The sequence below is a fragment of the Phoenix dactylifera genome, chromosome 6 (assembly GCF_051530095.1).
Source record: "Phoenix dactylifera cultivar Ajwa chromosome 6, Ajwa_hap1_PhDact_Kaust_v1.1, whole genome shotgun sequence".
Lineage (NCBI taxonomy): Eukaryota > Viridiplantae > Streptophyta > Magnoliopsida > Arecales > Arecaceae > Phoenix > Phoenix dactylifera.
In genome coordinates this window covers 367,365-439,453 of record NC_143195.1, presented here as the reverse complement: position 1 = coordinate 439,453, position 72,089 = coordinate 367,365, and the positions used below count along the sequence as shown (strand labels likewise).

General features: G+C 42.4%; 2 protein-coding genes across 5 annotated transcripts; one reads left to right on the top strand and one right to left on the bottom strand.

The window, feature by feature from the left end:
• Window positions 1–36,713: 36,713 nt before the first annotated feature.
• LOC103696749 (ABC transporter G family member 11-like) lies at window positions 36,714–46,918 on the top strand. Of its 2 annotated transcripts, XM_039126885.2 has the most exons (11): window positions 36,714–36,926; window positions 37,224–37,635; window positions 38,114–38,403; window positions 38,819–38,990; window positions 39,079–39,201; window positions 39,304–39,432; window positions 39,529–39,723; window positions 40,141–40,227; window positions 40,316–40,588; window positions 46,072–46,179; window positions 46,275–46,918. In XM_039126885.2, the coding sequence occupies exons 2-11, from the start codon at window positions 37,231–37,233 to the stop codon at window positions 46,623–46,625; spliced, it is 2,133 nt and encodes a 710-aa protein (XP_038982813.2). In that variant the 5' UTR covers window positions 36,714–36,926; window positions 37,224–37,230; the 3' UTR covers window positions 46,626–46,918. The 2 variants fall into 2 exon arrangements, with proteins under 2 accessions (XP_038982813.2, XP_088580384.1); XM_088724258.1 differs by lacking the exon at window positions 40,141–40,227 and having other exon boundaries at window positions 36,792–36,926; window positions 46,275–46,737.
• A 630-nt stretch (window positions 46,919–47,548) lies between these two features.
• LOC103696578 (katanin p80 WD40 repeat-containing subunit B1 homolog KTN80.4-like) lies at window positions 47,549–67,431 on the bottom strand. Of its 3 annotated transcripts, XM_008778286.5 has the most exons (18): window positions 66,877–67,431; window positions 66,440–66,570; window positions 66,190–66,307; window positions 65,857–66,083; window positions 65,470–65,572; window positions 60,038–60,108; window positions 57,402–57,476; window positions 57,178–57,321; window positions 56,824–57,052; window positions 56,035–56,712; window positions 54,787–54,843; window positions 54,587–54,705; window positions 52,305–52,430; window positions 49,444–49,518; window positions 49,256–49,368; window positions 48,493–48,609; window positions 48,332–48,400; window positions 47,549–48,187 (listed from the first exon to the last, which is right to left on the bottom strand). In XM_008778286.5, exons 1-18 carry the CDS (start codon window positions 66,902–66,904, stop codon window positions 48,127–48,129), a joined length of 2,541 nt encoding a protein of 846 aa, XP_008776508.2. In that variant the 5' UTR covers window positions 66,905–67,431; the 3' UTR covers window positions 47,549–48,126. The 3 variants fall into 3 exon arrangements, 2 of the variants coding, with proteins under 2 accessions (XP_008776508.2, XP_088580383.1); XM_088724257.1 differs by lacking the exon at window positions 56,035–56,712 and having other exon boundaries at window positions 66,877–67,410; XR_015988391.1 differs by lacking the exons at window positions 47,549–48,187; window positions 48,332–48,400 and having other exon boundaries at window positions 49,256–49,373; window positions 66,877–67,410.
• Window positions 67,432–72,089: the final 4,658 nt, after the last annotated feature.

Below are 72,089 nucleotides of genomic sequence, written 5' to 3'. Positions count from 1 at the left end.
TAAAAGGAACGATTTTAAAAGACGGCTGCGGCTAGCCACGTCCTCCCACCCCGTGTCGGTCGCCGCCAGCGTCTCCTGGATGGCCTTTCCTTCCAAAGGCTCTAACGGCAGCGTCAGATTGGAAATATCGGTTCCCAAATGACCAGACACCCATCTCTCTCTCTCTCTCTCTCTCTCTCTCTCTCTCGCCGCGGAGTCCGCAGAGGCAGATTTAAATAACGGCGTCATCGTGGCTCTTTTTTTTTAAGCCCATGTCACTGCAGAAAATATTTATTTCTATCTTTAAAATTTTTATTTTTTTTGAATAAATGCTTGCATAATTTGTTTTTGAAATCATATTCTTAGTAATCCTACATTAAATAATTAAATGCAAGCACTCTTGTACTTATAGATGTACACTTTATTCAACCCCAAGTTAGGTAACTAGGATGATGAGCCAGTAACCATTAGGGCTGTTAATGAGCCGAGCTGCTCGGGCTCGGCTCGGGCTCGGCTCGGTAAAAGCTCGGCTCGGGCTCGGCTCGTTAGTCAAACGAGCCCGAGCCCGAGCCCAATATGAAGCTCGTTTACATCCGAGCCCGAGCCCGAGCTCGAGCCCGAGCAGCTCACGAGCCCAAACAAGCTTGGACCTTTCGCTATTTGCTGAATGCTAATTGCTAAACAAGTAAACAACTCTCATTCTCTCATGACCCACGGCCCACGGGCCCACCCAGCCAGCCCCCTTTCGAGTCGTGACTCCTGAGCCTGCCCCCGATGCCGTCACTTACCCAAATCCCAGCCCCCTTTCGATCACAGAAACTTGATTCAAAGAACCCAGTCGCTTACCCAAATCCCATTTCCCCCAGCCCCCACCGTCGACCTAAATGCTCATGCCCTAATCTTCCGGCCTTCCCCGACTTCCTGAAGCCCCAGCTCCGCCGCGCTCTGCCTTCCTTCGCCCGCACGCCGTGCCGCCGGCCGTGAAGCCCAGCTCCACAGACAGCAGTCACAGCACCACCGAAACCTCCCCTCCAAACCCTTCAAGGCTTCAAACCCCCCTTCACCCCTGCCTTCCTCCAAACCCCTCTCACCCTCCAAACCCCTCCAACTCCAAACCCCTCTCACCCTCCAAACCCCTCTCGGTTTCTTCTCCGTTCTCCTCGCCGGCTCGCCCCCAAGCCCGAAGCCGATGCCCCCTCCCCTCCGACGACGATGACAACGCCGTACACCCGATCCCAGCTCTCCGAGAAGCTTCATCGCAACCTCCTCTCCCTTCTCCGCCCCCGATGCCGTCGCCCCCGGCGAGGAAGGCAACAAGCGTGAAGCGCCGCCGCCCCATCCGGCGTTCCTACGTCGAGGTCCCCCCTACCCCCTTCCTTTCATAGTGAAAGTTTCACTCCCTCCTCCGCGGCCGAGCCTCCGGCGCCCGCAGCGCCTGCGGTCGACCCGCGGCCGAGCCTCCGGCGCCCGCAGCGCCTGCGGTCGACCCGCGGCCGACGTCCGTGCCGGTGGTGCTCGCGGCCGCCCCCTTCTTTCTTTTTTTCTTTATTTCCTTCGTTCTTCTCTCCTCCCGTCCTCCGACGAATGATAGGAATGGGGCGCCGGCCGCCGGGGCAGGCTCGGGCTCGGGCAAACGAGCCTCACGAGCTCGAGCCCGAGCCGGAGCTGTGCCAGGCGAGCCGAGCCCGAGCCCAGTACAGGGCTCGGTACCGAGCCCGAGCCCAGTACAGGGCTCGGTACCGAGCCCGAGCCCGAGCCTAGACTTTTATGAAACGAGCCGAGCCGAGCCTGCTGTGGCTCGGGCTCGGCTCGGCTCGTTGACAGCCCTAGTAACCATGCACACTCGGCTGAAGTTAAAAAATAGATTTGACTTTAAAATTACAACATAAGTCCCATGTTGGCTTTAATTTTGAAATATATAATAATGTATACACACATAGGTTGGTAGGCTCTCCATGCGTGCCTATAAAAAATAGCTCCAAGTTCCAAATTTAAAAAAAAAACACAATAATTATAGACCTCGCACCGCTGCTCCGAGAGCTCAAGAGCTAGCATTTTTTTTTTCAATATTTTTTTACTTCATTCGCAGATATTTTTGAAGTTTTGATCTCTTACCTAGCAACTCAAGTCTCCTACCTAATTATGTTCATAATAGGAGCATTCGGGTTGAGTAAGATTTATTATAGGTTGAGGATGATCTCATCGTCAATATGTATGAGAGGATGCATTTTGCTTTTAGAGTGATGTTTTCACGTACTTTGATCCAATCTTATCTTTTTTTTCCTTTTTTTCCATATTTATATTTTTATTATTTTTTAATTATTATTTTTTGCATCCATCGGCAATTTATAGGAACCATACACGTACACGCAGAGGGATTAAAGCGTTGACCCGCATGCATAACAGAGTGGACCAGTGTTTTTTTTTTGGAGAAATTAATTTTTCATCCTCTGAAAAACTCTAGTATAACAATAAATTTCTATTGACTAGTTTTATAACAACCGGTCCAGTATATTTTTAAAATTATTATTTTTATCGACGGCCACTCCTCCATCTACTGCCTCGGCGCCCTCCAGTCAGCCGCTGCCACCCTCCTATCTTTCTCCTCCTCTTGCCAAAACCTCTAGAGTTGATATAAAACAACAGAGAAAAGTATCTGCCTTAAAAAAAGTCTGGAAAGCAAGTTAGCTGGGAGTAAGGGCTGCCGTCCGAAGAAATGAATGTATGTAATTATTGGTGGAAAAATGGACCACCCCACAAATGCAATTATAGCACCCAAATCCGTCAGCAAGCTCGAGCTCATCCAAGTGATTGGGCTCTTCCGCTCTCGAGCTCATCCAAGTGCTCGGGCTCTTCCGCTCTCGAGCTCATCCAAGTGATTGGGCTCTTCCGCTCTCGAGCTCATCCAAGTGATCGGGCTCTTCCGCTCTCGAGCTCATCGGCCGAGACCAGAAGGCCGAGACCAGAAGGCCAAGACCAGAAGGCCGAGACCAGAGGGCCGAGACCAGAAGGCCGAGACCAGAGAGCCGAGACTAGAAAGCCGAGACCAGAAAGCCGAGACCAGAAGGCCGAGACCAGAAGGCCGAGACCAGAGAGCGTCGACCAGAAAGGCAACCCCGCCGAGCCCATGCCTTAGCCAAATATCCAATCTCCGCCTAACCCTCCAAAGGATCTGACAACTAGATACATGACCCCACTACAATCCGCCACCATCCCTAAGTCGTCAAGGCACGAGATCTCCGCAGGTATTCGGCACGACCTATCATTAATGCCTAAGACCCCCTCAGGCCTCCGATGCACTCAGTCATTAAATGAACACGGCTCAAGATGATCTCCGGATCACTGAACCATCAAAGCGTATGGCTCTCCCTGACCGCCGGTTCACTCAGCAATCAATGCGCCTGCCATCTACGAACCCCAGGCCCACCACGGCCGGCGGTTCAACCATCCCAACGGGTCCGATCAACCGTGACAACTCCCTGACTCCGGTATGATTCGGCCTTATTCTCCACTACGCCATTAATGGGCCAAATCGTGCCCAATTATCACAAAAGAAGACAAATTCCCCTGTCACCTCCCAGGTAACATAATGCCCTTCTATAAAAGGGAACCTGGGAGGAAAGAGGAGGGGGACCCCGGACTCGGACCGGAGGGGAGAAAAAACGGCACAGACACAATTGAGGAAAATATCCTCTTTATCTCATCCAAATATTCTCTTCATCTTCTCCACATATCTCTTCCTGGCTCTCTCCACATATTGGCCCCCTCTGACTTAAGCATCGGAGGGCCGGCGCCGGAGAGCCCGGCCACCGGCTTTTTTGCAGGACAGGACAGGACGCACTCTTCTCCGCTCTCTCATCCCCACGGAGGACGCAGTCGGCCGGCGCACCGCCGTCCGCCCTCCCGGCAGCGGAGCTCCTCCTCCCCTGGTTTCGCGGCGGCCCCCGAGTCCAATTTCCAGCAACAGTTGGCGCTAGAGGAAGGGCCCGAGTCGCTGCCATGAAGCTAAGAAGCAAAGGGGCTTCCAATGCCTCTCGACGTCCTCCACCCAGTCCTGAACATTCTGTCCAAAACTCACCGCCTCCGGCCGAGTCAATCCCTCAAGTCCGGCCGGAGCAGTTTGATGCCCTGGTGCAACAGGTGCAAGCCTTGGCTACCGCTGTTTAAGGCTTGCAACCCAGGGGCGTCCCGACGGCACCGCTTTCTCCGGCTCCAGTTCAACCGGAGCCCCCTACAAGCGGGCTTCCCCTTCGAGTATCATGCTCCAAGTCCCAAACGCTCAGTCCAGAATTCACCACCAAGATCTCCGGTAGATCAAGTTCCACTAGTCCAACTCGAGCACTTCAATGCGCTAGTGCAGCAAGTCTAAGCGCTAGCCATTGCAGCCCAAAGCCTGCAACAAGTGGAGGCCCCTCCTGTGCCGCCTCCACGGAATCATGTTAAGCAGAGGAAGAAACTTTCTCCCGACTCCCGAGCCATCTCGAATCAGGCATGGCTCCCGCTGCAACGACGTATGTGGGGGCAACCAGTGAGAACTAGTGGTCCAAGTCTGACGTCAACGAGTTGGGGGGAAAGATAAATAAAAGCTGAGGTCTGGAGAAGGAGAGCTATGGAGCTTTAAAATGGGATTGTAAGCCTCTGTGACAAAGGGTACAGCCCCATTAAATCCCATTATCCTTCCAAGTCTTCTGTCTTCCGGCAGCAAGCAAGAAACCAGCATGTACTCCCTCCTTGGGACGGCGCCTGCGACATTGCTCCCCTTTCAGAGCGTCGCGATCACTGAAGCCCCCGCCGAGCTCATGCAGACCGAGCTCAGAAACCCGAGCGCAAAACACCTCCTAGAAAATCGAGCCAAAGAAGGCCAGTGCTGAATCAAGTCCTGAGGGACTTCGAAGCTCGAGAGCCATCAAAATATCTCCAAAAGGTACAGGACACCACTTTGGCTTTAAATAAATTAAATATTTTATCTATTTTTAGGTTAACGAGCTCGGCTCGTTCTCCATCGGCCAACGAGCTCGGCTCGTTCTCCTATCCTGACCACGGTCAGGATGCCCTGTCACAACGGGATGCCCCGATCCGTCGGGATGGCTCGAGACGTCGAGATGCGGTCTTAAGTGACCAGACGAGCTCGGCTCGTTCTCCATCGACTTCCACCGACGAGCTCGGCTCGTGCTCCATCGGCCAACGAGCTCGGCTCGTTCTCCTACCCTGACCACGGTTAGGATGCCCCGAGACGTCGGGATGCCCCGATCCGTCGGGATGCCCTGAGACGTCAGGATGCCCCAATATATTGGGATGCCCCGACACAACGGGATGCCCCGATCCATCGGGATGGCTCGAGACGTCGAGATGCGGTCTTAAGTGACCAGACGAGCTTGGCTCGTTCTCCATCGACTTCCACCGACAAGCTCGACCCGATCTCCATCGGTCAACGAGCTCGGCTCGTTCTCCTATCCTGACCACAGTCAGGATGCCCCGAGACGTCGGGATGCCCCGGTCCGTCGGGATGCCCCGATTCGTCGGGAAGCCTCGAGACGTCGAGTTGCGGTCTTTAGTGACCAGACGAGCTCGGCTCGTTCTCCATCGACTTCCACCAACGAGCTCGGCTCGTGCTCCATCGGCCAACGAGCTCGGCTCGTTCTCCTACCCCGACCTCGGCCGGGATGCCCCGAGACGTCGGGATGCCCCGATTCGTCGGAAAGCCTCGAGACGTCGAGTTGCGGTCTTTAGTGACCAGACGAGCTCGGCTCGTTCTCCATCGACTTCCACCGACGAGCTCGGCTCGTGCTCCATCGGCCAACGAGCTCAGCTCGTTCTCCTACCCCGACCTCGGCCGGGATGCCTCGAGACGTCGAGATGCCCCGATTCGTCGGGATGCCCCGATACGTTGGGGTGCGGTCTTCACTGACCAGACGAGCTCGGCTCGTTCTCCATCGGCTTCAGCCAACGAGCTCGGCTCGTTCTCCATCACTGAATCTCTGCCGACGTCCTCAAAGAACGGAGTCCGAGCAGAAGAGCGTCTTCAGTCGCCTCGGCGCGAGAACGCTCACGGTACAAGGTACCCATTTATTTAATGTCTTTATATTATTTTACCTATTCTTGAATTTCTCTGCCGACGTCCTCGAAGAACGGACCCCGAGCAGAGCGTCTTCAGTCGCCTCGGTGTAAGAACGCTCACAGTACCAGGTACTCATTCAATTAATGCCTTTACATAATCTCAATTATTTTCATTCTTGGTTGTTAATTACCAACGAGCTCGGCTCGTTCTCCATCGACCAACGAGCTCGGCTCGTTCTCCATCGACCAACGAGCTCGGCTCGTTCTCCATCGACCATCGAGCTCGGCCCGATCTCCATCGACCATCGAGCTCGGCCCGATCTCCATCAAACATCGAGCTCGCCTCGATTTCGGCTTGATCGCCAACAGACAAGGCCAAAGAAGGCCGCTGAGTCAACCTGGAGCGCTTTAACTCCAACCGCATGAGAGGTATACCCTACTTGGCACGTACATCTCTATACATATTTGGCTATATTACAGGACGATCGACAACTGGACTACTTCCTTCGTCCGAGCCAAAAAGCAGCTCGAACTCGAAAGTCGGGGGGTAGTGTTGGTGGAAAAATGGACCACCCCACAAATGCAATTATAGCACCCAAATCCGTCAGCAAGCTCGAGCTCATCCAAGTGATTGGGCTCTTCCGCTCTCGAGCTCATCCAAGTGATTGGGCTCTTCCGCTCTTGAGCTCATCCAAGTGCTCGGGCTCTTCCGCTCTCGAGCTCATCCAAGTGATTGGGCTCTTCCGCTCTCGAGCTCATCCAAGTGATCGGGCTCTTCCGCTCTCGAGCTCATCGGCCGAGACCAGAAGGCCAAGACCAGAAGGCCGAGACCAGAGAGCCGAGACCAGAGAGCCGAGACCAGAAGGCCGAGACCAGAAAGCCGAGACCAGAGAGCCGAGACCAGAAGGCCGAGACCAGAGAGCCGAGACCAGAAGGCCGAGACCAGAAGGCCGAGACCAGAGAGCCGAGACCAGAAAGCCGAGACCAGAAAGCCGAGACCAGAAGGCCGAGACCAGAAGGCCGAGACCAGAGAGCGTCGACCAGAAAGGCAACCCCGCCGAGCCCATGCCTTACCCAAATATCCAATCTCCGCCTAACCCTCCAAAGGATCTGACAACTAGATACATGACCCCACTACAATCCGCCACCATCCCTAAGTCGTCAAGGCACGAGATCTCCGCAGGTATTCGGCACGACCTATCATTAATGCCTAAGACCCCCTCAGGCCTCCGATGCACTCAGTCATTAAATGAACACGGCTCAAGATGATCTCCGGATCACTGAACCATCAAAGCGTATGGCTCTCCCTGACCGCCGGTTCACTCAGCAATCAATGCGCCTGCCATCTACGAACCCCAGGCCCACCACGGCCGGCGGTTCAACCACCCCAACGGGTCCGATCAACCGTGACAACTCTCTGACTCCGGTATGATTCGGCCTTATTCTCCACTACGCCATTAATGGGCCAAATCGTGCCCAATTATCACAAAAGAAGACAAATTCCCCTGTCACCTCCCAGGTAACATAATGCCCTTCTATAAAAGGGAACCTGGGAGGAAAGAGGAGGGGGACCCCAGACTCGGACCGGAGGGGAGAAAAAACGGCACAGACACAATTGAGGAAAATATCCTCTTTATCTCATCCAAATATTCTCTTCATCTTCTCCACATATCTCTTCCTGGCTCTCTCCACATATTGGCCCCCTCTGACTTAAGCATCGGAGGGCCGGCGCCGGAGAGCCTGGCCACCGGCTTTTTTGCAGGACAGGACAGGACGCACTCTTCTCCGCTCTCTCATCCCCACGGAGGACGCAGTCGGCCGGCGCACCGCCGTCCGCCCTCCCAGCAGCGGAGCTCCTCCTCCCCTGGTTTCGCGGCGGCCCCCGGGTCCAATTTCCAGCAACAGTTGGCGCTAGAGGAAGGGCCCGAGTCGCTGCCATGAAGCTAAGAAGCAAAGGGGCTTCCAATGCCTCTCGACGTCCTCCACCCAGTCCTGAACATTCTGTCCAAAACTCACCGCCTCCGGCCGAGTCAATCCCTCAAGTCCGGCCGGAGCAGTTGATGCCCTGGTGCAACAGGTGCAAGCCTTGGCTACCGCTGTTTAAGGCTTGCAACCCAGGGGCGTCCCGCGGCACCGCTTCCTCCGGCTCCAGTTCAACCGGAGCCCCCTACAAGCGGGCTTCCCCTTCGAGTATCATGCTCCAAGTCCCAAACGCTCAGTCCAGAATTCACCACCAAGATCTCCGGTAGATCAAGTTCCACAAGTCCAACTCGAGCACTTCGATGTGCTAGTGCAGCAAGTCTAAGCGCTAGCCATTGCAACCCAAAGCCTGCAACAAGTGGAGGCCCCTCCTGTGCCGCCTCCACGGAATCATGTTAAGCAGAGGAAGAAACTTTCTCCCGACTCCCGAGCCATCTCGAATCAGGCATGGCTCCCGCTGCAACGACGTATGTGGGGGCAACCAGTGAGAACTAGTGGTCTAAGTCTGACGTCAACGAGTTGGGGGGAAAGATAAATAAAAGCTGAGGTCTGGAGAAGGAGAGCTATGGAGCTTTAAAATGGGATTGTAAGCCTCTGTGACAAAGGGTACAGCCCCATTAAATCCCATTATCCTTCCAAGTCTTCTGTCTTCCGGCAGCAAGCAAGAAACCAGCATGTACTCCCTCCTTGGGACGGCGCCTGCGACATTGCTCCCCTTTCAGAGCGTCGCGATCACTGAAGCCCCCGCCGAGCTCATGCAGACCGAGCTCAGAAACCTGAGCGCAAAACACCTCCTAGAAAATCGAGCCAAAGAAGGCCAGTGCTGAATCAAGTTCTGAGGGACTTCGAAGCTCGAGAGCCATCAAAATATCTCCAAAAGGTACAGGACACCACTTTGGCTTTAAATAAATTAAATATTTTATCTATTTTCAGGTTAACGAGCTCGGCTCGTTCTCTATCGGCCAACGAGCTCGGCTCGTTCTCCATCGGCCAACGAGCTCGGCTCGTTCTCCTACCCTGACCACGGTCAGGATGCCCTGTCACAACAGGATGCCCCGATCCGTCGGGATGGCTCGAGACGTCGAGATGCGGTCTTAAGTGACCAGACGAGCTCGGCTCGTTCTCCATCGACTTCCACCGACGAGCTCGGCTCGTGCTCCATCGGCCAACGAGCTCGGCTCGTTCTCCTACCCTGACCACGATCAGGATGCCCCGAGACGTCGGGATGCCCCGATCCGTCGGGATGCCCTGAGACGTCAGGATGCCCCAATATATTGGGATGCCCCGACACAACGGGATGCCCCGATCCGTCGGGATGGCTCGAGACGTCGAGATGCGGTCTTAAGTGACCAGACGAGCTCGGCTCGTTCTCCACCGACTTCCACCGACAAGCTCGACCCAATCTCCATCGGTCAACGAGCTCGGCTCGTTCTCCTATCCTGACCACGGTCAGGATGCCCCGAGACGTCGGGATGCCCCGAGACGTTGGGATGCCCCGATTCGTCGGGAAGCCTCGAGACGTCGAGTTGCGGTCTTTAGTGACCAGACGAGCTCGGCTCATTCTCCATCGACTTCCACCGACGAGCTCGGCTCGTGCTCCATCGGCCAACGAGCTCGACTCGTTCTCCTACCCCGACCTCGGCCGGGATGCCCCGATTCGTCGGAAAGCCTCGAGACGTCGAGTTGCAGTCTTTAGTGACCAGATGAGCTCGGCTCGTTCTCCATCGACTTCCACCGACGAGCTCGGCTCGTGCTCCATCGGCCAACGAGCTCGGCTCGTTCTCCTACCCCGACCTCGGCCGGGATGCCTCGAGACGTCGAGATGCCCCGATTCGTCGGGATGCCCCGATACGTTGGGGTGCGGTCTTCACTGACCAGACGAGCTCGGCTCGTTCTCCATCGGCTTCAGCCAACGAGCTCGGCTCGTTCTCCATCACTGAATCTCTGCCGACGTCCTCAAAGAACGGAGTCCGAGCAGAGGAGCGTCTTCAGTCGCCTCGGCGCGAGAACGCTCACGGTACAAGGTACCCATTTATTTAATGTCTTTACATTATTTTACCTATTCTTGAATTTCTCTGCCGACGTCCTCGAAGAACGGACCCCGAGCAGAGCGTCTTCAGTCGCCTCGGTGTAAGAACGCTCGCAGTACCAGGTACTCATTCAATTAATGCCTTTACATAATCTCAATTATTTTCATTCTTGGTTGTTAATTACCAACGAGCTCGGCTCGTTCTCCATCGACCAACGAGCTCGGCTCGTTCTCCATCGACCAACGAGCTCGGCTCGTTCTCCATCGACCATCGAGCTCGGCCCGATCTCCATCGACCATCGAGCTCGGCCCGATCTCCATCAAACATCGAGCTCGCCTCGATTTCGGCTTGATCGCCAACAGACAAGGCCAAAGAAGGCCGCTGAGTCAACCTGGAGCGCTTTAACTCCAACCGCATGAGAGGTACACCCTACTTGGCACGTACATCTCTATACATATTTGGCTATATTACAGGACGATTGACAACTGGACTACTTCCTTCGTCCGAGCCAAAAAGCAGCTCGAACTCGAAAGTCGGGGGGTAGGGTTGGTGGAAAAATGGACCACCCCACAAATGCAATTATAGCACCCAAATCCGTCAGCAAGCTCGAGCTCATCCAAGTGATTGGGCTCTTCCGCTCTCGAGCTCATCCAAGTGCTCGGGCTCTTCCGCTCTTGAGCTCATCCAAGTGATCGGGCTCTTCCGCTCTCGAGCTCATCGGCCGAGACCAGAAGGCCAAGACCAGAAGGCCGAGACCAGAGAGCCGAGACCAGAGAGCCGAGACCAGAAAGCCGAGACCAGAGAGCCGAGACCAGAAGGCCGAGACCAGAGAGCCGAGACCAGAGAGCCGAGACCAGAAAGCCGAGACCAGAAAGCCGAGACCAGAAGGCCGAGACCAGAAAGCCGAGACCAGAAGGCCGAGACCAGAGAGCGTCGACCAGAAAGGCAACCCCGCCGAGCCCATGCCTTAGCCAAATATCCAATCTCCGCCTAACCCTCCAAAGGATCTGACAACTAGATACATGACCCCACTACAATCCGCCACCATCCCTAAGTCGTCAAGGCACGAGATCTCCGCAGGTATTCGGCACGACCTATCATTAATGCCTGAGACCCCCTCAGGCCTCCGATGCACTCAGTCATTAAATGAACACGGCTCAAGATGATCTCCGGATCACTGAACCATTAAAGCGTATGGCTCTCCCTGACAGCCGGTTCACTCAGCAATCAATGCGCCTGCCATCTACGAACCCCAGGCCCACCACGGCCGGCGGTTCAACCACCCCAACGGGTCCGATCAACCGTGACAACTCCCTGACTCCGGTATGATTCGGCCTTATTCTTCACTACGCCATTAATGGGCCAAATCGTGCCCATTTATCACAAAAGAAGACAAATTCCCCTGTCACCTCCCAGGTAACATAATGCCCTTCTATAAAAGGGAACCTGGGAGGAAAGAAGAGGGGGACCCCGGACTCGGACCGGAGGGGAGAAAAAACGGCACAGACACAATTGAGAAAAATATCCTCTTTATCTCATCCAAATATTCTCTTCATCCTCTCCACATATCTCTTCCTGACTCTCTCCACATATTAGCCCCCTCTGACTTAAGCATCGGAGGGCCGGCGCCGGAGAGCCCGGCCACCGGCTTTTTTGCAGGACAGGACAGGACGCACTCTTCTCCGCTCTCTCATCCCTACGGAGGACGCAGTCGGCCGGCGCACCGCCGTCCGCCCTCCCGGCAGCGGAGCTCCTCCTCCCCTGGTTTCGCGGCGGCCCCCGGGTCCAATTTCTAGCAACAGTAATAACCCCAAAATTTTTTTGATATAAAAAGGGATAGAATAGTCCTTTAAAATTGATATAAGGGATAAAATTGGGAGGAATCAAAAGATAATGACATAGTTGTAGATACGTTGAAGTGGTAAGGGTAAAATTGGAAAGGAATCAAAAGTTAATGGCATAACAGTAGATATGTTGAAGTGTTAGGGGCAAAATGGGAATTTAATAATATTAAAAAAAGGGTGAATGGTATCTTGATGTGATTTAATTGGAGGGTTTGAGCTGGCTCACGGGAGTGAAACAGAGAGGAGAGGGGGAGGGTTCTCAGACGACATAGAGAGAAAGAAAAAGAGAAGAAGAAGAAGAAAAGAAAAGATTTAGGGAACGGGGGAGTTGAATCAATTAAAGTTCTCTATGTTATAATTGGCACGTAGATTATGATCCTTGATACAAGACTAAATGTATTATAAATGCATGTCACAGTTGGGCAAGAAGCTAGGAAACAAGAAGAAGAAGTTTTCCACTGCCTACTGTAGATTTTTGGAGGTGTATCGAGGCCGTGCCAGATTGACAGGTGAGTGGGAGTTTGTACTTTGCACCATGAGCGCATTCCTTATTCATTTTCATAAATGTTGCCAATTGTGACTTGATTCCACTGAGCTTATTGATTAATTGTTATAGTAGATTCCTCTATAATCTTGATTCTCCATGCTTGATTATTCTGTACATGCATTTGAGGGAGCATTGAGAGGAATTACGAGGGGTTGATGAGTAATCAAATTGATTCCGAATTGTGAAATGATTTCTTTTGTAAATTGATTTCATTTTTTCTATTTCAAAGATTTGTAGAGCCTTTTTAGTGGTATATTGAGTTGTATTGCACTTCCTTGACCCTCACTCATAACCCTGATGTTAGTTTATGATTGGGTCATGATCGAGTGAGTGGTAGTCTTGATTATACTCCTTTTTAATAGAGTATTGGGAGGGTGTATTATGGCATTTATGCATGGCTTGGCAGTATCTGCAGGACATCTATAGTCGATGGGGCTGAATATCGGCCTTTGTGCACATAGTAGCCTTCTGGGTGGGCGGAGCCCAGTCCCTTCCTATGGGGGACACGGCCCTAGGCGTAGGATCGGCCGGTCCTACGACTTATATTCTGCTTGCCGCCGGGCATAGTAAGACCCCGCGAGGTGCAGTATGGCTTTCCGCGGATGTAGAATTCCCGCAAGGTGCCGTTTAGTATATAGATGTGAGATGGATTTCTGTTCTGGATACTGGCCTGCATTTATATTATCAGTGTGGTGTCTTATTCTGCATATGCATGTGATAGTAGAAAGTTGTTGCTGGTTCGCCTGGGGCAAAAAACCCACCTCCCGATAGCTATCTAGCATTTATATTATTGGTATGGTGTCTTATCCTGCATATACATGTGACAGTAGGGAGTTGTTGTTGGTTCGTCTGGGGCGTAAAACCCACCTCCCAATAGCTGTCTTGTTGATGATTCAGCCTATTGACACATGATTTATATGATTCAGTACTACGACATGTTGAGCATATTCATATTATCATACATACTTATTTGATTATTCTATATATGCTCCAGATGAGTTGATTGGGATTGTGATGATTTACTCCTTATTTCTTATGTTGAGTTATGTGTAACCTATTCTTAACGACTGCTCATATGCTCTTGAGATTTCACCTCGAGCCATGACAATATCTTGTCTCATGTGCATAGTACTCTCTACTCCACTCACTGAGTATTTATATACTCACTCCCCAGTTTGGTGTTTTTGATTGCAGGGCAAGTATTGTATAGAAAGGAGCAGGATTAGTGGTTGCCTGCTAGCTGTGCCGCTCCATAGTATAGTATAATGTAGATAGAGGTTTATACCCTTTTAGTGTATTATAAACCTTCTGTTGTATATAGTATATAGTTACAATCATAGATCCTGTTGTGGATATGGGTTTGACCATGGATGGAATGGGAACCAGATTTTTATACAGATGAGTTATATGGCTGTGATGATGTATTGATATATATTGTCCAGGTTTATTATGTGACAGGTTATGTGATTGCTGCTCTGACAGGTAGTATTGTTGTATGTAATGAGATAATCCTGACAGGTCACCATAGGAAAGGTGATCATTTTGTGCATGCATCATGCCAAAATTTTTCAGAATTTATTGATGATTGATAGGTAGTAGAGTTCTACGTGGTGGCTGGTGGCCTTATGCCTACCCGCACCCTAGGACCGTCGCGGCGGCCCGCCGGGAACGGGGCGGGGGGCGTGACAAAGCTTGGTATCAGAGCAAAGGTTAAAGAAGAGTCCTGTCAGAGCAATAGAGTGAGTCAGAATTAAGTATAGGATTATACTATGGAGCATAAGATTTTTCTGTATATTAATTTATGAGTCATTTACAATTTAGTAAAATATATTATGACTCAGTGTGTAACAACCGCCCTTTCTTTTTGACTCTTTTAGAAACATATAAAGAATACCTCCAAGAAGAGGACTTGCTCGTCCTGGAAGGAGGATGGAGCCAGATATAGCATTGGATGCGGGTTCTGCACATGTCGAGCCCCAAAGAGAAAAACCTCCTCCTGCTGATAGACGGAGGGTTGATGATCAAGGAGAGGTAGGAAGTAGAGATGCATTGATGGAACAGTTACTGACGGAGAATCAGGCTCTGAGGGAGCAGATTGCTCGGAAGAAATCTCCTGCCCCGTCAGTAGTATCCATCCCACCTCCTGTAGCTGTGCCAAGAAGTTTAGCCAGGTGGGCTCTAGATGATGAGGGGATTACTGTACAGGAATTTCTGAGGCTCAGAACCCCAAAGTTTAAGGGGGAAGAAGGTGAAGATCCTCAGAAATTCCTGGAGGAGACTGAAAAGATGATACGGAGACTGCCCCGTTCTGATGTAAGGGCAATAGAACTTGTAGGGCTCACAATGAAAGAAGATGCCTGGGGCCGGTACCAGAGGCACGTGGAGGACAGATTGTACAGTAGGAATCCTCCAACCTGGGAAGAGTTCAGGCAAGCAGTGATGGATGAGTTTTTGTCTCCGGCTGAGAGGCAGAATCGGGCTCTTCAGTTTGAGAGGCTGAAGCAGATGCCCGGAATGAGCGTAACTGAGTACGCTCGTGAGTTCATTAGATTGGGGAAGTATGCTCCTTACATCATCCCCACTGAAGCTGCCAGGATAGAAAGATTCAGGCGGGGTCTGATTTTCCCGCTTTATAATGCAGTACTGGCAGTAGAGGTCCCCACCTTGTCTAGGCTGATTGATAAAGTAAAACAGTGGAAGATCAGAAACAAAGAGGAAAGGGCTGAAAGAGAACAGAGGAAAATGAGTAAGGGGAAAGGACAAAGCAGCCGAGGTAGATCTGAGGGAGCAGATCTCCCGAAGGGCCCGACGGAGCAGTCTGTACGCTCAGCTCCACCTGCCCCACGTAAGAGAAAATAGAGGGAAAGAGGTCAATCACAAGATACTTTTCTACCATCAGTACCTCGTCCTCCAGTCACTATGGCCAGAACTGATCTAGGTTCCAATCATGGCCAGTATGTGGCATATGTGGGAAGCAGCACCCTGGCAGATGCAAAATGGGTCAGGGAGTGTGCTACAGATGTGGACAGCCGGGTCATTTTGCCAGAGAATGCCCGCAGGGTGCCACCTAGCAGTTTGTGCCTTTGGCATCCTACCCTTCTGTGCAGATGGACAGGCCTAGTAGTAGAGGGCCTGTAGGCAGAGGTAGAGGTCAGACACCAGCGTCACAGCAGAGTGCTGGACCATCTCAGCCATCAGCTCCAGTAGGCAGAGGGCAAGGAAGGGTGTTCACGGTAAATCCACAAGAGGCACAGGCATTAAATGTAGCTGTGGCAGGTATGCTCCTTATTGATAAGATTAAAACTAGAGTGTTATTTGATTCTAGAGCTACCCATTCATTTGTGTCCCCTTATTTTGCTAAAAAATTAGCTAAAGATAAGATATTAATGTATATTTCCTTAGCTATTAGTACATCTGTAGGGGATAGTATAAAAGCGAAGTATGTGTATCCTACCTGTGTGGTAGAGATAGAAGGTAAAACACTCCCAATTCATTTGATTTCCAATACCACAACGAGCAGAATATGAAGAGAAGATACACTCACCTCTTTGAGTAATCAGGTAATTTACTCTTTTAAATTTGAGGACGAATTTTATATAAGGAGGGGAGGATGTAATAACCCCAAAATTTTTTTTATATAAAAAGGGATAGAATAGTCCTTTAAAGTTGATATAAGGGGTAAAATTGGGAGGAATCAAAAGATAATGGTATAGTTGTAGATACGTTGAAGTGGTAAGGATAAAATTGGAAAGGAATCAAAAGTTAATGGCATAACAGTAGATATGTTGAAGTGTTAGGGGCAAAATGAAAATTTAATAATATTAAAAAAAGGGTGAAGAGTATCTTGATGTGATTTAATTGGAGGGTTTGAGTTGGCTCACGGGAGTGAAACAGAGAGGAGAGGGGGAGGGTTCTCAGACGACATAGAGAGAAAGAAAAAGAGAAGAAGAAGAAGAAAAGAAAAGATTTAGGGAACGGGAGAGTTGAATCAATTAAAGTTCCCTATGTTATAATTGGCACGTAGATTATGATCCTTGATACAAGACTAAATGTATTATAAATGCATGTCACAGTTGGGCAAGAAGTTAGGAAATAAGAAGAAGAAGTTTTCCACTGCCTACTGTAGATTTTTGGAGGTGTATCGAGGCCGTGCCAGATTGACAGGTGAGTGGGAGTTTGTACTTTGCACCATGAGCGCATTTCTTATTCATTTTCATAAATGTTGCCAAGTGTGACTTGATTCCACTGAGCTTATTGATTAATTGTTATAGTATATTCCTCTATAATCTTGATTCTCCATGCTTGATTATTCTGTACATGCATTTGAGGGAGTATTGAGAGGAATTACGAGGGGTTGATGAGTAATCAAATTGATTCCGAATTGTGAAATGATTTCTTTTGTAAATTGATTTCATTTCCTCTATTTCAAAGATTTGTAGAGCCTTTTTAGTGGTATATTGAGTTGTATTGCACTTCCTTGACCCTCACTCCTAACCTTGATGTTAGTTTATGATTGGGTCATGATCGAGTGAGTGGTAGTCTTGATTATACTCCTTTTTAATAGAGTATTGGGAGGGTGTATTATGGCATTTATGCATGGCTTGGCAGTATCTGCAGGACATCTATGTTAGATGTATGCCCTAGAAGCCAATTTGGCTGACACATTGTTGATTCTAGGGACATATTTTTGTACTTGACTATTTATTATTGAATAAATAAAAGGCATCTTTTTCATTCATATTGTTTATATGTCTATGAATCGTCCAAGAAATTAATAAGATGATGATACATATTCTCAAGAGTTGAGAATTTGAGCCATGTATCATTGGTGATTAATTTCTAAATGCTCCTGATCAATGGATCATCACGAGGACGGTGATCGATCCGATCAGTGCACAGATCACTTTCCTTCTGGATGGACGAGACTTGAGTCCACAGTGTAGGGACACTGAAGTGATAGTGCAGGTGCTTGTTAGAGAACAAGGGTACTGAGCGTGACCAAGACAAGAAGTCACTTGGATGTCTATCCACTCGTCAGTGACTTACTTGATGTTGCAGTAGTGTGACTGGTCCTTTGACCTGCGGTGCTTCGGCTACTCACAGTGAGGTTATTGTAGTTTGACTGCACACATACATGGTCTCTAGCCATATGGGTCAATGCAGTGTAGATTGGCTGCAGTAGGTTCACTGTAGGAGTAGGGTATGCACCTATAAGGAATCTATCGACCTTGATAGAAGAGGAGTGATCCTATGTGATTTGTTAGACTGAGTTCTAAGACCTTGGCCAGGGCAGTAAAGTGGAGAAAGAGTTTTTCACTATCGAACTCAAGTCGAATAAATCTTGACATATGACAGACGATGGGGTTTGACGAGTTGTCCATGACCTCCGTCCTGTAGGGATCCACGATAGTAGGACTGTATCACATGTTTAACTGCACCTAGAGGTTCATCATTCCATTCTGCTGGGTAGCCACTACATGCTGCTAGGTGTCACTGGTGGATGGTGGGACTCATAGGGATTATCTTGATGATCGATAAACCCTAATGAGTTGAGTTGGAATCGTTCCAACCCATTGAAAGGAGTTTTCAATGATATAGTGATAGAGATCACAATATATCTCACTACCAGTCAGAATAGAACCTATGGGGTCACACACACTAGAAGTATTGACCGATCCGATGGTTGAAATCGTGATTAGGAATCACAAGAAATCAATTTAATTGATAAGAAGTTGAAGAAGAAAAAAAGGAATTAATTAATTGGACTTGAAACAAGAATCCTACTTCGGGTAGGATAACTAGAGTTCTAATTGGATTAGGACTGGGATTCCTACTTGGAATAGAATTCCTCAATCCTAATGAGATTAGGAATTTTGAATTAAAAATTGGATTCCTACTTGGAGTAGGATTCCTAGAAATCCTAATTGGATTAGGACTTCGGATTCAAGTAGAGTCCTAATTGGATCAGGACTAAAATTAAACAAATCCTAATTGGATTAGGATTCCTTAAGTCCAAATTAATTATTAATCTAATGAATCAACATGACTCCTAATTGGATTAGGATTGAAGAGTTCAATTGAGTCATGGTTCATTCAAGTCCTAATTGGATTAGGACTAGTATTGATTGAACCCAATTTGGCCAATCCTGATTAGATTAGGATTAAACCATGAGAGAGGCACCTAATCCTCTTTGGAAGAGGATTAGGTTAACCAAGTAAGAGGGGCATCAGCCCCTCTCATCTTGGATGGTGCGGATTGAAGGAGAGAGAGGGGCCGGCGCACCCCCCCTTTCTTTCTTTGGAAAACCATCTAGGGCTCCTACTTTGGAGGAGCCCTTGATGGCTATAAGAAGCACCATGAGGCCGGCGCCCTAGGTATTGGAGTCATCCTCCTCTTGCTGCCGCCACCCTCCCCTCTCCTCTCTTGGTTCAGCCGCAAGCAAAGGAAGAGCAAGGTCCAAGCGTTGGCGTCTTCCTCTTCCTCCAATCCTTCTTCCAACGCAGGGAAAAGAAAGAAGGCTGCAGAAGCTGTGTTCTTCTTCCTTGAGTTCCTTCTTCTTCTTCCTCCTCTCAAGCACTTTCAAGAGTTGAAAGAAAGAGAAGAGATCAGCCATCAAAGGAGTCTTTGCAAGGGAGCTAGCACCCCGGGAAGACAAGAAAGCTTTGATCGGTTCTCTACTTCGTGTGGATACCCGTAGAGGCCGGACGTTTGAACGGCTTCAAACGAACCCTCTTCCAAAACCACGAATTCAGATTCGCGGTGATCATCTACCCGCGCAAGGTGAAGATTTGATCTTCCTATTAGTTCTAAAAGTTTTAATTCTTACCTAATTACGAAAGGTCTCGAAACAAGCGTTCATGCGATGAACGACGAACTCGCGCATGCCGATTCCGCTGCCATCTGAAAATTTTTGAAATATCAGCGGCATGGGCGGGTTCCCAACAGTGGTATCAGAGCCTAGGCTTCGTAGATTAAGGTAAGAATTAAATATCTAAAGGCATATTAGATCTGAAAATTAAATGATCATGCATGCTGAAAAATTCTGCATGCAGATTTTTCAGGGGTGCTGATTTTTACATGCTGATTTTTATGTGATAAAAAGATGATTCTAATTGCATTGTTAATGGGATTACAAAGTTTAGAATCATGATTAGCATGATCAGCGACCTATGTCATGATATAATCAGTTAAGTTTCAGATCTGAAAATTATAATTGTAGCATACGGTGATGATCATAGGATTCAACCCCTTTTGGTATCAAATGTAATGACCTGCGATGTGATCTGCGATGTCATGTAATTTTTCAGATGCTTGCATGCATCTTATTTGATGTTTTGAGAGGCCTGCGAGCCTCCTAAAAGGAGATGTAAATTATTTTTATTTTTATTTTACATCTGGTTGTATTTCTGTGATGTGATGTACATCAACGATCAAGTTGAAGCAAAGGCATGAGATGAAAGGTGATCCAAGCGGTTGATGGCGATGGGATCAAGGGTTGATCAAGGATCGAATCAAGGAGGCTTGGAACCAATTCAAGAGTTGAAGACCACTTGATCGATTGATGTGCATGTGCTTGTAATACGACCTAATTAGAATCCATGATCATCACCTAGTTAAAGTTTAGCTTTAATTATTGTCGCGATTATAACTGCCTGCAATGCGCCGTTTGCATGTGATGTGAATGAGAGTCGGGTAGATAGGTCTACATGTGATGTAGCAAACCCAATTGAGACCTAAATCAAAACCTCCTCAATCAAGTCGAGAGTGAACCGACATGAGCAAGTCATATTAGATTAATTGATCTAATTGGTGTCTAGGAAAGCATGAAAGGTGGTTACTTAATTAGGACCTTACTCTCTGAGTAAGGGGAGCCTCCCACCTGCTTACCTGGCCAATTGTTCGATTACCTCTTATGAAAGGCTCAAGTTGCAAACACTAAGACCTGATTAACCAATATTAAGTCAATAGGTCTTCCACTGTAGTAGAGCTGCTAAGGCCTTTCTGATGTTGACTTGTCTCGGCTGGATACAGTGGTCAAGTTGCATTGGGGGGCTGGACCTCTCTATAGACATGAGATGTTGTAGGGTAAAGGTGGGGTTGGGCACCAATAACTGTTAGGTGAGGACCCAATGACGACTTTATTCCTACGGTTATACGGTGGGTCTGACTTAACTAAGAAATGGGACCAATAACTGTTAGGTGAGGTCTTCATGGCTTAGAGACCAAGTTGCACTGCAACATGCTTGAGAAGCATTGTACAAGAGTTGTACACTCATCCATCTATGTGTCACCAATAACTGTTAGGTGAGGTGGCATGTAAATCGGTGGGACCGCAGTACCCATTAGAAACCCTAGTCGTGTGGGATTTCCGTTTTCCTACCAGGAGAGTGTGAGGAATTCGAGAAAATAGTGGGAGTTATATTTGTTCTAAAAGACCTTAGAACAGATTAGGATCAAGTACAAAAGTCTAACTAGAATCTTTACTCTCTGCAGATACAATGTCGGCTTCAAACCCTTTGACCCGTATTCTTGAGACCAACCGACTGACCGGAACCAATTACAAGGACTGGCTTAGAAATCTCAAAATAGTTTTGGACTGTGAGAAGATAGGCTATATACTTGATTCAGATATCCCCACATTACCAGCACGTCCCACTGATGTTCAGCGTGAGATGCATAAAAAGTGGTTGGACGATGACATTAGAGTAAAATGCTATATGATGGCATCTATGTCTAATGAACTCCAATGCCAGCATGAAAATATAAAGACTGCTAGGGACATACTGGCACACCTACAAGAGTTGTATGGTGAGCAGAGTCGCACAGCTCGTTTTGAAGTGTCCAAGAGGCTTTTCAAAGCGAAGATGCGCGAAGGGCAGTCTGTCCATGATCACGGTCTGACCATGATCAAGGACCTAGAGGAGCTTGAGAAGCTCGGTATGGACATGCACAAGGAATTGCAAATGGATTTGATCCTACAGTCACTTCCTGATTCATTTGGTCAGTTTATAATAAACTACCACATGAATAAGATTGAATGCACTAAGACTGAACTAATCAACATGTTGGTAACTGCTGAGGGAGCCTTGAAAGGTTCAAGGGGCAATGTCCTCGCTGCTGAGTTGACTTCTGGTTCCAAGAGAAAGTCTACTTGGAAGAAAAGGAAGCCTACAAAGAAGCAGAAGAAAGACAAGAAGCCAAAGAAGGAAGTTCAAAAGAAAAAGGCTAACGACAAAGGAAAATGTTTTCACTGCAATGTCGAAGGCCACTGGAAGAGAAACTGTCCTTCATACCTCGAGAGCCTAAAGAACAAGAAAGGTGACACACCTTCAGAAGGTATAGACTTGCTCATTATTGAAACTAATCTAACGGTTTCTTCTACTTCTAGTTGGGTTATAGATTCTGGTTCTAGTGCACATTTGTGCACTACCATGCAGGGTCTAAAGAAAAGTAGAAGGCTGGCGGAAGGTGCGGTAACCCTTCGGGTTGGCAACGGGGCAAAAGTTGCTGCTGTGGCTGTAGGCACCTACCATCTGCGACTACCGTCTGGATTTAGTTTAATACTTAGAGAGTGTTATTATGTACCTGTTGCTAGCAGAAATTTGATTTCTGTTTCATGTCTAGCACAGGAAGGTCATGTTTTTACATTTGACAAAGACTGCTGTTCTATTTATTTAAGAAATAAAATAGTAGCACGTGGTTTTATGATTGACAGTCTCTATCATTTACATATGGATGTATCTGTGAATGTTACCGAGCAAGATGTGAGTGCCAAAGGATCCAAAAGATCCAGAGATGAGATAAACCAAAGATATTTGTGGCACCTCAGGCTTGGCCATATTGGAGAAGACAGAATGAACAAAATGGATAAAGATGGGCTTTTAGGCTCATTGACTTCCGAGTCATATCCAGTTTGCGAGTCCTGTCTTCAAGGAAAAATGGCTAGACTGCCCTTTGTAGGACATGGGGAGAGGACCACTGAAATACTTACCCTAATACATACAGATGTATGTGGCCCATTCGATGTGCTAGCCAGGGGACGTTATTCTTACTTCATTACCTTTACCGATGATTATTCACGGTATGGGTATGTGTATCTTATGAGACACAAGTCTGAGTCTTTTGAAAAGTTCAAAGAGTTCAAGAATGAAGTAGAAAAACAAACTGGAAAACCTCTTAAGGCTCTTCGATCAGATCGAGGAGGAGAATACCTTAGTGGGGAATTCCGGGACTATCTCAAAGAAAACGGCATAGTCTCACAATGGACACCTCCGGGTACACCTCAACTCAACGGGGTGTCAGAGAAGGAATCGGACCCTGTTGGACATGGTCAGGTCCATGATGAGCTTCACTGATTTACCTATGTTCCTTTGGGGAGATGCCTTACTCACAGCGATTTATTTATTGAATAGAGTTCCCTCTAAATCCGTTCCTACCACACCGTATGAGATATGGCATGGTAAGAAACCAAGTCTGGGTCATCTCAAGATTTGGGGATGTCCGGCCCATGTCAAGAGACTACAGGCGGACAAGTTAGAGGCTAGGACCATAAGTGCTCGTTTTATAGGATATCCTAAAGAGTCATTAGGATACAATTTTTACGTCTCAGAGGATCACAATGTGTTTGTGAGCCATCATGCCATCTTCTTGGTAAATCAGTTTATCCTTGATAGAGGCAGTGGGAGGAAAATTGAGCTTGAAGAGAAAGTCTCTGAAAAGCAACGAGTCATGGATCCTATAGAATCTATTCATAAGGAGCCAGTACACGATGTCCCTCAACCACCTCGTAGATCTAATAGAGTCTCCCATCCTCCCGATAGATACTTAGGTATACTTGAAGAGGATACTGAGGAAATGTTCCTAGTGGGAGATAGGGATCACATACAGGATCCCAAAACATACAACGAGGCGATATCTGATATCGATTCCGAGAAATGGCTGGAAGCTATGAAGTCAGAGTTAGACTCCATGCATTCCAACCAAGTCTGGACCTTAGTAGACCCACCAGAAGGTATTGTACCTATTGGATGCAAATGGATCTACAAAAGGAAGATAGGTTCGGATGGAGAGGTAGAGACCTATAAGGCAAGGCTTGTGGCGAAAGGGTATAGTCAGCGCGAAGGCATTGACTATCAGGAGACCTTTTCACCTGTAGCCATGCTAAAATCCATCCGAACATTGCTTGCCATTGCAGCATTTCATGATTATGAAATCTGGCAGATGGATGTGAAAACTGCTTTCCTGAATGGATATCTTGATGAAGATATCTATATGGAACAGCCAATTGGGTTTCACTTCCAGTGATGGAGATCACAAGGTCTGCAAGCTGCAAAGGTCCATCTATGGACTAAAGCAAGCATCTCGGAGTTGGAACACTCGTTTCGATGACGCAATCAAAACATTTGATTTCATCAAAAACGAAGAGGAACCGTGTGTTTACAAAAGGTTAGTGGGAGTGCTGTCGTTTTTCTCGTACTGTACGTAGATGACATTCTCCTGATTGGGAATGATATTCCCATGCTAACCTCGGTCAAGGTCTGGTTGTCAAAAGAATTCTCCATGAAAGACCTTGGGGAAGCATCCTATATTTTGGGAATAAAGGTCTATAGAGATAGATCTAAAAGGATGCTTGGCCTTTCACAGAAAATGTACATAGAGGAGGTGCTGAAGAGGTTCAGCATGGAAAACTCCAAGAGGGGTCTCTTACCCCTGAGGCATGGAATTCATCTCTCCAAGAAGATGTGCCCCAACACATCTGAAGAGATTCAACGCATGAGCAAGATTCCCTATGCATCGGCAATAGGAAGCCTCATGTATGCCATGCTGTGTACACGACCTGATATAGCTCTTACTGTGAGTGTCACAAGTAGATATCAGTCGGATCCAGGCAAGAAGCACTGGATAGCTGTGAAGAACAGTCTTAAGTACTTGAGAAGAACTAAGGACATGTTCTTGGTCTTTGGGAGAAGATCAGAGTTGAAGGTAGAAGGATGCACACATATTGATGATAGAAAGTCTACATTAGAATATGTGCAATTGTGGTTCAGTAAATTGGAAGAGTTCCAAACAACTGATCATTATAGATTCTACCTTAGAAGCTGAATGATAAGCCGTATCTAAGGGTGCAGTGGAAACCTTCTGATTAAAAGTTAATTACAGAGTTAGGTGTAATGTCATTAGATGCCATAACACTTTACTGCGATAACATTGGCACCATAGCACTAGCTATGGAGCCATGGTCTCATCAGAAGTCCAAGCACATAGAGCGGCGCTTCCATTTCATACGCGACTATGATGTAGAGGTGCAGAGAGTAGACTCCGCGGATAACGTGGCAGACCCGTTCACTAAGCAGCTGAGTCAGCAAAAGACTGAAGCCCACCTTGAGAAGATGGGCCTAAGATATATGACCAATTGGCTTTAGTGCAAGTGGGAGATTGTTAGATGTATGCCCTAGAAGCCAATTTGGCTGACACATTGTTGATTCTAGGGACATATTTTTGTACTTGACTATTTATTATTGAATAAATAAAAGGCATCTTTTTCATTCATATTGTTTATGTGTCTATGAATCGTCCAAGAAATTAATAAGATGATGAAACATATTCTCAAGAGTTGAGAATTTGAGCCATGTATCATTGGTGATTAATTTCTAAATGCTCCTGATCAATGGATCATCACGAGGACGGTGATCGATCCGATCAGTGCACAGATCACTTTCCTTCTGGATGGACGAGACTTGAGTCCACAGTGTAGGGACACTGAAGTGATAGTGCAGGTGCTTGTTAGAGAACAAGGGTACTGAGCGTGACCAAGACAAGAAGTCACTTGGATGTCTATCCACTCGTCAGTGACTTACTTGATGCTGCAGTAGTGTGACTGGTCCTTTGACCTGCGGTGCTTCGGCTACTCACAGTGAGGTTATTGTAGTTTGACTGCACACATACATGGTCTCTAGCCATATGGGTCCATGCAGTGTAGATTGGCTGCAGTAGGTTCACTGTAGGAGTAGGGTATGCACCTATAAGGAATCTATCGACCTTGATAGAAGAGGAGTGATCCTATGTGATTTGTTAGACTGAGTTCTAAGACCTTGGCCAGGGCAGTAAAGTGGAGAAAGAGTTTTCCACTATCGAACTCAAGTCGAATAAATCTTGACATATGACAGACGATGGGGTTTGACGAGTTGTCCATGACCTCCGTCCTGTAGGGATCCACGATAGTAGGACTGTATCACATGTTTAACTGCACCTAGAGGTTCATCATTCCATTCTGCTGGGTAGCCACTACATGCTGCTAGGTGTCACTGGTGGATGGTGGGACTCATAGGGATTATCTTGATGATCGATAAACCCTAATGAGTTGAGTTGGAATCGTTCCAACCCATTGAAAGGAGTTTTCAATGATATAGTGATAGAGATCACAATGTATCTCACTACCAGTCAGAATAGAACCTATGGGGTCACACACACTAGAAGTATTGACCGATCCGATGGTTGAAATCGTGATTAGGAATCACAAGAAATCAATTTGATTGATAAGAAGTTGAAGAAGAAAAAAAGGAATTAATTAATTGGACTTGAAACAAGAATCCTACTTCGGGTAGGATAACTAGAGTTCTAATTGGATTAGGACTGGGATTCCTACTTGGAATAGGATTCCTCAATCCTAATGAGATTAGGAGTTTTGAATTAAAAATTGGATTCCTACTTGGAGTAGGATTCCTAGAAATCCTAATTGGATTAGGACTTCGGATTCAAGTAGAGTCCTAATTGGATCAGGACTAAAATTAAACAAATCCTAATTGGATTAGGATTCCTTAAGTCCAAATTAATTATTAATCTAATGAATCAACATGACTCCTAATTGGATTAGGATTGAAGAGTTCAATTGAGTCATGGTTCATTCAAGTCCTAATTGGATTAGGACTAGTATTGATTGAACCCAATTTGGCCAATCCTGATTAGATTAGGATTAAACCATGAGAGAGGCACCTAATCCTCTTTGGAAGAGGATTAGGTTAACCAAGTAAGAGGGGCATCAGCCCCTCTCATCTTGGATGGTGCGGATTGAAGGAGAGAGAGGGGCCGGCGCACCCCCCCTTTCTTTCTTTGGAAAACCATCTAGGGCTCCTACTTTGGAGGAGCCCTTGATGGCTATAAGAAGCACCATGAGGCCGGCGCCCTAGGTATTGGAGTCATCCTCCTCTTGCTGCCGCCACCCTCCCCTCTCCTCTCTTGGTTCAGCCGCAAGCAAAGGAAGAGCAAGGTCCAAGCGTTGGCGTCTTCCTCTTCCTCCAATCCTTCTTCCAACGCAGGAAAAAGAAAGAAGGCTGCAGAAGCTGTGTTCTTCTTCCTTGAGTTCCTTCTTCTTCTTCCTCCTCTCAAGCACTTTCAAGAGTTGAAAGAAAGAGAAGAGATCAGCCATCAAAGGAGTCTTTGCAAGGGAGCTAGCACCCCGGGAAGACAAGAAAGCTTTGATCGGTTCTCTACTTCGTGTGGATACCCGTAGAGGCCGGACGTTTGAACGGCTTCAAACGAACCCTCTTCCAAAACCACGAATTCAGATTCGCGGTGATCATCTACCCGCGCAAGGTGAAGATTTGATCTTCCTATTAGTTCTAAAAGTTTTAATTCTTACCTAATTACGAAAGGTCTCGAAACAAGCGTTCATGCGATGAACGACGAACTCGCGCATGCCGATTCCGCTGCCATCTGAAAATTTTTGAAATATCAGCGGCATGGGCGGGTTCCCAACAATCTATAGTCGATGGGGCGGAATATCGGCCTTTGTGCACATAGTAGCCTTCTGGGTGGGCGGAGCCCAGTCCCTTCCTAGGGGGGACACGGCCCTAGGCGTAGGATCGGCCAGTCCTACGACTTATATTCTGCTTGCCGCCGGGCATAGTAAGATCCTGCGAGGTGCAGTATGGCTTTCCGCGGATGTAGAATTCCCGCGAGGTGCCGTTTAGTATATAGATGTGAGATGGATTTCTGTTCTGGATACTGGCCTGCATTTATATTATCAGTATGGTGTCTTATTCTGCATATGCATGTGATAGTGAAAAGTTGTTGCTAGTTCGCCTGGGGCGTAAAACCCACCTCCCGATAGCTATCTAGCATTTATATTATTGGTATGGTGTCTTATCCTGCATATGCATGTGACAGTAGGGAGTTATTGCTGGTTCGCCTGGGGTGTAAAACCCACCTCCCAATAGCTGTCTTGTTGATGATTCAACCTATTGACACATGATTTATATGATTCAGTACTACGACCTGTTGAGCATATTCATGTTATCATACATACTTATTTGATTATTCTATATATGCTCCAGATGAGTTGATTGGGATTGTGATGATTTACTCCTTATTTCTTATGTTGAGTTATGTGTAACCTATTCTTGACGACTGCTCATATGCTCTTGAGATTTCACCTCGAGCCATGACTATATCTTGTCTCATGTGCATAGTACTCTCTACTCCACTCACTGAGTATTTATATACTCACTCCCCAGTTTGGTGTTTTTGATTGCAGGGCAAGTATTGTATAGAGAGGAGCAGGATTAGTGGTTGCCTGCTAGCTGGTGCCGCTCCATAGTATAGTATAATGTAGATAGAGGTTTATACCCTTTTAGTGTATTATAAACCTTTTGTTGTATATAGTGTATAGTTACAGTCATAGATCTTGTTGTAGATATGGGTTTGACTATGGATGGAATGGAAACCAGATTTTTATACAGATGAGTTATATGCCTATGATGATGTATTGATATATATTGTCCAGGTTCATTATATGACAGGTTATGTGATTGCTGCTCTGACAGGTAGTGTTGTTGTATGTAATGAGATAATCCTGACAGGTCACCATAGGAAAGGTGATCATTTTGTGCATGCATCATGCCAAAATTTTTCAGAATTTATTGATGATTGATAGATAGTAGGGTTCTACGTGGTGGCTGGTGGCCTTATGCCTACCCGCACCCTAGGACCGTCGCGGCGGCCCGCCGGGAACGGGACGGGGGTCGTGACATGACCAAAGAAAGCTAAACCTGTGAATCCAGTAAGTTGCCGACCGAGACGATGGTAGGAGCTAGAATTCTTCATGATGATAACTGTTGTAGGGGTTTTCGAATTTAGTCCCACATTGACCGAGTAGCAGAAAGGTCTACGCCTTATAATAGGGGACTCAAAGCCTTTCTTCACGAGGGTCCCTCTTCGAAGGGACAAAACCGTGAGGGGGTGGCTCCCTGTACGAGGCATATCGCTAAGCGAACTCTGCAGGGTCTACGATTCCTCAAAGCGGACAATACTAGTAGACGGACGCTCTGCTGCTGGGCTACAGGTGCAGTGTTCTTAGTCGGTACCTCCTCTACGAGGGCCCTTTTGTGGGACAAAACCGTGTAGGGTGGCTCCTCTCGCATGCCTAAGTGCCCAGACGTCTACGATCCCCAAAGCGGACAATACCTCGTGGGGGGCACAGCTCGCTTTCCCACTCGCGCTCGGTTGGGACTGTGCTATTGCTCGGGTCAGCCCGGCAACAGATGGCGCGCAGGTAGGGGCCCCGACCGGCACAAGACCTTCCCGATAGGGAGGCTATTGTGTAGGTTCCCGAATTTAGTCCCACATCGACCGAGTAGCGGAAAAGTCTGTACCTTATAATGGGGGGCTCAAAGCCTTTCCTCACGAGGGCCCTTCTCCGGAAGGACAAAATCATGACGGGGTGGCTTCCTGTATGAGGCATATCGCTATGCGAACTCTGCAGGGTCTACGATCGTCCAAAGCGGACAATACCAGTAGATGGACGCTCTGCCGCTAGGCTACAGGCGCACTGTTCTCAATCGGTACCTCCTCTACGAGAGTCCTTTTGTGAGACAAAACCGTGCGGGATGGCTCCTCTCGCATGCCCAAGTGCCCAGAGGTCTATGATCCCTACAGCGGACAATATCTTGTAAGGAACACAGTTTGCTTTTCCGCTCATGCTCGATTGGGATTGTGCTGTAGCTCGGGACAGCCCGGCAACAGTAATGATAGGCTGATAAAACTGTGGGGAAACTCATAGTGTTATACATCCCGTCTACTCACTTTAAATTTGGGGATACTTCTACAATAAAAAGCATATCTCCACAAATGATGACACAGATATGCTGGAGTACTCAACCTTTTTGTTCCTCATAAATTGCACTTTAATGGAAAACCACCACCTTCGTACCTCTGCTTGGCTTTCAGCATCTGTCCTGTCCCAACTCACAAATACTTATGGACAGCTTGCACCCGGGGCCAGGGTGACGCAGTCCACGGGTGAAGGATGGAACTACCATTGCCTATTACCGGCTGGAAGCCGCGCGCGCGCGAGAGAGAGACCGCGAGACGAACGTTACGGTGAAGACGACAGCATGTTTTCTTTAAACAGTACTTATCCATCTCATACGTGTTAGCGTTTTCTGATCCTTATGCTGAATGACTCAATATTGCTGAGACTACGGTTTTTTTTTTCCTTTTCTTTCCGAAGTTTCTTCTTCTTTCTTCTCCTCTCTTCTTTCTTCTTCTTTCATAAAACCGACACCGCTAGAATATTGTCGAGGCCGGCGGCAAGGCCAGCCCAACCCTTAGATGACTGAGGTGATCGCTTAAGGCTTCGGCCCCAAAAAGGTCCACCGCAAAAAAGACTTCAAAGACAAAATGAAAAGAAAAGAGGTCCCCTTATGAGTTTACCTTAGATTGGCTCGTTGCAGAAAAGGCCACAAAGACAAAACAGTCTTAAGCCCCCAAATATATTGGGCCGCTCCTGGCCGGCGGTGGCTCAACGACGTGGCTGGTGGAGCGCGGCCGAGACCCTTTCTCCTCTGGATCCTCTCGCGGGCGGCGACGGTGGGGAAGAAGCGCGAGTGAAGAGCGAGGACAATAGAGGCGGTGGCGGAGACGGTAGTAGAGACAGAGTCGCACTTGGCGTGGAGGTCGGAGGTCTGGTAGGCAGCGGCCGAGTGGGCGGAAGCTGCGGAGAGGAGGGCAAAGACAAGGAAAGCGAGGAGGAAGAGGAGGTTAGGAGTGAGAGAGTGCGGGAGGAGGAGGGTGGCGACAAGGAAGAGGAGGAAGATTAAGAGTGTGGCGGCGGACTGGAAGGCGCTGATGCAGTGGATGGGGGAGCGATCGTCGGCCGCGGCAGGAGATAGGAAGGTATAATGAGGGAAGAAGAAGAAGAAGAAGTGAGTTTTGGTTTAGAAAGAAGGAATCGGGTACTTATGAAGGAGGGATATTTTTGTGTCATAAAATTAGTCAACAGGGATTTATTATTATAGTGGAGTCGGGAAATTAATTTACACTTTTTTTTTTGTTTTTCTGACGAAACGGTGTAGACCATCGTTAATGGGGGACCTACGGTCACCTGCGTCGTTTACGAACTTCCCGCTTCCACCGCCCCGACTCCTTTGCCGCCGGCTCTGCTTCGCCACCTCCCTCTCCATTGTCGCTGGGATCCATCACATCGATGTGTGGGGCACTCTAGCCGGCCGATCCTCTCATGATCCTTCCCGAGCTCGTCGTACGTCATGGCCGCCGGCAGCACCATCATCCTCAAGGCTCTCAAACGGCGATGCTATTCCCTGTCGACGTAAGTCTGCTCATCTTCTCAGTCACGACCTTCCCGCATGTACATACAAAACCCACATCCACCAGAGGGAAGAACAACAGGCCTATATAATATATGTAATCCCGGCTTCTCCGCCGCCACTACCAACTCCGGCCACCATCCAACTCATCTCCATGATCTCACGCATCCTAGGGATAAGTTCCTCTTCCGGCACCATCTCGTCGTGCATATAACATCACGCCACCGCCGTTAGCTATTTCATCTCTGCTGCTTGCAATTACATGCCTCAGCACCCTGATAATTTCGATGCCACGCCATATCTCATACTGTCCGGCATTTCTTTTCTTGAACTGAAGAGAGAAGCCCTTAGTTGTTAGATTGTTGGGCTTCTAGGATTCTGGTATCTCTGACGAGTTCTCTAACGACGGAGTGGCCGTGGAGAATGGCGACGTGGTTTATCACTCGCGCGAAGGAAGGATTCGCCTTCCTTCTTTCATTCAAGATGGAAGAATCTTAACTTTGGTCGAACTGACATGGAAGACAAGAATGTTTGCATTCTTCTTGAGGGTTGTCGTTGTTTCATTTAATCTGGTTGGGTTTCGAAGGGATCGTGTAACTCTCTGTTCGCATCCTAGCTCCTCATGAGGCCTGATAACTTCATGAACATTCTTCTTCTCTACACTCCTTAATAAAAATCCGGTGGCCCCAACCTTCCTTCTCATCCAAAAAAAAAAAAAAACAACCGTCCTTCTCACGAATCCAATTCGTATGGCTACGAGGCAAAAGCCCTCGCTTCATCTGATGCTTCATAAGTTTGAGATTTGAAAAAGCCCTCCTTCCTAAACAAGTCAAAAGACTCAGAATCGGGATCGCCCGCCCGTCTGCTGCTAGGTCCGGGAATGGCGCCAGGCGAGGGCGCCGCTATGCCCCGCAGCTCTGCTGCGGCCGGCCTCCGTTCGATCACCAACTGTACGCTTCGAGATTCCCGCAAGCGGATGAACGTGGGTTCGGGGATGCTTTGCGATTTGTGCAGTGGGTGATCCAGCGGTGAATTCGAGCGAAGGAGGGTGCATCCTTCTTTAGCACAAAAGATACAACCCAGGCGCTGGCTGGGTTTAGAGAAGTCCTACTTCTCTAAGAAGCACCGAGGGACGTACCGAGAGGTTCTCTGTCCTCTTGATTCTCGTTACGTGTCACGACGGATCGAGATTTGTTTGAGTCCTACTTAGACTTACTTGGGTCGAGCCTGTTGTTCGGGCTTCGGACCAGGCTCAAGAAGGTGGGCAGCCCAACCCACTTCCAGCCCCATTCCCGGAAACTAGTTGCCTCTAAGCCCAGGGAAATGCACTGTCAAGTGCAAGAACAAAGGGAGAAACAGGAAAGAAAGAAAAGAGCCCAATTTTAGGCCCATGGGCCCTACTTGGGACGAAAACTTGATGCTCAAATGAGTCTTGACACTGTCCGCAAGCATAACTTGGGTAAATAGTGAGCTGAGTCCAATTTGAACCTAGTCCAACATTTTCTTGGCTGCACTCATCTACGTTTAATGTCTAATGTGAGGTGCCGATATATCCACAAAAAAAAAAAAAAAAAACTAGTCCGACATAACAGGAAACATATGCTTGGGCCAGCCTTGGGGAAGGATATATGCACACTCCAGGCAAAATTGGAGACTGGCCCAGCATGGCCCATCAACCTCAAAATTTTAATTTGTGTCCCTCTTGTTGAGGCAGTAGCATCATCTTACCAATAACTGTTCCATTTGTTGTTAGAGATAATCTAGACGATGCATGCAGACAATCTGTACTCAAAACTTTCTTTGTAGGATTTAAACTGATATCACAGTCAATAATAATTGAAAGAGGTGGCTTGGTCTCCTCTGCTGCTCCCTCGACAGATTCGAGGTTCATTTGTGTGAGGTTGGAAAGGTTCATTTCTTTTATGAAATTATGTAATATTATTTCAACATGTTAGATTTAGATTTTTGCACTTCGGACCATCATTTTCACCATCTAGAAATAAGACATGGCACATGCACCATCATATAATATGGGTAAGCACTATGTATAATTTTTAGAGGAAGATTGATTATGTACAATAATAATAGACACCGATAGTGTCTAAGCACTAACAGATGCTTATGAACATAATATTGGTTTTAGCTTGTTCTGTAGTTTTAGTTGTTATATTATGCTAGCATGTGTTCATACGGTTCTGCAATTTTTTTCACTAATATAAGATGTGCTATACATGTAGTTCCATATATATATATATATAGTGTTCTATATATATAATTTGTTCTGATAGGAAGAAGAGTTTGGTGGGATCCCTGTGATCCTGTGACGCCCGGCCCTTTAAGCAAATTGGGCTTGATCCATTTGACCAGCCCAGTTGAATTTGGCCCAAAACATAAAAAAAAGAAATCGGCACGTGCTTGATTGGGAGTCCTCTTCCTCTCGATCTCACCAGATGGAATCTAACTCCAGGTCAGATTCCGGTCATGGCCGAGCCTATTTACAAGCTCCTCCCTATCCTCTCTTCCCCCCACTAGAGTTCTGGCCATGATCCGAGCTCGCCGTCGACGTTCTCTTCAGTTTCCTCTCCGAATGCTTGGTCTCCATCGCACCATCGCCGCAACCAAACATCACCGAAAAACCAGGTAAGGACTCGGCCCCCTTGAGGTCTCCCTCTTTCTTCCAGGGTTGTTAGGAGATCCAACATCGATCGGTGATCGCCGAATTTTGGCCAAGAAAGGGAAAGCTATGTTTTCCCTGTTTTGACCAGCCGAACCCATGTTTTTCTCGATTTCGGTTGTTTCCACCGCCGGTACTCATCGTTGGGATCTTCCTCCGATCCCTTGCAGTGGCCGGAGACTATAGCTAGACCTCCGGCCATGGGGATGCTTGATTTCCTCAGTTTAAAAAGTCAGAACCTCTATTTCTTTGATAAAATTAGTGTTTTTGGTGCCAGTCGTCACCGACTGTAGGTCTCTTGACCCCAGGCACCACTATAGCCACCATTCTCTCTCTTGAATCTAGCCGGCGAATTGCCGGATTGATCACGAGTAAAGTCTTTCCTGTTTTGATACTTCTTGTCTTCCATTTTGACGGTCGTCGTTGGGTGTGGCACACCACCGCGGATCGTTGACCACTGGGGCTGCCGACTACGAGCGTTGTCGAGGGCTTTCCTCTATTTCAAGAAGAAGAGAGAGGGAAGGATAGAGGGCCTCATAGCTCTCTTCTTTTTCTTATCTTATTTTCTCTCTCCTCTCTCTAATTCTTCTCTCTCTTGCTCTCTCTCTCTTTCTGTTTATCACTCTTTCTCTCTCGCATGTTTCAGTAGACCAATGGCGGGTCCAGGTACTTTGTGAAATCAGGCTCTCTTAGACGGCTCCTGGCTAGTGTTGTGTGACTTGGAGATTCAAGTCGATATTGGTCTCAGGTCAACATGATGCAGCCGTAGGAAGGGTTTCAAGTCGGTGTTATGCGATCGTACGAGGGGTTTCAGATTTTTGAGTTGACTTCTCTCTCTCTATCTTGATGTTTTCTTTCTCTAGTTGATTTGAAGAAATTCTTAGTTAAAAGAGACTAGTGGGTAGTCCTGGGTTGTTGGATACCTCAGATGATTTTTGATATTGATTTGATTTTGTAGGAGAACAATCTTCAAAAAAAGAGGATGTCGAGCAAAATTATACACACCTCGGTGCGTAGATTGTAGTATCGATAGGTGATTAATATGTTTGAATTGTCAGCAAAGAGATAAGAATTCTTGTACACTCGCCTGCATGATTATAGATATTTTGGACACGTATGTATAATATGCTACTGGTTAAGATAAGCAAGATGCAAGAATTTTTTTATAATGGTTTCTGTATTAAACCATTTTCTAATCATGTATGCTTGTGATTGATAGTATGATAGATGCATATATTAGTATAACTTATACTTGCATAATCGGACTAATGGATATGGTGCTCTGGACTAACCATGCTATTTCGATTGTCTTATCACAGGCTAGAAATATGATACTATCTTTTACCCCGTCATGAGGAAAAACGTGATACTTTTGATTGCCCCGTCATAGGCGAAAAATATGACCGTGATTAGTCTAAAATCGAAAATAAAAAAATTAGTGTGTGCATGTGGACTTGATTGAAGGAACAAAGACTTTGGGCTGATCTTATTATCATCGATTACCCCATCATAGGATGGAAATGTGACACTATCAACTGCCCCATCATGGGCAAAAAATATGACACCTTTGGATTACCGTGTCATGGGAAGAAAATGTGACACCTTTTGACTGCCTTGTCATGGGAGAAAAATATGATCAAAATTTGGTCCAAAGTAAAAAGATAATTGATCTTGGATCCGGATCAAGTTAAAAAGAAATAGAATGAAAAGTATTGAAAATATTATTGAAGATTTATGAGATATCGTATGATATATTACTCTTGAGCGGCTGGATTTTTATTGATATTTGATGTACATATTTATATTATTTATTCGACCTTTATTGATAGTCGGTTTGTGCTTTTATAATGTGTGCAAGGATTTAATGCCATTTTTAAACCTATATTATTATTGTGTTGGTGTGAATATGTGGGGATTCTTACTAGGCTGTAAAGCTCACACCACCTTTTTTTCTTTTTCTTTTAGAGCTGCAGGTCGCTTGATACTTAGCTATAGTTGGTATCACAGGTAAAAGGATGAGTAGATACAATCACTGATATTGGTTGGATGATTAAATTTTGTAATTGTACCAGTTTTATTAATTTTTATGAATTGAGATTATTATTGTCCAATGATATTGAGGTTGCAATAAATTTTTAGGCCTTGCATATTTTCTAGGACTTTGTGTGATGTACTTCTTTTATTTCTGTTTATTAAAAAAGAGTGGGTGTTGATAAAAAAGAGTTTATTTATGATTCATGAGATTGTGCCTCATGGCTCCACCTCACAAAACTCCTGCCAAGCTGTGTCGCCTGCGTTATTTACAAGGAGACGAGTTCCAACTTTCAAAAGCATCCAAATGCGCGTTTGGCTCACGATTAGAATCAAAATCAAAATCATAATGAATTAGAATGGAAATCAACATGGTCATATCTAAATATTAAAAAAGAGTAGAAATTGAATTTTTAAGGATTGAGGCATTATGTACATTTTCTTTAAAATTAAAATAAAAACAAAATTTCTTTCAACCAAATATGAGAGCCACTTATTTTTATTTTTGTTTCGGAGTTGAATTTCTCCAACCAAATATGCGCCAAATATCATCTTGATCTCCGTTCATGCAACAAAGGCTTTGAAAATTCTATATCTTATTCGAGGACTTCATTAAAGTTCTAACAATAAATGTGAAGAAGAGCCCACATGATTGGCTCGAAGGAGGGTAACTAACCTCAACCAACAGAGAGTCCTATCAATGCCTGCCGGAAAGAAAATTAGATCCGATCAACGCCTTAAAGCTCATTTCCCCTGTTACGCATCAATGTAACCACCTACATCAATAGTCAATGTCAGTGTAACCACGGGTTTCTTTTCAGTTGCAAATTGCTTCTTGCTCGAAATTACGGCATTTAGGATACGGAGACAGGAGGAAGGCTGCCGTTGCATTAATTCCACGACCAACCTCGACCAGCCCGCATTTATGAATGAATCTATCCATCAGAATCCAAGAGATAGATAATGATAGCACTCTAATGGCAACAGTGTTTAGGCCGTCATCTTCCCCCACAGATTTTATTAGTCTCGGACCTCGGATGCTGCTTGTTACACCTCTCATGGTATTGTTGAGGGAGGGAAGAAGGAAGGCTGGGATCTTCTTCGCTTCAAGGAGTCACGCCAAAAGCCAACCCACAGAGGCTTTTCCTGCACGCCTTCTCAGTTCCCACTCTGGTCAAACAGTAAGAACCCACCCATCCATCTCTTTCTCTCCATCCCCATACGTTTCTCATACCTCCCCCAACTCTGTCCGACTACACCTTCCCCTGTTCATTTAACTATATGGGCATATCTTCCTCTTCATATCTCCCACTTGTTGATTTGTGTCTCATTCTTTACATCTCCAGCCTCCCTTACTTCCAAGCATAAGCATACAACCTCTAGCTATACATACATATAGATAGATAGATAGATAGAGGAAGGAAACCATTTCTTGCTACATTTTGTATCAAATCGTCCCTTTTTTTCGACTTTTTCAGTAACAACATGAAGGAAGGGGGGGAGGTAAGGAGCTCAGCAGGGCAGGTGATAATGGAGATAGAGTCGAACAAGCCGGCGGGGAATGGAATTGTGGTGGGGGGGCTGAGTCCGCTAAGCGAGACCCTGTGGAAGGAGAAGATTGATACAGAATTCATCGGCGACGTGTCGGCCAGGCTCGCCTGGAAGGACTTGACGGTGACGGTGACGCTCGGCAACGGAGAGACACAGAAGATCTTGGAGGGCCTCACCGGGTACGCCGAGCCGGGGACTATTACAGCCTTGATGGGCCCGTCGGGGTCGGGGAAGTCGACGCTCCTCGACGCGCTCTCCAGCCGCCTTGCCACCAATGCTTTCCTCTCTGGAACTATTCTCCTTAATGGAAGGAAGATGAAGATGTCTTTCGGGACTGCGGTGAGTCTATTTACTCCAGCTTCTTCTACCAACTCTGTTCTTCAGCTGCCGGTTTTAGGAGGTTTCTTTCTCCTGAATTATTGGGACTGATTCATTGTCTTCTTTAATCTTAACATACGATTTTTCTTTCTTTCTTTCTCTCTCTCTCTCTCTCTCTCTCTCTGTGTGTGTGTGTGTGTGTGTGTTTCTGATAAGATTTGGCCAAATCTACAAGAGTCTTTGGCTTCTTTCTTGTCTCTATTTGCAGGTCCAGTGTGCTTTTTGTTTTTTTTTTCCAGCTGATCTTTTTTAAGCACTACTTCTAGTTTGGTTGGTGGTGGAACAATAGAGATACTTTTGGAGAGTTAAATTGCTTTTATCTTGTTCAGCCAATTCTAGCTGTGTTCTTTTCTTATTTTCATTATGTTCGTGAGACTGTATGGGAGGATTCGGTTAATATTCATCATTTTATCTTATGGTGTTCTTTCTCCCATTTCAGGCATATGTTACCCAGGATGACAACTTGATTGGTACTCTAACAGTGAGGGAGACGATATCATACTCTGCTTGCCTCCGGCTTCCCAATACGATGCCGCAGGAGGAGAAAAGAGCTTTGGTGGAGGGCACCATAGTTGAAATGGGCCTCCAAGATTGTGCGGATGCTGTGATCGGCAACTGGCATCTGCGGGGGATAAGTGGTGGGGAGAAGAGGAGGGTCAGCATTGCTCTTGAGATCCTTATGAGACCCAGATTGCTCTTCCTCGATGAGCCCACGAGTGGTCTTGATAGGTACAGTCTGAATTGTATGCTTCTGAATTGCCATTTGTTGCTTCTGTTTGTTCTTTCAGAAAGAAATGGAAAGGGCCCTCACAAAAAATCTTTTGCTTTTTCCTGTTTCTTTTTTTCACTCTTGTTCCTGCAATAGAATCAACTGCTTTTTTTTTTTTTTTTCTTTTGACAAATTTAACGATAACATAGGTCTTCCATTGTCTTTAACCTATTTATACAGGGATCCTAATGGATTTCATCCGATCCATGTAATGGCCTTTTGGTTTTTCTCTCAAATTGAGAGTGGCATGATGCAGGACATTGTTTTTTATATGTTTTAGCGTGTGTGAATTCAAATTGAATTCGCAAACCTCCCTGATATAAATAGAAATTTTATCATGGTTTTATGGTCAGTTTTGAGTGATTTATTGTGCAGTGCTTCAGCCTTCTTTGTGACGCAAACTCTGCATGGTCTATCAAGAGATGGAAGGACTGTTATAGCTTCAGTTCACCAACCAAGCAGTGAGGTTTTCGAGTTATTCGATCGCTTGTACTTGCTCTCGGGGGGCAAAACTGTTTACTTTGGGCAGGTTTCAGAGGCATATGCGGTAAGTGTTCCAAGACTTAAAAAAGAAAAAGAAAACTCTAATTGTCTTATGGTTTGATCAGCAGTTCTTTCCTTGTGCTTTCATGTAGTTCTTTGCTCAAGCTGGATTCCCTTGCCCATCCCTAAGAAACCCATCAGATCATTTCCTAAGGTGCATAAACTCAGACTTTGATAAGGTGAAAGCTACTCTGAAGGGATCGATGAAAAGAAGGGTACGAGAACGTTTCTCCCTTTAAACATATACTACAGCATATTATCTTTATTTCGGTATTCGAGAGTGAAAGTCTGATGATCTTTATTTGTTTGCTCCTCAGTTTGAGAGAAGTGATGATCCACTAGAGAAAATGACTACAATGGAAGCCATCCGGAGACTGACTGACTTTTATAGTCATTCCCAATATTACTACTCGGCACGAGAGAAAGTGGAAGAAATCTCCCAAGTTGTAAGCTATCATATTATGCACTCTCTTTAGCCTGTTCAATCTTACGGCTAAATGAATCCAGTAGACAGGACTAAATAATGGTATGATTTAATGCAGAGAGGAGCAGTGTTGGATTCAGGAGGCAGTCAGGCTAGCTTTTTGTTGCAGGCTCTCACTTTAACCAGGCGCTCATTCACAAACATGTCGAGGGATTTTGGTTATTACTGGTTGAGGCTTGTAATTTACCTTGTTGTGACCATTTGCATCGGAACCATTTACTTAAATGTCGGAACTGGATACGGCTCCATTCTGGTATTCCATCCATACTTTCGCAATTATTAGATTCATGTACTTAACTTCCGCCGACTCATTTCCATGCATTATGACCTCTTTATAATAACTAGAAATATTTCCAGTTATGAAAACCTGAGATGGAATTCAAAAATGCCAATAGTAAACATTACGTGTCACCTGGATCCCTGCTGAATATATATATATATATAACATCTGCAGAGTAAAACCAATTCAAACCCTAGTTTATGTGGTACATTTTGAAACACACTGGGACTTGAAAAATTCTCACCAATTCAAAGAGTATACATTTTCTGGTGCAACATAATTAATGAATGGATGTACAACTTCTGTTTTATGTTGAGATGGCTGGAAAAGAATGTGTGTTGCCATCGGACAACTACATTGATCTAAGTCCTTCTAATTATTCTAATACAGTCTAGGGGTGCTTGTGCTTCTTTTGTCTTCGGCTTTGTCACATTTATGTCTATTGGAGGATTCCCATCATTCGTGGAAGATATGAAGGTCTGTTCAGTTCCTATGGTGTTGGTTAATTTATGTATTAATATCAGTTTAAACTCGAATGAATCATTTGGATCGTCTCTTCATGCAGGTTTTTCAAAGAGAGCGGCTCAATGGACACTATGGCGTGTCAGCATTTGTCATCGGCAATACACTCTCTGCATTGCCATTTCTAATCTTGATAACCTTTGCCTCTGGAACCATATGCTATTTTATGGTTCGCCTTCACCCAGGTTTCATGCATTACCTGTTCTTCATCTTGTGCCTCTATGCTTGTGTTACCGTCGTTGAGAGTTTGATGATGGCCATAGCCAGTGTAGTTCCCAATTTTCTCATGGGAATCATCATAGGAGCTGGGATTCAGGTAAGCACTATCTATACACGCATCTTAATTTGGTGTCTGCTTGTTCTCATTTCCTTTATGAATAGGATGATTGACTCCAAAAACTAAAACCCTTGTTTCTCATTCATTAAACTCCATAGCTTTAGCATTTTGAGAATTCTAGAAGCAATTAAAGAATTCTGCAAATCAGAAAGGTATATCATGGTGTAAAACTTTTAAGTCAGAGAATAAAATCAATTTCTTCATGGCGCCTCTCAAGGTGTCAAAATGTAGTACAAATTGATTTTAAAAAAAAAAATGAATAACAGACTTCATGAATGCGGGCAACAACATAGTTTCCTGAAGTGAGAAACTACGATAGAATATAATATGAAATCTTAGCTAGTAGCTGAATCCATCTGGAATCACGAAATCCACGATCGAATATTTTATGATCAAGAAGCACATGCAAGAAAAACAATAATTGTCACGCCCCGGACCTAGCACCCGGGTCGGCTATGTGACACGGCCGCATAGTCTCTAAGATAGAGCCCTAGAGAATTTGTAAGGCCTAAAAATATATTACAACCTCAATATCATTGAACAATAATGATCTCAATTCATACCAAACGACAAAGTTGGTCCAATTATAAAATTTGATTATCTAACCAGTATCAGTAATGCTCTATTTAATCATCCCCTCCACTTGTGATCTCAACCATAGCCAAACACTATGCAACCTGCATCTTTGAAAAAGAGAAAGACGAAGGGGTTGTGAGCTTTATAGCCAAGTAAAAATCTCCATACATCCACACCAACATAATAATAATATAAGTTTGAAAACTGCAAGAAATCATTAAGCACATCATAAAATCACAAACCGGCTATCACTAATACTTGAATAATCAGTTTAAATATGTACATCAAATATCGATAGAAATCTAGCCACTCAAGAGTGATATATCATATAATATCTCATAAATTTTCATTAGTATTCTCAATGCTTTTCATTTCGTTCATTTTTAACTTAATTCAGATCAATTATCTTTTTGACTTTGGGCCAAATCCTGATCATATTTCCAGTCTGTGACAGAGCAACTAATAGTATCATATTTTCAGCCTGTGACGGGGCAATCGATAGTATCACATTTTCAGCCTCTTATGACGGGACAATCGATGGTATCACATTTTCGGCCTATGACGGAAAAATCGATAGTATCACATTTTTAACCTGTGAGAGACAATCGATAGTATTACATTTTCGGCCTGTGAGAGGCAATCGATAGTATTAAATTTTCGGCCTGTGACGAGGCAATCGATAGTATCACATTTTTGACCTGTGACAAGGCAATCGATAGTATCACATTTCCGACCTATGATGGGGCAATCGATAGTATCATATTTCTAGTCTGTGATAGGACAATCGATAATATCACAATTCCAACCTGTAACAGAAAAATCAATAATAACGAGATAAGCTCAAAATTTTTGTTCATTTAATCAAGTTTATAGCCACACATCAAATTTTTTTTCATTTCTGACATGTTAGTCCAGAGCACCACATTTATTAGTCCAATTATGTAAGTGTAAGTTATGCTCATATGTGCATCATCATACTATCAATCACAAGCATAGATGATCAAAATATGATTTAATACCAAAACTATCATAAAACTATTCTTGCTTTTTACTGATCTGGATCATTAGCATATCATACAAATATAGGTACAAAAATATATATTTCATGCAGGTTAGTGTATTCTTACCTCTTTGTTGACAATCTAGATAGACTGATCACCTGCCCACACCGCGATTTACGAGCCGAGGTGCGCAAAACCCTGCTCAATGTCCTCTTGTCCAGTTCTCCTACAGAACCAAATCAATATCAAAAATTATTCAAGGTATCCGACAACCCATAATCCTCTACTAATTTAATTAAGGGTCTACCATCACGTAGCAATCTAGGACTCCCCTCTGAGTCCTTTTAACCAAATTTTTTTTGGATCAAGCTAGAGAGAGAAAGTACCAATAGGAAAAGAGAAACTAGAGAGAGGAGAAAAAACAAGAAGGGAACTATGAGGCCCTCTCTTCTCCTTTCTAAATGAAAGAGAGTGCTCGATAGCAGCATCTGCTTGTGGCCGGCGACCCTTAGCGATCGACGACCCATGAGGTGCCGACGACGAGCCATGCCTGGCGATGGCCAGCCGGAGAAAAAGAAAACAAAACAGAGAGGCTTGTCCATGATCAATCCGGTGATTCGCTGACCAGATTTAAGGAAAAGAACAATAGTTGTAGTGGTGCTTGGGGTCAAGGGACCCACGGTTGGCTAACGGTGACTGGCGACCGACGGCAACTAATGGCCGGCAACACTAGTTTCACTCAAAATAGGGATTTTCGACCCCTTTAAACTAAGGAACAGAACATCCCAACGGCCATAAGTTCGGCCATGGACTCCTGCTGCTATAAGGAACTGGGGGAAGGCCTCGACGACGAGCGTCGGTGGCGAATAAAGATCAGAGAAAGAAAAGAAGGCTCTGGTATCTGAATACATGGAAAAATGGGGCTTCCCTTCTCAGCCAAAATCCGGCGACCACTAGCCGATCATCGAGCTCCAAAGAATCTAGAGAAAGAGAGAGAGAGGGTAGCTCGAGGGAGGGCGGGCCCTTACGTGATTTTCCGGCGAGAATTGGCCGCGGCAATGATGAGAAGGTGATCGGTGTTCGGAGAGGAACATGAGAAAATTGCCAGCGATAATCTCCGATCATGGCTGCAACTTTGGTGGGGGTGAGGAGAGAACTCAGAAAGCCTCTAAATAGAGGCGGCCACGATCAGAATCCGACTCGGAGTCGAATTCCATCTGGCAAGATTGGAAGGAAGAAGGCTCCCATCAGGAGTCCTCTTCCTCTACAGGCACGTGTGCGGAACGTGCCTAATTGGCTTAAAGAGTCGGGTCTTACATTCTCCTCCCTCCCCATAAAATGATTTCGTCCTTGAAATTAACTTACTCATGTTCCAGACTTTAAAAATCCTCAACCATCATGCCATCCTCGAGCTCCCAAATAGTCTCCCTCTCTGAGTGCATGCTTATAAGATTTTGAATACTGATTGAATTCACAATACTTATTGAATTCTCTTATCACTTCTAAAAGAAGACTAACATCCCAACCTTGGATTAAACTGCCATAATTCTTTGCCCATGAAATTAATTGTTCTAGATAAATTTTCACATAGAAATCAAAATTGGCCAATTCTACTCTTAACAAAATAGATGAAGGCTTGAGAATTAGATGCTCATCATAATTTACAACCTTCTTTATTCTCTTAAATCCGTCCATGATTTAATAATCAACCTATATCCTAGGAAAACCTCAACCCCTTTCAAATAGATAGATTAACAATGCCATAGCTAGGAGTAGGAGATCAATGTTAAAATATTTCAGGTCCAAGCTTAACCATAGAGCCATCAATCTATTAACGCTAAATTTGATATACCCAAAAATTCTCTCAAGAGTTGTCAACAATAGAAAAACCCATGAAACAACACTACTCTTTTGCTGCGTACTCTAATCTAACCAAGCAAATACTCTAAAATCGCTAAATAATTTCTGACCAAAATATCACTTTGCATTGGAACTAAGAAAATCCAAATTTTATAAGTTCAAGTAGAACTAGAGCAGAACCTCTAGATCTTCTTGCCCTCAATGATGTAGAGTGTACATACCACAACCAACCCTCAAGCCATTAGTCAAGTTTAAGGTCACTCCATGATCTCCACAACTTTTTTAAAATCCAAAATATATAGGTTTAATTTAAAGTGGATTAACTCTAGATTTCCTTAGCAATTTGATTGGATAATCTAAATTGTTCTTCTTTCCAAAAGCAATTACTCCAAATTCAATGGGTTAAAAGTCTTTGAGCCAATATCACTGAGTAAAATTATCTCTATTAACCTCCAAATCTTTCTTCACCAAGATTCTTAATATCCATCTTCAAAGCTATATATGATAACTCATATAAGCATCTCAAAATCAAAATCTCCACTCAACAACAAAGATACCTGGTCAGATCATAAATCTAGACTTAAGTTTAAGTTAACATATCCAATAATCTTCAATAATTATAAAAAAAATCTAATAGCCCAATCCAAACATGAAAATTTAAATAACTAGAATTATCCTATTAATATGCATACTCTATGGCCTCAAAATAAAATCAAATACATCAATAGAAAATAGACCTATTTGTAGTATCCAAAATTTTCAATTCTAAATATAATCCACTTACAGATTTAACCTTGAAGAACATTCCTTTATAATACTATGAACAATCTTTCTTAGCTCACTCCAATACTATGATAGATCCATGCACAAACTCCACTCTAATAATTAGTAACAAAACTAAAAGTGCGATCACATCTACACCCATATCAAGTTTGTACCTTCAGGTCATTAAAATAACATCTGAACATTGTATAACCGATATGCCATGGTTAACCTTCCTACACTTATCTTAGGTCTAGTCTCTTTTATCATGATCAGAGACAAATCATCCAATCTTTTTGTTCTCATCGTATACCAAACTTAGTACATACATTTTATCACAATGCCTAGCGATCTTATATCTAAGCATTGAATTTATTTCTGCTACTTTTTGTCATATCCGAGATGATCATAACCACTAGATCCAATACATTCCCTCACTAAAGAGTCTAACCAGGCCTACAATGTTCAACAATTTAGCATGAAAGTCATCACTTTCAGACATAAGCATTGTGGCAAGTTGAGGCTTGTCAACAGGTCTATAGAGCCAATACATTTGGTTTGCTAGTAACTTTGAATGAGTGTACATCCTTAATTAGCTGAACTTTGCTAGTAACTTTGAACAAGTTTACATCTTAATTAGCTGAACTATGTATATTAATCTCAAAATTTTAAAAGCAACTTCAGAGTTTCCATACTTTTCTCTAAATTTGAGCTTCTGAAACTGAACAAAGAATCAGCAGTTTCAAAGGAAGTCGAATGGGATTTGAACAGTGGGGTTCTATTGGAATACCTGCAATGTTTCTTATTATCTCAATTCAGAGTGAAACATTTGTAAATAAGGTCTAACAAATATATGTTTAAAAGTTATATGTAAAATATCCCAACTATTTTTTTTCACTTGAAAAGAAAAAACAAAAAAGGTTGTGATGGAGAACAATAGTGAATTTCTTTGACTTCGTTCGTGATTTTCTTCCAATTATTTTCCAAGAAATTTCATATACAATTTCAGTATAACAACTCGTCTTTTTCCAAAATATCACCAAACTTTTTTGAAAGGAATGTTTTTCTATGGATGGATAATGGGTTCCCATCTTTTATGTCAGAAAAAGAAAAGAAAAGAAAAAGTTTTCAATCTGTACATCTGCAAAATAGTCATGCATCTACATTTGCCCCTAGGAATTGAAGTGCTGTTTTTACTTCACATTCTGAGATTAATCAGTATGACTTGGTAGAAAATTGTCTTACACTGGCACCATGGAACAGGGAATATTCATGCTGGTTTCTGGGTTTTTTAGACTCCCAAATGACATTCCAAAACCTTTCTGGCGATACCCTATGTCATACGTCAGCTTCCATTACTGGGCAATGCAGGTCATGAGAGAATCCATCAATACCATTGCACATAGAACAAAAGCATCTATCCAACCTTCTACTAATGTAATCCTGATTGTGACTCCATTAAACAGGGCCAATACCAAAATGACCTGAGAGGTCTCGTGTTTGATAACCAGACACCTAACCTCCCAAAGATTCCTGGAGAATTCATACTTGAGAATGTTTTCCAGATCAATGTGAACCGATCAAAATGGTGGGACTTGCTGGTTCTTTTCAGCATGGTTGTCATCTACCGTCTCTTGTTCTTCATCATGATCAAGGTAAATGAAGATGTGACTCCATGGATTAGAGGCTACGCTGCAAGGAGGTGGCTGCAGCACAAGAAAAACAGTAACCAGCCTGCTTCTGTGGATCACGTCAACAGGACACCTTCACTCAGGGTCTACGTAGTTGAAGCAGAAAAAAGTTCTACTAGAAGTTAGAAAAATCAAAGGAAGAGAGAGAGAGACAAGTTCTCCTAGAAGTTCTACTAGAATATTAGAAACAAGTTTGTGATATTTGGCACTGTTTCATTCTAAGCAAACACCATACCTGCAAGTCCACGGCGACATTAAAGTTTAATTTGCACTTATATATCGCACAAAGGAAAAGAGAGTAAGATCGCTGGAGCAAATAGATCCATGTTTGTCCTTCTCTGTAAAGGGTGATGTTCATCGACGTTTGTAGTTCAATTGCATTCAGAGAGTCTGCCAGAATAACTTGATAGCTTCTTTAACACTTTCGTTGACATTGTAGAAAAATTAAAATTCATAGAATCAATAGGTAAAACCTAAAGGTGCTGCTCACTGCAATCGTACTTTTAATTTTTTCTTATATAGGTTAGCCTTGTGGCAGTATTGCTCCCACCCATGGAGGTCATAGGAATGCCATAAAGGTTTTTTTTCCCTGCTTTGAAGCTTTGGAGGGGGGTTTTTAGACTCCTTGAGCCTAACATCTTCCCTCCGAAAAGAATTTTAAAAAAAAAAGAAAAAAAAAAAAGCATCTTTAGAGCCGCTCTTTATGGATGTCATTTGACTTCCTATTTCCCCCTCTGACATGCAGTAACCTCTAGCTGGTCTCTAAAGATGCTTAGAGGGGCTCTTTACGGCTCGCCGGGGGTCTCTAAGCCGACACTCTTCAGACATTTATCCAGGTAGATATTCTTATGTAATCTTTCAGCAGCTTTCTTGGGCAGCAACAAAGGAGAGAGAGTTGAGCAAGGTTCAACTGAGCTCATTAGGATAATGAAACGTAGAGAAGAAGAACATAAACGAAGAAAAAGGAAGGAGAACAGGCAGAGAAAAGAAAGAAAGAAAGAAGAAACAGGTAAAACACCCCACCCCATCCGCACAGAATCACAAAAGAATACTCAAACGTCGATGTTTTTGATAAATTAATCAACGCTGACGTGGGAAACCAATAATGCTGGTAGCAACTCTAATGCTCTCTCTCTCTCTCTCTCTCTCTCTCTCTCTGTATCAGCTGCAGTTATACAATCTAGGTGCATAAGGACAGAGCAACAGAATGTCCACCTAAGTAATCCAATGTTGCCATGGACCGAACACAGGCTCTAATGCAAACAAATCGTTACAAACGTCGGTACAGAATATGCTTTAAATATCAAATCGTAGGCCATGGGACAGCACTTGTCAAGGGCTCTCTCCGCTAGCGGCTGGCATTCTACACGTTAGATCAAACAAATCTTTTTTGTGTTTGTCCTTTTTATCTCTGCTGGTGCCATGTAGTTGGTACGACGTCCCCACCTGCCATGCCTTCCATTTTCGGATTCGTAGTTGAAGCTGTCGGTTAGCACGTCGAAAACGTACCCCTGCTGCAAGAAAAAAAAAGGCTTCTCCGACCGCAGCAATCTTTACAGGGTGGTGGGTCGAGCGAGCAAAAGAATGTGTAATCATATGTTTCTACGTATATATGCCTGTCGGTCATTCAAAGCCCTTGAAGAGCAAGGTTCAGCTCCTGCGCAGACCTTGCAACAGACCCTCCTCTTCTGTGAAATGGAAGAAAAAAAAAAAATACTGTAGTTTATTGCCAATAAAATGTTGTACATAAAAGGAGGGATTTTCTATAGGAATGCATGTTTTGAAAAAGAGACAAAAAATCAGGGGTATTTGCAGCCACAATGACAACTCACCTTGTGAGAGAAGGGAGAATACGTTTGACCTTTTCAAACCCAATAAAACATGATCTACATTTTTTCAGCCTGGCATGGAGCAAAAATTGGATTAAACACATGAATTAGCGGCAGATTAATTGCGACACGTGAAACAAAAAAAAAAACAGTTACAAAAGTACCTTTCCTCTGCTTGAAGATCAACACCAACAGATGGAACAGCTGATAGAGCTGAGTGGATTACAGGACCGAAGATTTTGATAAGCTTCAGCAGCATCTCCAAAGAAATGCTTGTATGTCTGAGAATTTAACACCGTAAGCATGCAGGACACGTTTCATGGGAAATGGACATGACTTGCCAAACAACATTGCTATATTGAAATATATGATCAACATAGCGATCAGTTTATATTGAGCTGAAATGGTAAAAAAGAACAGAGAGAGAGAGAAAGAGTATGGAAGTTCAAGTAGCAGATATATGCTATGCAGAAGCAAGAAAATGAAATTTGAAACAGGAAGAAACATGTTGATTGGAATCTATTAATTTTTAACTTTCAAGACTGCCTCATAGATTAATAGGGTTTTGGATTTCTTTTAGGAAATCTTCAGTAAAAAAGAAGGGCAAGAGATTTTCTTTTTGGGAGGAGGGAGGGGGGGTATTGGGATTTTTGGGATCAAAGCGGATCATGCCATTTTTGTCAACATAAATTATGTCATGAAGCCCGACATTAGATTAAAGTACAAAATAAATAGTCGTTATCAAAATTTGCCATCTCGGCACTGAATCCCATACTCGTACTATGCCAATAATATCAATACACCCCCTTACCGAGTCTCAATTTGGTACCGTATGGTATTACCTAATATGGGGAGGCTATACATCGGTACGGCGGACTTTGGTCTCTACATAAAACAAAAAACCAAAAAAAAACACCACGAAAGTACCTCTCAAATTTGCTCCCCAAAAGGCCTGTGAGGAGTGGTAGGAAACATGTACAAAGATCCAGCGTAATGGCATCACCTTTTTCCATCAGAATGCTGACTAAATCAGCAGAGACCTGCACTACATGATATGATGTTAGCATGTGCTCCTATTGAACCAACAAAGCTGAAAACCTCCATAGAACGCCTACAGCATGATCGGACATCTTCTCCATTGCATTGATGACACCTTTGACATCATTTCTGTCCCAAAACTGGCGAACTACCTGCAAGTTTTACATAAGGTTGGGTGACTGAAATACTAGCGTGAATATGAAAAGTAATAAAATCAGAGTGAAAGCAAAAAAGATAGTGCTCCTCCATAAAGATAGTTACTAAGGCTTGTGTATTTTAAGTTTGCACGATGAATTAACGTTCCTATTTCAATGTTTGAAACCACTGGCACAAGCCATTTTCGCCATGTTAGGATAAATTAAAGCAGTAATCCTCTAGATTAAATAAAATGGCAAAAAAGAGTATATATGATTTATGTAGAACAAGCTATCAATTTTGTGGTAGAACAAGCTATAAATTGTGTGTCGTAAAATGCAAGGCTTTATCTCCGTCAAATTCTATGGAGCTCTCAGATTGAATATCTGAATTTATGCGAAAGTCAAGAGTAATATCAGTTACTACTATTAACAGGAAGCCAGTCAATATTCTGGCAGCTGGCATATATTTATCGTACATTTCCATGTCAGGATATATGCACTGGAATGGATATTTCTTCAGTATAACAAGCAACTTGATGCTTGGAAATGATGCCTAGTCCCCAACTAGTTTAGAAACAATGACAGAAATGTGCAAAATAGCAAAAAAGCTAAGACAAATGCCAAGACAGTAAAGCTCGTAATGTCTAGATTTCAAAGATACAACAAAGAAGAATATGGCACACAGGTGTCACAAAAGATGGAGAGTCAGCAATCAAGAAGGTATGTCATAACTATCCTATACAGATAAAGAAATGAAATATAGTAAACTGAAGTACAAAAAATATCCAGGTAGCAGTCGATAATTTATTACTTCCAATAAAGACATGATAGTATTAATGGTACTTATGCCAGATGGACTCAGGTACCAGAGTTGGATGCAAGCATCCCAGTGTCGGATCACAATAATCCCAAATACTTGGAATATGGATAATATAATTGGTAAGTTTTGGATCATTCTGATTCCTAAATATGATGCGAACTTTCCTTATGTTGTCTCTTCCTCTCGCTCTACCTCTTGCTTCTCATGCCATGTCTATGACTTATCTTCCTGTAGCACGTTGTGCTATCAAGGATACTCCAGGGAAAACTAGTGGGTACAATATAAGCACATAACAATATAGCACTAATGTGTCTAAGGTGTAGAAGAGTGTAGAAGCACCAACCAGAGAGACCATTATCCAAGATCCAAGTAAAGTATGGCATGAAAACGTGGGACAAAATTCAGGCTAGTTAGCCCCCAACAATCGAGAAGATTGATGGGTTAGATGTCTAAATGAAAGTTGCAAATACAGTTACAAGACTACTACCATCCTCCAAAGCTACAAGATGGTGCCATTACTATTCCTGCACCACTCAATCCTGTGTGCTCGCAGCATTTCTGCATAAAAAATAATAGTCTTCAAGTTCACTTGTCATCATCACTCAAGTGGTCTCCTGATATATTAACAAGAAATATATGTTTCAGGGTTGCCTTTTTGACAATAATTGTTGACATAGAAAGGCATGAAAACTTCATGGAAAGGGTAAAATTACAACCTGATGTAACAGACTAGTTTTGTTTCATCTGACTTCAATCGGAAAGTCAAGGCAATATTCATACATCTACATAGTTCACAAAATGGTTTTCCTACTCAGGTAACAAGCTTCTTATACAGATTCTCTTCTTTTCAGTTAGATACTATTTTAAATCTTAAAGAGCACAATAGGAAGCTGATTGCACATCCACCTAAAAATCTGAGTTCTTCCTGCCAGTAAAGAGATGGCAGTGACAGTTTTCATATCATCAAAGACATCAGTTACCGTCTATCTGGGTAAACTATGTTAAGATTAAAGATATAATCTTGGCCAACAGCAAGATAAGGTGAATAAATACCCTGTCAACAGACTAACCGTTACGAAGAACTTCCATTTCCAAAAACAGCTTCTAGCCTTCTAATGGTGTTTTAGGTTCTCACTTCAAAACATGCTGGAGGGAAGAACCCAGGTATAATTTTTCTAAATCAACCTTGCTTCAAGCAAAAAAGCAAGTTAAAACATATAAAAAGTGAAGAAGAAAACAATCACTTGCTATGTGATTCCAAAAGAGTTATTTGTTTCAACAATAATCTTTAATCTGATAAATCTCTCGACAATTGAAGAATATTTTATAATGAATAATCTACCTAGAGAACAAATTTATCACTTTATTTAAAAATAATGTGATGGTACTGAACACAGAAAAGTTCCCTATGGATGAATATATTAATATCTCCATATGAATAGCTCAGCTTCCCATTACATACAGAGAACATTAAATGATTTATATAGGTGAAGTTAAAAAACATGGAACAAGTTTTGTTGGCTATCCTTTTTTTTGTAATATGAAAATTGATTATTTAGTTCTTTGTTGGATCTTATGTGAATCTAGACTTATAATATCTTTCTTGGAAATGAAAGTGATTTCATAAATCAAATGCAGAAATGAATATGATTCCAAGTATGGGGGATCTCGAAGGATTCTTCCTTGGCTAACTAGACTGTGTTGCATAATCAATAAGCTAGGTTCCCTTCCTGCCATCGGACTGTAAAAATTTATGGCAGGCCTCTCCGTTGGCCTTAGTTGCCTTGGTCAAAAATCAAGAAAGCTTCATGATATTAAGTTGAGAGTCAATTCAAAAACCCTCTGACTGGAGATAATTGTATTCAATTTCTCAAAAGGCAACAAGCCATATAGATGGGAAGGAGCTTGTTGGGCTGATTACATTATGGTTTTTGTTCTAAACATCTGCCAGAGAACTAAATTTAAATCACATATAAATCACCTGTAATTTTGCCAACCGTGACTGCGCAGAGGTTAGGAATTGTTTGTGCTGTTCCACCAAATCAGCAATAGCATCCTCATCACTAGCAGATAATGTTTCCTGTTGATCTGATGAAAGGCACCCTCTCTGTTTATAACATTGAAACAAACGAGCAAATACTACACATAAGAATACTGCAACCAGCAAATGCACTTTGACAATAATCATCTAGTAAGAAGAGAATTTTGAAGCACAGTTAGCTACAAAATAGAAAAAAGGGGATAAGCATTTGACTGATAGACAAAGAAGAATCAGCATTCCTCAGATAAAACAAGAAAATGTAAATTTTTCAATCCATATATTAAAATAGTTGGTGTACAAACAACATGATCTCCAAAGATAGATACATGCAGCAAAATACAAAATCTAAAGCTTGAGATGTTCAACATGGATGCCACACCTTCCAATTGCAGGAACCAATTTATGTTGCCACATATTGCAATCACCAATCACAATATGTTGCAGGATGGTGAGGGCTGTGGAGATCCTGGCTGGGGAACAAGGAGGCATGGGATGAGATCCGACACCATTTGTGTAATGACACTACGAGAAGCTGACAGATCTCACTCAGGATCCCCATCCATCATCTAGACTACATTCCAGTCACAACATAATGGGAAGCAATTTATAATCGCAAGAATAGCTGAATAAACTGATAGAAAAATAATAGCAAACAAGCCAGGGGGAGCTTCATTGCGAAAGCTCCTTATCAGTTTGATTAGCTAGTTGGTGGCAGTTGAGGTCATGATCAGTAATCAGGAGAAAGCTGTTGTATTGCTTAGTTCGACATGCTTCCTAGGATGGTCTAATTATGAACTTAAATGGTGTGTCAGTCCTCAATATGGATTGTATGGTGCCAATATTGCTCCCTATAAAGGATCAAAGGAAAACTATTCATGGGGTCCTACTAATGCGTTGGTGATGAGAGGAAAATCACAAGAGAGAGGATTTGGTAGTGCACAATCAAGACACAAGTCTAGAGATAAGAGCAAGATGCAGAGCTATTACTATAAGGAGTATAGTCACATTAGACAAGCATGTCTATATCATGCGTAGAAGAAACGTGGTGGTTCTTTGGATGTAGAAATGGTATTAGATCCAGAGGCATTAAAATATTGGACAACTCTCCAAGCAATAAAAGCAACACAGTGGTTGCTCTTGTGAAGAATAAAGTAGCACATGAGCTGTTAGAGTGGAGTCATGATATAAATGTGGTTACGAGCTGACACTTGATGAAGCAAGGCACTAGGTTAGAGCGCAAGCTCTCAATGGAGTGGTACCGAGGCGAATTATGAAAGAGCCTTGAAAAAAGACATGGTTCTTGGAAGAGTCAACTCTTGTAAGAGTCAGCTAAAGCATAGCTCTAGGAAAGCGATATCGCATGACACTTGCAAGTTGAGCTCGAGCAATAACACATGGTGCACTCAAAAAGAACAATAAGGTGCAGGACTTGTGAGTAGTGGATCCAACTCGAGGGAAAGTCAAAGTGATAGGTCCCCATGTGAAGGGGCAATTGCTGAAAATCATGTATGCGGATAATCTCACATCGACTAAATAGAGTGAGAAGGAACGGTATATCCATACTTGGGCTCAAAACCTAATGGCTTAAACTTTTGTATCAATTCCGACAATGAATATCAAGTCATTCTATGTTGGACTCTCCATCTACCTAACAACAGAAAAGTGCTCCTGTTGTACTAAGGTATATTATGCCGACTCCATTTCGCATATCTTAATTCTTTTAAGCAAGGGTGGGTGGCACCCAATGTTGCTTGAAGTGCAATAATAATTGAACAATATCTGTATGTAAAGAAAATTGAGGGGGAGGGACTACTAACTTTTAATTCTCTACATCATAATTTTGTTACTCAAAAAATGACTCTACAGTTTCTCTCTTCTTTCAAAATATGCTTTTCTTTATATATATGTAGGTGATACCAAATAATAAAAAGCCGGGCTAGAATAAAGGATACAACATACAAGCCAAGTCAACAATTTATTACTAGAGGAACCTTGCAAAATAGGTGATTTGCATAACCTCACAAAAAGCAAAAAGAAAAAGAATGAAAACCTTTAATAGACTTACAAAGTGAAGTAAAACTTGAACTAAGTAACTGGATAATTTTAAGAATTTCCTTCCCGGTATATGGTATACAGTATTCAAAATATTATGTAGAGAGGCTGTTAAAAGAAGCACTGTCACATTATAAAAAAAAAACAAGACATGAGGATGAATGCCATACCGAAGTAAAACTGATGCTAGAAGCAGACATGTTTTCATAGAAATTATTGGGTGTTGGACCTTCATAACTAGGAGACAGTTCCCTCATTTCCCAACTTGCAACAAGTGATCGTGTTCTTCCTGTACAGTCTTTGGAATAAATAAATGTAGAATGAAAAAACTAAATTTTCCAAGTTTTAATTAATAAGAATCCAAACTTACCTCCTTTCAGAACTTCCATAGAGCTTGTATCCCTTTGTTTAATTACTCTAGCATCATCTAATACGAAAAATGAAAAAATATCTTTGATTCAACTATTTTTTTTTGTTAAAGACACTCTACACAACGTGCAGGAAGAAATCTTGGCATAAATGTCAATTTGCTTTTCAAAATAACATAATATTCTTGCATGCAATTGCAGGACCCAATACCAAAGGGTTTCTCTACTACCAGACCATAAGCATGCCATCCGAGGATTAAAGTGCTGGCTAGCACGGCTGGACCATATTGTGCAGGCCTAGACCAGCACATGGCAGGCAGCATGCCCATGCACATGTGCCAGCACATGTCGATCTGGCCAGTGAATACCAAGCACTAGCACGGCACAACACCAATAAGTGGAAAGAAAAAACTTGTCATAATATATTAATAAATCAATATAAGATTCCTCTATGCAAAATATTAATAGGAGAAACAAACTCTTGAAATCAAAATACATGGTAAAGGGTATGTCTTTTCAACCATAAAGAAAATCAGTGCAAGTGATGGCATTATAAAGGTGGATAATATCATATAAGAGTAGCTAAAAGCAGAAAATACTAGAATAGTGACGTCATGCACAAACAAAGCATAGATGGTGTTGTGACTAGAGGCCGAGATCTCTGTCAAAGGAATGAGATCAAAGATAAAACCATGACAATAGATTCAGATGAAGAATTCTAGCCCAGTTTATAAAAAAAAAGAAAATGAAAAAAGAAAAGAACGGTCAATGGAATTCAAGAATGTACTATTTCAGACACCAAACCAAAGTCATCCTCCAAACAGATTTGACATTATAGTGTGTGTAAGTGAGCATGGAATCAAATAGAACAAAATTGACAACAATAACAAAAGCCACGCTAAAGAATGACATGGTAAAACCTCAGTATAGGCAAAGACTATTTAACTTCTAGTTGTAAGAATGTCAACTTTTGGTGCATAATTAAAAGGGCATTTTCATGAAGATGTATGAGACAGATATCTAATGATAAAAAAAGATAGTGTATGAGAATCCTGACAAATAGCTAAGTTAACAGCATTTGCAACTCCATTTCATGGTCTCAAACCTAACAATAGAAGTACAAACAAAAATTGAAATCAGGCATTGCAATAGGAGGACAGGCAGTAGAGATTAATCAAGCAAGAATATGTCAAAAGTAGTATTTATAGTCAAATAACATATTTGTTGTAATTCTGAGAATCTGAACTCACAAGTTTGAAATGAGTAACTGGGATTTGGCTCGACTGATAGGTTTTCTCCAGCCTTCCCAGCCCTTATTATTTGAACATCTTCTAGGTTCCTTTTGCCAGCAGATGTTTTATCAAAGCCATTGACAGCAGAAAGGAGATTGCAGTCTACAGTTTCATTTAATTCAATACTCTTATTGCCCATGGGTCCAGAATCTAATCCTATAATTGTTCCCTCTGAATCATCTCTGTTATTTGACAATTTTTGTAAATCAGTCGCCTGTGATTCAATGGCAAATGTCAGTGCCCTTCCAGTTCCAGTTTCCCTATTAAAATCAGCACCATAATCCAATCTTGAGCTAGTTCTAGGGACGATAATAGGTGCCACATTGCCAGTGTCTTTTCTAGGATCAGGAGCCAAATCCATTCTTGAGCTGGCTTTGGGCACAACAACAGGTATCACATCATTTGTTTCTTTTCTAGAGTCAGAAACCAGATCTGCTCTTGAGTTAGTAGCACTGGGGGCCATTACAGGTGCCACATCAGACTTGTTAAGGTTCTGAAGATTGGTTGTTCCATGGGACTTTGATGAACTTCTCTTTAACACTGTAGCACCCATTGCTGTAACTGAATTTGCTGCAGCCATTTTCAGAATGGAGCTTAATCCAGTTCTGCGGTGAGTACCAGGGCAACTTCCAGTAGCTACAAGTTTAGCAAATTTATTTTAAAAATAATTAAAAAGACTGTTCCTAAATCATCTAAATAAATTATAAAACAAAGCAAAAGTAAAAGGGCAAAAAACAGATAACCTACAAATTAAAGGTTTAGTCTCCTCAGCTACAGTTTGCGAATTTTGTGAAACGGATAACCTTCCCATACTAGTCTTAAAACTGTTTACTGAATTTTGTGAAACACATAACCTTCCCATAGTAGTCCTGATATTGCTGTTAGTTTTCAGGGACTCAATACTACTGGCATTGGATTCTGATCCTGAATGGCCATTTGATCTAGCAGCACTGCTCCTTGCATATGGCTCAATGCGCTGTAATTCAAAATTTCAGCTATTACACATCATAAGTTACTTTTTAAGATTATATATCTATTTTTTCAGCATGACAAAAACTAGAACATGCATAAATTTTCATAAAGAAGAGACTCAGACCATACCGAGATGTCGTAAACCCATACTCCAACACAACTTTGGTTATAAGAGCATCCAATAAGTTTGCCCTCATGGACATTCAGATCTGACAATCTAGACCATCCCCCTTCCACTGCATCATGACATCTTATTGGTTCCCATGATAAAACCTGGAAGTAAAATTAGTAACACTATTTGAAAAAGAGTAAAATGCTCTGCTTACTAACAAGCTTACTTCAAGGGAACTCACTTTCAGGCTTTCATGCAATCCGCAAAATAGTGTCCTCCCATCAGGGTTAAAAGTCATGGAATGCACACTGCTGGTCTGTAATTGAAGTTAGAAGGTCCATAATTTTTGAAGTCATGCTGCTTAGAAAGTACAATATATAAAAGCAACAGGCTACAGTCCTGATAGCAGATACCATAATAACGTTCAAACATCATTTAATGACACCAAATCACAAACAAAATAAAGAAATCAATGGTCAGACACTAAACTAGTAAGTGCAATCTCCATGGCTGTTATAAGATGGTCTAATCTGAAAAAAAAATAATGGAAGAGATACCAAAAGACCAGAATTAGACACAACTGATAACAAAAGACAGAAAAAGGAGCATACGAGATGATTGATGTACCCAGTCTGTCAGCTCCATTCAAGTAGTATCCTCTAGACCAGAGAGAAACCTGGTCCTGGGATGCATCTGGGACCTCATGCTCCTCTAGACTAGGTCATCCTAATCCATCTCGATCAACGTTCACTGTCTTGGTGTTAGACCCCATACCGGTGCCACACTAGCATAGTGTCGGTATGGTACGGTGTGGATTTTTTTGGCGTACGGAGTATCGGTATGCCATCCGTACCGGTACCAAACCGATACGGTACGTCTGGTACTGTCACGGTACGGCATAACATGATCTCGATCCATCCTAACATGGATAGACTAGGATAGTTATGTCCTGACACTTGGAATGGCCTCACATCCCCGGCAAACCATTTTTTTTCTTTTTATTCTTCATTCTTGTTGTTAATGCTCGTTCCAACTATTGCAGTCCGTCTTGGTACCATACAAACTCGAGACTAGACCGAGATGGATACCGATACCATGACTTTAATGGAGAAGGGCCTGAATGTAAGAGTCATAGTCATGCTCCCTTGACAACATAAAAGACACATCTAAGGGCATGATAACCAGTCTGAATTGTGAAAACTAGTATCTATGATATAGTAAGCCCCAGTTTTGAAGATTGGAGAACTACTCAGAAGGCCAAGTCATGGATTTAACAAATTCTTACAATTTGCAGCAATCTTCTGCATGTTACATGAGGAAATTCTATGTTCATACATTGGACAATGACATATTAAATGTTAAAACAGGACTATAGAGGAATGGATTGGCCAAAAGGGAACCTCAAGATGAATCAATACAAAATGCCAACTTAGAACTACCAAGAATCCAATATAACTTGATGGCAAGGAGATAGCATAAAATGAACTTTTTCATTATCTTAATTCTATTATATTGAGATGGACAAGAGACATGCATGCAAACAAGGATTCTTGTATTAGTGGAGATTGGTAAGGTGTACATGCACTAAGACATGATATGGCTTATATCTATGCATAATCAAAGTGCATATGCATTATTTTGTTAGGATATAATCAAAGTGATGGTTTCACATAACCAAACTTGCTAAAATTCTAGTTATTGCAACTAATTAAAATCCAGAGTTTGGTTTCAATAGTTCAATATTAAACAAGTAATGGGCATTACATATATGGGCCCAAGTAAAAAAAGTTGGCCAACAATCAACATGACCACGGATAGAATTACAGCAAATAGGTAGGCAAGTTGCTGCATCAAAGCAATAAGACTAAGTTTGATATACTATTATAATATTATGTAATGATATAATAATCATAATATGTAACTTTAATATTATTATTGCCAAATTCATATATTATTTATTTAATTATATTATGTCATAATTTAAAATAAGGCAATGCTATAATAACATTATAGTATATAATTATGAGATTTGTTACTTTCTTGTACAGTATATTGACATTGTTATAGCTACTTAATAATTTCATAATCCAGCAATACAATGATAATTTTATTAATATAACACATTCAATAATAATATTTTAAAATAGAAATATAATTATGAGCTACTGCTGTGATATTATTTGATAATTACTAATAATTATATTATATAAAACAAACAAAATATATATCATTAAAATCAAGGTCCGCCGTATTAGTATCGGTCGGCATATCGGTGGCAGCCCAGACCCGTACGTACCGGTCCCGTACCAGTACGGCAGTCGTACCGGCTGATTTTCTAATGAAAAGCTCCCGGTACTGGATCCCATGCTGATTCAGTACCAGTCCCAGCCCGGATCGGTTCGTCCAGACCAGTACGGCATACCCTAATTGAAATTATGTAACAATGTAATAGCACAATCTCACAATAATAGTGCAGAACTATAGTAATATGGTAATATATATTATGTCAATAATATGATAATATATAATATATAACATTATAAGGACTTTGTACTTTGATATACTATTGGTATATTGCTCATAAAATTAATAATAATAATTAATTTCATACAAATAGTGGTATTATAATAAAGACAAACACATGAAGAAGACTATCATATGTAGAAAGCAGTTTGATGATAGACCTTAACTAATGGTAATCGCAAATTTTGACATACATAAATTACAGAGCAGCTCTATGGTTACGGAAATTGATGGGTGATGATAATCAAAATAACAATAAGAACAGAACACCAACAAACAATAATCTTTACCACGGAGTTCAGTTAGAAATTTTCAAAAAATGATGCATTTAAAGATTTGTTATAAAAGTGATACCTCAGGTCCTGATGACCCAATCATCTCAAAAGTTTCAAGGTCCCAAAATTTAACAGTCTTGTCAGCTGAACCTATACAGTTTTTCGAAATAGATGATAAACAAAATTATTAAAAAAACACTAAAAGCATGTATAATCTGAAAATTGATTCTCTGCAGGTAAGATTTGTAGTTGATTGAAATAAGACCAAGTTTTGTATACAATGTTGTGTATCATCATAAGTTTGTTAGATTGATGAACAAACTGCAAATCTCTTATTAAAAACACTCTCAAGGACCAACCAACTCAAATTCAGTAGATATGCATGTGCTAGACTTTCAATATAAATAATGCTTTGTGTGCAAGATTACAAGTATATAATGCCAACCACCATTGTTTGTGGCGTGTTGACGGTACAGTAATTGCGATTTTGTAGGTAAGATCAGGCAATAACAAGTAGAGATATCAAGCTACAAAACAAATCTAACTTATAAAATGAAGCTTAATGTTATTAACACTAAGAAATAGCTAAATAAAACACATAACATCCACCTCTCTCTGTTCCTTCTCTCTTCTCCTCCCTCATTGGCGCCTCCCCCTCTCCTTCTCCCTTCTATTCCTCTCCCCCTCTCCTCACTCTCCTCTTCTCACCCCCACCCTCACCCACCTTTCTCCCTTTCCCTCTCCTCTCTTCTTGCCCCTCCTTTACCTCCCTTCCTCTCCCCTCTCCTCTCTTCCCCCCTTCCACCTCTGGCCCTTTCCCTATCCTTCACTCTTCTCCAAATCCCCCCAATGCCTATAATGACCTAGGTCCTCACCCGAAAAGGGCCAACAAAGGTTATTAATTAAGATCTTTGGCATACCAAAGTATCCAAGACCTCCCCCCGACACACACCTGAGGTGGGACTAAGCATACACTCACATAGGTTCTCACATACTCCTCTTATTTAATCTCCGGTTTTCTTGTCATGAAAATAGTTCAATCATAAACACCAAGATTGGCTCATGGTTAGCCCCAAAAGAGCCCGTGCTACAATGTCCCCTGGCCACATAAGCCATAGGCTAGGCTGGCTCTGATATCATTTGTAATGATCTAGGACCTCGCCCAAAAAGGGTTAACCATAAGGTTATTAAATATTACTATGGATCATTATTCTTGTCACGCCCCAAATCCATGATATAACACGGCCATGCTACCGAGAGATGCAACCCACGATAATACAAAGCCAATCATTACATTTAGCTTCCAAATCCATCTCAAACAAAATATAATAACTAAAAGTCCAACTTCATCATCCACTAAATAACAAAGTAAACACCAGTTCAAAGCAACTAAATCCAAACATAAATACCAAACCCATAATCCTCAATATTTAGAAAATTACTAAGCTACAAATTCATAACCAACTAAAGAACTAAAATTCTGCCAAACCTTGGTTCCAGTGGCATTCTCTAGCCTCGATTTTCGATGGGCACAATGCTAGAAAACGGTGAGTTTGAAGGAAGAAAGAGGGAGAAACAGAAAGAAAGAAGAGAGGAAGAGGCACGGTGCCTGTGGTAGAGGGTCACGGTGGAAAGGAGCTTCCTATTTAAAGAGGTGACTTAGGATTCTAGCAAGCCTAGGAGAGTTCTAGTAGCCCTAGGTCTCCTATTTCTACTAGGAGTCACCTACTTCAGATGGGAAAGCAGACTCTTATCGGGAGTTTATTACTGCTCATTGTGTGCGACAGATGCACGGGTCCAACATCCAGATCGGGCCAGTCAAGTAGACTGGGCTCTAACTAAGCCATCACAATCCTTACCTAAGTACCAATAACCTCCTCAATGCACACACATTGTGGGACTAAACACATGCTTGTGTGGGTCCTCACATCACCTCTCTTGCCCTCCCACTTCCACCTCTCCCTCTCCCTCTCCCTTTCCCTTTCTTTCTCTCTTCTCTCTTCTTGATTGAGCTTTTTGATAGCTGGAGATGGACACCCAAGGCAATCCATTGTACCAAGTTCTTTTGCTTGTTCTGGGCACTAGACCTTCTACTCTAGAGACGAAGAGAGCCTTGGTTGGAATGGTTAGTGGAGTCAAAGTCTAGTCAATTGCTTCTTCCTCGAAAGCAGATAAGACAGGCAATCCCTCGGATTTGGCCTCACCAAAGTTGGTGCAAAACCTAATAATCGTGAAGATGATAACTCCTGGCTCCTGTCAGGCTCCTATACTTGATTCCATTAGGAAGTGACTAATAGCTAACAAGATTAGCGTACAGCAAATTGGATCAATAGGCTTAGACTATCACAGTTATGGGACAACTAGATCATGGGATAAGCTTAAAGAGACTTCAAATTTTGAATTCTCGAATAGTTTGGAGACCTGCAGTCTAACAAGGCCCTCTCCAATAGGTTTAGGCCCACCATGTGAAATTAGACCTCCAAGATTGCAAGCATCTCTATGCTCCTTTTGGAGATTGAGCATCCAGGATGATGGAAACTTTGGACTTGGGTGCAACTGAAACGCTCCAGACTCGTTTGGTTCGTGGGAAGAGAAGAAAAAGTGTGGTCAATGGAAAATGAAGAAATGCCTCATGTTTGGTTGAGGTTTTCAAAGAAGAGAGATGAAAAAATGGGAATAAGATTCCCACATTTTATGAAAAATAAAAATCCATGTAGGACATGGAAAAGTCCAATTCCCACCAGCTGAAAATTAGGATAATTTTTTTTCAAAAGTGCCCTTAAGCTTTTAAATAGAATGCGATAATGTCTTTCCTTTTATTAAGAGCATAATAGGTATTTTACATAACTTTCCTAAGAAAGTAAATACTCAACCAAGCATAAGGCACTCTGGAATATGCCACTTTCTTATGGTCATTCCAGGCATCATATACCCAAGCATCAACTTCCTAAAAAAAATATTCTAGTGAAAAAAAATTCTTCTCGTAAACCAAACGAGTCCTTAGTGAGAGGTGATGTGGGTTGCAACAAATGAAGAGTGAGAAAAAAGACAAGGTCCGAAACCAGAGTATGAGGCCCAGCCTTCCATGGTAATGCCAATGATATTGTGATACTAGAGACTAGGAAGAACAGTTGAGTGTTAAGTGGAGTTAAGAGGAAGCAACGTTGAATCCAAGTATACATCATACAGAGAAGGCAATTTTCCTCCCCAGTGGTGACTCCCACCATGGAGTTTCATGATACAAGATTATCGAAGATCGTCAACAAAATAAATAGACTAGTCTTATGATGGGTGAAGGCCTATCCAAGTTGTAAATGGGTGTTCAGAGGTTGGTTTTTGATGTTTGGATTAGATATGTCTCCTGCCTTCTCCATTCTTTCTTCTCCTTCTCTTCATTTTTTTTAATTTTGGTTTTAGCTTTTTTTGTTTCTTTTCTTGTATGTTCTATTTTCTCATTACATTTATCAATGAAGTGTGAGGTGGCCTGCCACCATTTTGATCCAAAATCACATAACAAAATACAATATCAAGTTATTATTATCCAAATGTCAACATTAACTCATTATCTTACAATGAGTGAATGGTCCAACTAAAAGTTTGATGTAGGAAAAGGGGAAGAGCATTAATAATCTATCAATGTAGCAATAATGATTACAAACAATGTTCAAATCATTAGACCTTCTAGTTCCATATAAAGAAGTATTTTAAGGAAATGGGGTCATTAGTCTCCCGGCATTCCTCCACAATATTTGGGGTGTTAGACGGATGAAGTGTCTATGCTTGCATGCATGCATGCATGTATGCATGTATTTATGTATGCAATCACTCTCTATTTTGAAGCTCTTCCAAGTAACAGGGTGTCGAATCTAATGATTTCTGTAAACACCACCAATATGCAGTCTTTGCCTAAACTCTCGCACATGTTTCCAGTTCCACACTTCCCACCAAATCACATCATGGAAAAGGCACCAGCTTTTTAATGTCAAATACACATGAAGAGCCAAGCTTCCACATCACTAGCTAGCAAGGAACAAGATCAGACAATTTCCCACTAATTTCTAGTATCTCCATATTTCCTATCCAACTGAAATCTGAAGACATCATGAAAAGCTGCTTGACCTTCTAAATTTCGTCAATATGAAAGTATCTGTATTTTATTAAAAATAAACAACAGCCCTTGCTGCCTTTCCACCTCTAATTTCTAGTATTCCATAATCCTAGTTCCCTATCAAAATTAAACCTACATTCAACACGATATGGTGATTAAACATCTCATTTTACTCCTTACAATAGTGTCTTCCAAACATAGGACCCAAAACCTGCATCCTGATGACTAAAGGCCCTTGCTAAGAACCATCCAAGAAGAAGTTGAAAATACACTATTGCAGTGCTACCCTGCCCAAACCTTCTCAGCCCTTCCCAAAAGATTTTTTTCCAAATGTAATAACGTTTTTCATAGTCCCAGAATCATTTCATCAACTTTTCATGCATGGTGTAATCATATTTAAGCAATAATTAGAACAATATTGTTCTCAATTGTATCTAATTTTTCCTTCGTCTTCCATTTTCAGAACTAGACCCAAATATTGCAAGTACTTAGTGAAAGCATACTTTTCAACCCAACTACTATATTTTTGTCAACATAAAAATTACACATTTTCTTATCTCACATTTTTCAATCAAAACAATCCAACATGCGAACAGGCATGACCATATTGTGTTTGGTAGAATCGCCAAATTCTAAGACATGGTATTCTATAAAACCTAAAGAAATGAGATTTTTGTTACTTCTATTAAGAAAAAAATTATGGATTTTCGGCTCTCACATGTCAATTTATATGATCTCATGTTCCATAGATTCCTCAACTTTAGTGACCAAATAGGGTAAATATATAAAAATAATGTTTATTTGTCATCTCCTATTTTTGTATCTAATAAATCAACAAGCTGGGTATTTCTGAAACTTCGACAGGATTCATGCGGATGTTCATCTAAGTTGGATCTAGAGTGGTGATTTTCTGTTTTTTAATTGTTGAATTAAATATGTCTTCAAACAAAATTTCCTTTTTAGATAGCCTCTTTACCACACAACCAAACTCTTTTGACATTTAAGTCTTTCAAAAAAGCCCACTGTCCTACAAGTGTCATTTTTCATGTAATTTTGAACTCATATCCTTTATGCATGGCCAACATCCTAATTCAGACATAACCTTATGATTCTTTATCAACATCAGCAAGAGCATTGACTTCAAGCTATCTTGTTGCCAACACAAAATGGCAAGTCATTAAAATGTTCTATAAGGAATCAGGAATTCTCATCACATATAGAATGAGCTTTCCATGTGGGTTGGTTTACTTTTGAAATCTTCCCACTCACTGACTTATAAAAGCCTAGTTGCTGCTTCTTGCTATCACTTGAACAGTACTATGAACTTAAAACAAGAAACAGAGATTAAAAAAGAAAAGAAAAGAAAAACAACGATTATAGAAGAGTTGTATTATAAATCTAACCTGTTGCCAAAAGAAATTCATGAGGATGAAAATCTATGCACTGAATTTGACCCTCATGGCATTTAAAATCATGCAAGAGCTTCCCAGCCGTCAGATCCCAGAGCTGTTCAGACAGATTTCAGAACAAAAATACGATAGATCGAATGAAAGCATATTAATAGAATTCTAATCATGCCATCAACTGCTTATTGAACAAAAAGTGGCATAATTCCTAAACATGGCCAGAAATTCTTGCCAAATTGACATGGCATTCATCTTAAAAAGGAAAAAAGAAAAGAAAAATGAAACAGATATATGATAACACACTGATGCCAATAAATCCTGAGATTGGTTTTGCAACTTCCTGAGTAGGAGACACAGAACAAAAGGTGAAGCCCAATACAACACCTTCACAATGTTATCTTCTCCACCTGAAACAACCCATCGGCCATCTGGGGTGAATCTAATGGAATTGACCCCTCGGGTGTGCCCTTTGTATGTGTGGATGCATCCCTTCCTTCGGATATCCCATATTTTTAGGTTTGTATCCAACGATCCAGATGCAATGAATTCACCAAATGGATGAAAATCAACAGATATACAATTGGACCTATGCCCGGTGAGAGTGCGAACAACTGCAGGCCAAAAAAACCAGCAATTAGAAAGCAACGTTCCAAGTTCTTCTTTGTTCATCATAAATAGCAATCTGCACATACTATGGAAATTAATTTTGGTTCTTACCATTTGCCTCCTCTAAATCCCACAGCTTTATTGTGCCACTGGCTGCTCCAGCAGCCAATAAAACTTCAGAAGAATCAAAACTCACAGACTCAACTGCACTTGTATGGCCCGACAGGCTCTGCACATTATCAGCTTAGTCATTCAACAAAACCACAAAAAAAAAAAAAGAAAACATATCCCCCAGCTAAGTGAATAGATATAGTCGCCAATAAAGTAAGGAATCTGGTGGAAGAAATAAAGAGTATCCTACCAGTATGGCATTGGGTTTGCCAAGAGCCCAGAGATTGACCTTGTGATCTTCTCCACCAGTGAAAAGAACCCTCGAAGTCTTCCTCCCAATCTTGAGGCAATTCCCATTGGAAGCATGTGCTGCAAACTCCTCTGGATTTAATCGAGTTAAGACTCCACCCAAATCAAACCTGAAAGTCCCAAATGGCCATAGCCCAGAGACTTCTTACATACTAATGACAATTACCATAAAATTAAAGACTTTTTCTATAATCGAAAGATCATCTAATGCGCCATAACTAATTCAAAAACTTTTCTCAAAAAATTGTAAGCAAAGACAAGTAGACCGATCAAAGGACCATAAATCTCAATCCCAAACACGAAAGGGGCCTTTCTGATTGACTTCAAATAAACCCTAGCAGGAATTCAAGAAAAAAGTTGGACGATATAAGAGGATACGTAGCTTATAGGCACGCTTGGCGTTCATCTTGAAGCGAAAGAGCCTCCTCTTCTTCCTCTTCTCCTTTTCTCCTAGAAGACCAACAACATGGTCCAAATTCGATCTCAAACTCCACTCATATAAACTCACATCAAACTTCCTAAGCCCATGACGGATCTCAAGAAGCCAAACCCCGCACCTCCTCCTCCTCCCTCACCTCCCCGCCTCCATTGCAGCGCCGCTCCAGTCCACCAGCTGCTCTCCGTCAGCAGCTCCCGCCCACCTAAACTACCAACCAGAGACGAAAAGATCGAATCTTTGAGAAGAAAAGCAGAGATTCGTGGACACTTCCGGAGCTATTCCGCTCTCCCCTTCTTCCCTCTAGAGATACGAGAGAGAAGAAAACGGATGGGTTTCAGACCGTACTCAGTGGTGAAATGGAACAGAGGGTAGTGGAGTTCCTTTCCGCCCTCTCTGCTTTTTTATAAGGAAAGATTCTTGTCTCCTAAAATTTCGCTCTCCTCCTCTCTTCTTTTCTCTTCTCTTCTCGGTTTGGTTTCCTTCCTTTCCCTCCCATATTTTTTGACGAGGGTGGGAGGTTGTCGTCTTCTTCTAAAAAAACTGGACCCTTCAACGGATGATGGAAGAGCTCCAGGGGCTGATGATGCCTCCACGTTTGGATGACAATTCTCTCGCATCACTGGAGCGTGCGGACAGCTCTATTCCGTGTGCCGCGCTTGACGTTGATGCCCATGGGCCAAGATCTTATAGATTATATGTCGCAGTCAAAAAACCAGTAAAAAAAAAAAATTAATCAAAAAATATTATTTATTTTTTTTGATTCCATATAAATATTTAATATTTTTTGGATAAATAAATATAAAACTAAATATATGTGTGCACGAATCTTTATATATTTTCTCTATTTAAGTTCCGACATTCTCGCCAAGCTAAAAATCCAAATCTATTCTAACTCAATCAAAAATTTCGCAAATTCAATCTATACCCATGTTGTAGTATTTTCTAGTCTCAATGGACCATAAGATAGATCCTCTTTAATACCATTTATAATAATTTAGAATCTCACCTAAAAAAATTAGCTAAAAAATGTTATTTAGCTTTTTTGATCTTATAAATATTCAGGATATTTTCAGCAAATAACTGGTATACGACTAAATACATACTTTTAAAATCACCACTTTTAATAGTTTGAATTCAGGACCTCACTATGTTGAAATTACTACTTATTCTAAAAACTTAAGCTTAATAAGATGTAGTAAGTTTATTTATATATTTTTTATTTTTTTACCCACGGTCCCGAGAGTTCTTCCCGCAGAATACAAAATGACAAAGGTGATGGTTAAGTCCGAGCTGGGCCGGGCCATGCGTTGGTGCGTCTCCATCAAGAACCCATCTAACCTTGTCTCCTAAATCATCTCTTCCGACCTCTCCTCTCTTACTTCCTTTTTCGCCTTTTATTCATTTTCAATTGATGGTGGAAGGAGGATAGATAAGTATTTCTTACGGCTCTAATCGCATTCAGATTTGCTTTCCTAGTTTAGCAGAAAGGTAGAGGCCGGGGTGGTAGAGAGCTCTGTGAAGTTGATCAAGTTTGGTTGCTCGTGGCCTTGTTTGGCCAAGGAAGAAGTTTATGGTGATTTTGGAATTAATGGGCGGGACCAAGGAGTGGTGGTTGATTGAGGGGTTGGAGAACTCACCGAGGGAAAGAAGAACGTGGGGGCCGGGCCATCTAAACTCTTATAATTATCATAAACACCATGCCTTTGGCTTCATTTTTGCGTCGGAGCTTGTTGTAGTCTTCCACTACATGGCAATGAGACCATCAATATTGCAATATCAAACGAGCTATGAACAGAGAACAACTACGCCTAATTTTAGATGCGTCATAGGATGCAGCCCCGAATCTTGATGGAGGCTAAAAGTTTTGTGAGCTTCTAAGTGTCGCATCCCAAACCTATCATTCAGGTCGGACACATCTATATAACACTTGAGACACGATCCTAGATAGTATATAAGGCGTATAAATCGAACAAGACGTCAATAGTATCCGATATCGTAAATCATGTGGACTTATAATATCAAACAAAGCTTCTAATGGTTGTTGTTTATTTATCTCTCTATTTATTCATTTATTTTGGCCATTATCATCACATCTCAAGTACACTTTAACGGAGGAAAAAAGATTAGGCGCAAATAATTGAATGGATGGCTTCTATATGGGCCATATAAAGATTGTGCATGAGAAAGGGAATTGCTAGGTCTCCTTGTGAGAGCAAATAAACCTAGTTTAGATAGCGGAAAGGAAGAGATGAATAAAGGTCAGCATGAAAAAGGTGACAAATAATAGGAAACCTCTCTTACAAGGGAAAATAGTTAAACCAAGGAAAGAAAAACCATGTATCTTACTGCCAATCCTACGTTTCATACTCGGGACAAGCATATTGAAATTGATATTTATTTTGTTTGAGAGCAAGTCGCTCGTTGTCAACTTCATGTCCAATTCATCTCCTCCAACGACTAACTCGCTGATATATTCACTAAAGAACTTGCCGTCCAACACTTTCAACGATTGCGTTCCAAGCTCTCAGTAGTACCCACCTTAGCTCGCGGAGAGTATTAGTTGTATATTCATCTCAGCCCCATATCAAGAATCGATGATTCCACAAATTTTGAATTTCAAATAGCATGAATTTAAGATTTGTGGGAAAAATTAAACGCGCACGCGGCCGAGTCTCGGTCCGCATGCGCATTAGGATTTGGAAACGGCCGGGCGCTAAAGGAAAAATTAAATGCGCATGCGGTCGAGTCTCGGGCCGCGTGCGCGTTTGAAAATTAAAACGTCCGTTGGGCGTTTTTGGTATTGAGCCAGCGTCCGCGTGCGCTTAAGTACCACGTGAAAGACGTGGACGTATCCACAGAATGCGCCCGCGTGTTCGCAAAATTACCGGAATGCCCCTGCATAAAACCCTTATATAAACCTCCTATTTCATCCTATTCTAAATACAAAAAATTACATAAAAATAGTAGAAAAACTTTGGAGAAATTCTTCCTCCTCTTAGCTACTTTTGATTTTTATTTTTATATATTTATTCAGTTTATTTTATTCTTTTCATTCCGCCCTTTGCTGGATCTGCAAGTCCGATCGGGTTCACTTTGACTTCTTCCAAGATGCGGAATGCGCCCGTGTGTTCGCAAAATTACCAGAATGCCCCTGTTTAAAATCTTTATATAAACCTCCTATTTCATCCTATTCTAAACACAAAATTACATAAAAATAGTATAAAAACTCTGGAGAAATTCTTCCTCCTCTTAGCTACTTTTGATTTTTGGATTTATATATTTATTCAGTTTATTTTATTTTCATTCCGCTCTTTGCTGGATCTGCAAGTCCGATTGGATTCTCTTTAACTTCTTTCGAGACATGCCGAAGAAAAAGTTGTAGGATCGTCATATCTCAGAGGAGGATTGTCGTGAGACCCGTACGTGGGGGCAAATACTTCTTTGGGACAGCATTTACGCGCTTCGACCTGCCTTCAATCAGGCTACTTTCTTCTATTTTTATTTTTGATTTAATATTAGTAGATTTGTAGGATTTGAAATTCTATAATATAAATTTATTAAATGCATAGATTTATTTTGTGCTAGAATAGATTTATTTTGCATTAAAATAGAATTATTTGGATACCAAATGATATGCATGTATATTATTCCCTTTAAGATTTTCCATTAATTGAATTTATAAATTTATTTGTTTAATTAGGTGATATATTGCTATCAATCCAAAGAAGTATATGTTTATTTTTTTTTGTTAGTAATATATAATTCATTAAATCCTTTATTGCAATTGTGGCATATTAGATTTTAATTGCAATAATCATTTTTGCTTGTACATAATTAATAATAAATTATTCTGAAAAGGTAACAATTTGTTTAACCTCCGAGAGGTTTATTATACCTCTATTTGGATTCCTCAAGGTGTAATTTTCAGATCCCATTCAAACGGAAAATTCGAAAATTGGTTAATACATAATAACTAATTCAATGAATTGACTTATTAAATCTCAATCAATTATTCTAATAAAGGAATAAATCTTTTAATTCGTTGAATTGATATTTTAGATCTTAATTACAACAATTGATTTGCCATAAAATTAGTAATCAATTATTCTAATAAGGCAATAAATCAATTCTAATATATAATTCATTAAATTGACATTTTAGATCTTAATTAAAATAATTGATTTGCTACTACTAAATTAGTAGTCAATCATTGCTAATTCGGAAAATTCAAACGAAAAATTTTGAAATTAGTTAATCCACAATATCTAATTTAAGTTTGCACTTAGGTTATTCTAAAAATTGAATTTGTGTAATTTCTAGTGACTATATCCATTAACTAATAGTGTCTAAGAAAATCTTGTCAAAAAGGCATACGTGCCTAAGAAAGGCTGGTACTTAAGTGAGCCTAGTGCTCCACCATCGATCTGGAGCTGATCTGGCTATTAGTTTTTTGGATATATCAATTAAACATCCAAAATTTAATATAAATATTAGTGCAATCTTTTGATATAGATTTTTTTGCCTTCATTTATGTTTCTGTCTTTATTTTGTAATCCTGATCCTATGGCCTCAAACACTAGTGACCACCTTAGTGCTAAACCTGAAAAATTTGATGGCCATAACTTTAGGAGGTGGCAGAACCATGTTGGGAATTGTATCCTAAATGTCAATCGTCAGCATATTGATGATTGAATTTTATAAATGAATTGACAAATTAATAAAGTGTTATTTGGCATTATTCATCATTTTATTGTACATCTTCAAATGAACTTTTATATGATTAAGTCCTTAGGACTTGTTTTATGATAAAAGAGGATTTATCTTCAAGTCCTTAAAACTGTTCGCGATCAAATGATATGCTGTTACTAGGACGACCGCATTATCGAGATTAGGTTGTTGTGTGACATATACATTGGTTGTCCTCTTAACCAAGGAGTGTGGAGACACTGATATGTCACACAGGTGAAGTGTAGGAGTACATTTCACTGAACATGACCAATTCCGGAATGCTCTACTGTCAAGAGATGTTCCGAGTGGATATAGGTATAAGTTTGGCCCTCTAACCTGAGACCGCAACATGTAACTAGCAAGCAACTCACCATACTTTGGTACCGGACTACCTGAATTTCTAATTCAGTGACGGAAGGTCACT

Excerpts from the sequence above, each read along its gene's own strand:
- LOC103696749 (XM_039126885.2), top strand. The coding sequence starts at position 37,231 with ATGAAGGAAGGGGGGGAGGTAAGGAGCTCAGCAGGGCAGGTGATAATG. Across the intron at positions 37,636-38,113 it reads AGATGTCTTTCGGGACTGCG|GCATATGTTACCCAGGATGA; the intron begins GTGAGTCTATTT and ends CTCCCATTTCAG. Across the intron at positions 40,589-46,071 it reads TCATAGGAGCTGGGATTCAG|GGAATATTCATGCTGGTTTC; the intron begins GTAAGCACTATC and ends ACCATGGAACAG.
- LOC103696578 (XM_008778286.5), bottom strand. The coding sequence starts at position 66,904 with ATGAACGCCAAGCGTGCCTATAAGCTAC. Across the intron at positions 57,477-60,037 it reads TTGGGTCATCAGGACCTGAG|ACCAGCAGTGTGCATTCCAT; the intron begins GTATCACTTTTA and ends CTTCAATTACAG. Across the intron at positions 56,713-56,823 it reads GGAGACTAAACCTTTAATTT|CTACTGGAAGTTGCCCTGGT; the intron begins GTAGGTTATCTG and ends CTAAACTTGTAG.